Below are 72,089 nucleotides of genomic sequence, written 5' to 3'. Positions count from 1 at the left end.
AGCCTCAATATAAGACTTAGAAAGGAGAGTACCATTAGCAGAAGCGCCCGCTAGCATCCTCGTGTGAGCATTGAGACCAGTATAAAATGTCTCAAGTTGTATGCAATGTGGGATTCCATGATAAGGGCACTTTCGTAATAATTCTTTTTACCTTTCCCATGCCTCATACAATGAATCATCATCCATTTTTTGGAAGGCAGTGATCTCGTTCCTCAACTTAGCATTCTTGCTAGGCGGGAAATACTTCATAAGGAATTTTTCTGCTAACTCTTGCCATGTTGAAATTGAGTTTGGTGGTAATGAGTTCAACCAAGCTTGAGCTCTGTCCCTTAGTGAATATGGGAACAACTTCAATCATAATGCATCTTCAAGTACTCCGGCTAACTTGAAAGAATCGCTCACCACCATAACAGTCTTAAGTGTAGGTGACTATCTTTGGTAGGCATTCTACTGAATTGGCCCACTGCCTGAAGCATCTGACACATGACTGGCTTCAACTCGAACTATTGTGCCTCAATTTCGGGTCTCCTAATACCCGGATTAAGATCATGAAATACTGGTACGGCATACTGTCTCAAAGCTCTATCCCTATCATCAGCGATAAGGATAGGATTTTGAGTAAGTTTTGCTCCATTTCCTTGATTCAGATTTTCGAAGTTCATCTCTTCAGTCCTTCTCTGACTTGCTTGACTTCTTCACTGTAAAAAGTTCGTTCAATATCAGGGTCTACAGGGAGTAAATCGATGATTCAGTCAATACTCATAAACACCTGAAATAATCACAGAAAAAGTAACAAAGTTAAAATTTGAACAGAAAAGTAAACCAAAATGCAAAACTAACAACTTCACAAATAATGACTTTTTTAAAACACAGTCCCCAGCAACGGCGCCAAAAACTTGGAATGACAGAAATGTGCAAGTGTACACAATCGCAACAAGTAATAAAGTGACAAGTAAATGTTGAGTTATCGTACCTATAGGGACTGTGAAAAGAATTATTTATGAATGCTATTTAAAACACTTCGGTGAAGAAAAATATTTTGTTTGAATAGGGTGATTAAAAACTAAGATTTTAAACTCAGTAAACTAAATAAATAAATCTCAACTCCACAATTTCAAAATACGATTTTAATCAAGATGACATAATTATGTTAGATTAATTACATTTCTTAACTTAGAATTATTAAACTCATGTTTATATTGTTACGAATAAGTTCACGGCAACTCGGTAATTTGATAACTTATGAACATACTCACCTACCAAAATCCATTTATCTCTTGACTATATCCCTATTTCAATTCAACCGATTAAACAAATCTTAATAGGCAAATATGTTATTGCACATACATACTTATTAAATCGAAATAATCTCTTGTACATATCCCTATGTCAATTCAAACAATTAACTCAATTTAATAAGCACATAAAAGACTATGTGAGGTAACAAAGTATCCTTACCTTGAAACAGTTTAATCACAATAATCTTGCAAGTTATGCAACGCAAATGTATCGTCAAATACCGTTGCTAATTTAACCCTCAACTACCTTACATGATTAAACATGCACTGATTAAGTACTGTGTCCATTAATTACAATTTCAACCTGTTTAAATAATTAATTCATTAGTTACCTAACAATTGTAATGCAAGAATAAGTTAGTCATGATTTTACTTGATAAAGCATCTTACCAAGGCTTATAACAACATAAACACAATTTCAATAATTTTAACAAACGAAATGCAACCAACCTAACACGAATTAAATTCAAGCTAAATTGATTAAATTAATCATTCCAACAACATAAATATTCATAGATATGTTCAGCATAAAAACAACAAAAATTAAGGAGATAGGGAACAAGAATCAAATCCGGTGTTTTTCCATGGCTTGACTAGTAGCTCCATTCTTCCTTCTCTGTTGTCCTCATCGACCAAGGCTGCTATGAACACTTAATTGCTGCTCCAAATAGCTGATGAATGTCCCTTTTCCAAGAGGAGAAATCGGCAAGAGAGCAAGGGAATTTTGGAATGGAAAAGAAGAGAGAAAGCAGAGAGAAGAGAGGAAAGATGTGAATGCTTGAGGTGTGTTTTGAAATGACCAGCCTAAGGGGGTTTTTATAGCTAAGGAGGGCTACTAAAAATAGCTAAAATTATCAGCCAAAGAGCCCTCCCTTGGCTGGCCACACACGTGGCAAGGTTGATAGTTTCAACTTTGCTAATTTAGGCTTGGGGCAAATCTATAAAGCCACCAATTGTGGAGGGGTTTGAATGCAACTTGAACAAGTCTTCAAGGACCTCTTTGAAAGCTTAAATAATAAGCTAATAAGCTGATTTGGGTCAGCTCTTGGGACGGTTTTTGGGCTGTCCATTTCTTGGTCGGTTCGGTTCACTCGGTTCAATTCAACTAGACCAGTTTTTCATAATTAATTCATAATAATTTATTAACCCAAATTAAATTGGATACAAAATTAAAATTAATTATGAATTAATACATATAATTTTGGACCGTCTTAGGCTGAAATTTAGTTCGCCTCGATACTTTAAATTGCTTCTTGATTTTGCGCTTCTAGCAGTGTCTGCCAAGCCATTTTTCGCCCTTTGTGCAAATCTGTCAAAAATAACCAAAATTCATCAAAATTAATTATAAAATTAACTAAAATTAAACATGTTCATATTTTAAGTGCAATTTAATTATTTTGTAAAAATTAATTATTTTTTCGACAAGAATTTTATCGAAACTGTATGATTTTAGGTTAAAAAGGGTATGTAAAAATGTGTAAATTTTCGTGTTTCCACTTGTCACGTGTGAAATGATATGCGATTTATGCAAGTATACACATTGAATCAAGTAATAAAATGATAAGTGAGTATCGTTCCCACGAGGATTGGATTGAGGCACAAAAGTAGTCAAGTTATTATAATAAAATGCAATTAATGCTATGGTAAAGCTATGGTAAGTATTCAGTGGTAATTAAAAGGAAAAATGATGTATGCAATATGTGGAATTAATGAATACTTGGAAATTCTATGGCAATGCAAGAATAAAAATGCAATGGTAATTACGAAAATGATTATATGAATAATATGTAACTGATTAAATAAACGACTAAGAATGTGATGGCAAAGATACTACGGTAAGGGATAAGGGATATACGATGTTGATATAAAAGGTTCAAATTACTAAGAATCTACCCTTTCTGTCAAAAATGCCTTGACAAAATCGTAATCAATCTATTGCTCAGAAGAGTTCTAAAGTGATCCACTTCTTTTAAGAGCAAAAACCTCAAGTTACCTTACCCGTGTCTATAGGCTTTTAATATGGTACCCTGTATTGTTTCCTTCTGTATGAACGTTGCTCTATGTCTAGAGTCTACTACAAGTATTTGTCGAGTACTTGCACATATTATTCAATTTTGGTCCAACTAATCCAACCTTTTAAGAATTAAATTAGTTTATGGGCATGCTACACAGTTGTCTATGTCTAGGGATTGTACGCATACAATTTAGAAATAAAAACAATTGAATGAAACAATAAATTAATCCAGATCTATGCTTCAACCATTAAAAAAATAAAGGGTTCATCATGTAATCCTAACACTATGAGATTTAGCTCATGGGTTGGCAAATAAAATTCAAAACAAAAATATCATTCAACATCGTTTTCATCAAATCAATTCATGAAGAAATAGTTAAGAAATAACAAAAGAACAACGGGAAGATAGCCTTCACGTGTCCAGTTCACACTTCAATGGCATAGTGTCCTATGGTGGCTAAAAGAGACTGCCTTCATCTTCTTCTTTCCATCTCTACTCAACCACTACCATCTAGTTTTGCCTATAGATCTCCACCCTTTTTCATCATTTAGGGTTTCTTCCTTTGGCTTTTTATAGCTTTTCCTAGGGTAAACCCGACAACCCATGTTTATCTTCTCCTCTTTTTAAGTTCTTTTTTCAACAACCCAAGATTATCTTCTCATTTTTTTAAATTATTTTTTCAACAACCCAAGATTATCTTCTCCACTTTTTAAATTCCTTTTTTTTCTAAGATAAAAACCAACATCCCAAGATTATTTTCTCCTATTTTTTAGGCAAATTTTTCTGGTACAAGTACAGTTGGGCTGAAACTGGTATGCGTTGAGTGTTGACTTGGTCTTCCGGGAATTGCTACAGCATTCGTGCTAACAAAATGTCCAGCCTTTTGCCTCGGCAAACCTTCACTTCTTTATTTCTCGTTCCTCAACCTGTACCTACCAAACCACCAAACACAGCCCTACCACAAGCAATTAAAAGTACCTAATATTTAAACACAGTCCAAGCTCCTAATGAAATGATGAAAATACGAATGAAATGTCCCTAAATGCAACTAAATGTACCTAAGTACAAGCAATTAGCTAGGTCTAAAGGCATGAAATATAACTATTTCCAAGTGTTATCACTTACTCCTATATGATATACTGATTCTAACTTCCAAACGTGCCAAGATTCGAGGAAATCGACATCATAATGTGCTTTTGTCCTAAACAACAGGTCCATAGTGTGAATAAGTGCCAAGCAAGCTTACACTGCTAACTTCACTATGGAGGATCGAATATGAGGTATGGAAAATCTATGGCACTATACAAGTGCAAACATTGCTAAACCTAAAAGAAACCACATAAGGATAAAACACATTAAGGGAGACGGTAGTATTTGACGAAATAGTGGATGTAGTAAAAGATCGTATTTGAGGACAAACCTTGGGAATTTATTTTGCCAAGACTCTTCTAGCTAAAGAGCTCTTTGGGAAACATTTGGAAGGGCATAGAAATGGTAAACATGACTCATCTATTTCACTAGGGCAAGTGGGAGACTGTTGGATCTGGTGCCCTAAGTGTAGCATTTTCGTCTAAGTACACTTGTAATTTTACTGAACAGATTGATTAATAAAATTATTCAAGAATTAAATTACTTTGTATTATTTTCCTCAAATGGTTTTTGCACACAAAGAAAAATAGAATCAAATGTTGCCCATTGGTTGTCTAAATGTTTAACTAATACTAAGCGGTATTACGTGGTCGGATCGTAGTACAAAAAGACAACTTGCTTTAGAAGATGAACCTAAACATGTCATTATTCTAATCATAAATGAGCAAACTAATTGAAAAACTAATACGCTGTATATCAAGTCCAAATGAGGAGATGCCTTATCTTGAGCATCGGAGTGGATGACTCCCAAAAGATAGAAACATGAATGTGACTAACTAGACTGACAGTACATCAAACAAAACCCAAGTAGAATAGATCCTGAATCCATTTATGGATTTTTTTTCACTTGTGACATTAACAGCGTGTCATACCCAAATCATGATTGGATAGTAGACTATGTATGCGTGACTCGTACATTTTGAAGTAAGTAAAAGCCTAAGCTTAAATAGCTAATGAACCGAAAGTTGGTGCATTGGGTGTACGAATTTTATAGTATGTAGTGTCATTCACAACAGTGGAATTTATAGCCCAAAACATGGGTAAATGATATCCTCCTTTTAACATTACATGGTTGTTGAAAAGTAAACGTGGCCACAGGTCGTCCGTCTTTGTGGTGGATGATTTGATCACTATTTGATAGTGATTGAATTTTTATGAAGGAAGATGTAATGGTTACCATAAGATAAAGTAGGATCATATTGGGAGAACGGATATTATCCCAAAAACATCAAGGATAACCTTTGAGGGTAACACACTTATGATAAGGTCATTGGATGAGCACTTAGTAGTTGCTTTCGTAATGGTATGTCATTGAGGAAAGCTTACTCACGATACTATAGTGGAATGAATTCATGACTAAATGAGTTTATAATTAATAAGAAAAAAATCAAAACTTAATTATAAATCATTTGAGCCTCAACTACATTTGTCTAATCGATCCCTCCGCTAACTTGTTAAAACCAAAAATTAATTGCGTGTTTAAATAGAAATGAATGAAATGAATAGAAAAATAGAAATGAGAAACATTCAGGAATGATTATGGTTTTCTCTGAAATGGAGAAATGGAATCATTTGGAAATGAATGTATGTTTCTGAAAATGGAAATTTGCAATCCTATATAGGATTACTTAAAAATTTATGAAAGAGTGAGTTTATGCTTCTGGACTATTTTGAAGTTCAAAAATGAAAATAAATCATTCGATCATAATGAACATGTTGAGTTGTGACATGTTAAACAAATTTTCTCAAAATTTTACCAGGGTAAAATCGTCAAAATTTTATTGGGGGTAAAATCGTCAAAATTTTACTGGGGTAATATTGGGGTGAGAAAATTATTTAATATGTAGATATTAAATTTTATTTTGGGAAATAGAAAAAATGAATCGGGTTGGATCACATTACAAAGTATTGGGTCAAAAAGGCCCAAGAAGTACTCGTAATTAGACCCGATGTGAGAGAGGCCCAAAACCCTCATATAACATGAAGGGGGCAACAACCATAGTAGAAATACAAGGTTGAATCATTCACCCCTCTACTACTCTAAGTAGGATATTGTTTTTCTATTTAAAATAAACCTCTACAATTATACACAGGTTCTACCTTCTCTTCCTATAAATACATGGCACCGATAGAGCTATTAAGACAACTTTTGAGATATTGTTATTCTGCCAAAAAATATAGAGAATTTATTCTCAACTTATAAACATATTTCTTAGAATAACAATTTTACCGATTTCTATTATAGAAGAGAGAATTTTCATTTTCACCCCAAAGGGAAAACTTTTTCTAGTTATGTGTTTTGATTCAATTGATTTGAGCCCACACTCGAAGAAGTTCGTGGTACGAGAATAGTGGAGAAGATTGTATGGTTGAAAGCTGAAAAAATAATGATCAACTTATCCAAAAACACATGTACGAATTCGGTTAAGGTTTATTGTTATAAATATCACAAATCAGACCAATTTTCAAAATTTTAATTTTCCACTGTGCAAGAAAATCATTTTCAAACCGGGCTTTTTTTCCAACATTGAATGTGATACTTGGCTGATTCAATAAACACCCCTTTTTCCTAGCAGACTCATACCCACAATGTAACCCCAAAGGACTTATTCTCCTTAGTCCAATCTTTTAAGATACTCCAATTAATACATAGTTCCCAATGGACTATCTCCTATCCAAGTATCCCTTGGCGGTTCCACATTTGGTAGTCCCACATGGTCTTCCCCTGTGCTATATAGCCTAATAGGCTTCTATCTCTTCCGCTATTTCCTGATGGGCTTTCCACCCAAGGTAGTTCTCAGCGGACTTCCTCCTTGGATAGTCCATGCAGACTTTCCCATGCTACATAGTCCTAATCCAAGCATCTTTTTTTTTTCTGGAGATCTCTGGCGAACTTTACCGATCAAACTGTTTGGGCAATCATCGCCTCAAAGGGATCCTTAGCCAATTATTCCATAACTTCTCTAGTGGATACTGGTTCCCAAGTATCTTCGAAAGAAATACCCATTCTTTCCCCATATGCGGCGTTTAAGACGTCTTTATCAAATTCTACTACTTTCGCTATTTGACGAACCTTTCTGTTTAGCACGCTTATTCGCACTTTCAACGCACCTTGATTATTCTATCAACCTACTCACCGCACGATTTAAACAGATATCTCCCTTTTATGCCTTAATAGACTTCTTATTCCCTATCCTGGCGGACTCCGTTGTTACTATGAGTTGTGCCTATTCACTATTGGATCATGCCATGGCTTAACCATAGTCTTTTGATTCTTAAGAATCAATAAACCTCTTTTGGGGTGTTGCCCCAAATGACCTATATACCATTTACACGATGTTGTCCTGAAGATTTGTCGATAACTACCATCGCAATATTGCTCCATAGAGTCAATAGATTGTCATCATGATGTCGCTCTAGTGACCTAGTAGATATCATTCCACGATGCCGTTAAACTCCCTTGAATCCTCATTTTAGTCCACCCATTCCTCCATCACACCAATTTTTCCTATCTTAAACTAACTCGCCAATGTAATTCCCTCATTTCTCTGCATACGATAAACATGCATATCACTCAAGTTATTAAACTTATTACTTTATCATATAGTATGCCATTGAGTTCTTAGTGAATTCATATACATTTAGCATCCAACGTACACACTTACATGGTATTATTTATACTCAACATGCTTGTTTAACATTTCTATACACAACAACAGTTTCAGACAAACTTAGAACAAACTTAAACACAAACCATTCAAACAGTGCATTATCAACGATCACCTAGGGGTAGAGCATAGAAACTCACCTAAACTCCTTTATCCTCGTCAGATTAGCTTTTCCCAATGCTACAGCCTCCATCATCTTGGCAGATAAGCACGAGAACCATATATCAGTTAAATCAAAGGCATTCAAACCTTAAAACCCATAACCCACTTTACATAAACTTATTAGGAATCCTTACTCTCACCCTGCCTCAAATCCACGAGTATATAAATATAAGAAAGCTTACCAGTTTCTCAGATTCTCTATTTCAAAACTTCAAATCTCACGACTATTACTTCATGTAGAACTCTCCTAAGTTTTCCACTTCTTTAGAATAATCGAAGAAAACAATGCAAATAAGAAGAAATTTTGTAAACAAAATTGAGAAGAATTCCTTTAGTAGGAATATCCTTTCTCACCTAAATTTATAAGTCCTCTTACACGGTCTTCGTAGCTCAAATAGTCATCCATCGACAATTATTGTGTCTCCCACTATGGAACTAGTCGGTTCCATCTTAATCAAACTAGATTGGAAACTCAACTAATTGCCCAATAGTCACAAAATTTCCAAAATTTCCTAGTAAAGCCCACCAACTTCTGTTTTTATTTAATTTCCCCTCGTCTCTTCTTTAATTTCAGGTCCTTAATGAGAACATGGTGTGACCAATTGTGTAACATAAAAAAATATTCAGTTAATTGTGTTATTTTGTATTTGTGGGAATTAAGGTAAGTTATAATGTTTCGAACCTATGAACTTACTAAGCTTATTTAAAGCTTACTCTGTTTCGTTTTCTATTTTCTGTAGTTGACATTTTACAGAATTTGACGATTGGATCATCTCGAAGATCACACTATCCAGCCTCCATCTTTGTATATTTTTAATTGTTTAATTTAGTTATGTGGCATATAAATAAGAGCTGAATTGTATCTATGTATTTTGGATTGAAAGCTAAGTGTTTAATGGTATTGTATAAATTATGTGTACTTGTTGACATGTGGATATGACATCTTATGGGTAATTTTGAATGTAATTTTTAAGTATGTGAAAGGTGATAGATTATTATAAAGTTTTGGTAGGTTTGATGATGATATGAAATGATTGAAAATGTGAGATTTTGTTGGCGGCTAAGGTATAACATTTTGATGATTGGATTGAACGTTATAAGTATGATATGTGGGTTTATGTTTGTTGTTAAATGATAGGTTATTAGATTGGCATTATGGTCAACTTTAAGATGATAGAAATTGGTATTTTGATTTCATATTAGACACATGCATGGCTATGTTCTAATTTGGCATGAAAATGGGATGTACTTTGGTATTGATTCATGTTTGTGATGGTGCCTTGAGGCATATTGGTTAGAAATAGGAAATATTATGTTTTGTCATGATTATTGTATATTTTAGGCAGGTTTAAAGAATGGTTATATGCATATTCATGACTTAGGTGAAGCTTCAGTTTGATAGTTTGCGTAGTAAGGCATATATTGTATACACGGGCCAACACACGATCGTGTGTCACATCTAGCAAGTGGCACAATCGTGTGCTCTTTATAAATTGAAAGGTTTTAGTAAACATGGTTTCAGTTTGTTATACGGGCTGGCCACAAACTTGTGTGGTACTATAGATATGGTCATTGTATTTTCCACACGATTTTAGTCTCTCACATGGCCCAGTAACACGGTCATGTGATTGTTTGTAAGTTTTTGCATTTAGGTCCATACGGCTTCAGTGAATTACACGGCTTAGATACACGATCGTGCGACTCCAATTTTACACGATTGCAGTTTGTAACACGAGCTAGGCACATGGCTGTGTGACCCTATTTTGTGAATTTTTCCCTGATGTTTGAAAGTTTGCAATTTAGTCCTTATTTGAACTTAGGTCAACTTAAGAGCTTTTGTAAGCTCGATTAAGACTCGAATTTGGTTTTTAATCATGCTAAACATAGATTATGAATTTTTTTGTTGTTTTAGTGATTACAAAAGTTAGAAATGCATGCAAATTGTTCTGTTAATTGTTGTAGCAACTTGTAGATTGAGTCTGGAAACTGGATCGAGTGAGGGGTGTTACAAAGCTGGTTTGTGATATTTATAACAATAAACCTTTTATCGAACTCACACCAGTGTTTTTAACTAGATGGATCATTGTTGTTCCCGGCTTTCAACTGAATGACCTTCTTTATTATTTTTGTACCATGAACTGCTTCAACTGTGGGCTCGAATGTATTTGAATAAAACATAGAACCAAAATTTATTTACTTTACTTTCAGTGGGAAAGCAAAATTCTCTATCAATAGAGATCGGATTGTGATTCCGAAAAGTAAAATTTATTTTAGAAAATAAATTCTCACTATTTTCGGGTAGAATCAATATCTCAAAGTTTTGTTTCTAGCCTTACCAATGCCATCTATTTATAGAGAGAAGAGGTGAAACCTTTGTTTAATGGTAGAAGTTTATTTCAATAGAAAAAAAATCTTAATTTATCTGGGATTAGGTGGTACAATGATGATGATCTCAGAGTTTGATTGTTTGAAAGCATACAACTCATGATGTTGAAACAATGATGATCTCAAGTCTTAAGGATCATACATACAATTATCACCATGAGAAGTGTCGTGATTACTACATAACAAGCCAAGAAGCATTCTCATTGTGGGTTATTCCACTATATTGTTCTCTAACATATACTTATTTGTTGACTTGATATTGCATATTCATAACAACATTTGCTATCAATCAATCACATATTAGTCTCAATGTATTATTGTTGTCCAAACCCACAATAATACTTGACTAAAGACATTTAAGAATGATCATTATTAGGACTTTATCATTATACGGTTTATTTAACACAAAAATAAAGACTAAAAACAATAATGACAATGTCTTTATTAATAAACTAAGTAAATATTTATTATTACAATCATCATATGATTGGTATTTTAGCATACTCCAACAATTTCCACCCTCAATTCTCACTTTTCAACAAGGGCTTCATTGATTCTTTGGAGAGAAAATGGCTAGAGATAGAAAGTTTCAATAAGATAAGAAATTGTGTTTTCCTCAAACATGCAATTGGACACATAGAGGTGACCCAACCAAAAACTTTAACCCAAGCATCAATCATAACACCCCAGTTAACAGCCACTTGATTTATCCAACCAAGCTATAAAGACCTGCAATTTCAGTAAACTAGACCGATAGAGTTAAATAATTAACTTCAATGAATAAGTGAATAAATTTGGAAAAAGATATAAACCTTCAACTAAAGCTAAATCCACCAGATGGAACCTTAACTTCATTTCTTCCAAATTGGAAATTTTGCTGAATACCATCACCAGGAGGTAATGTCTCTTCATCCTCCTCCAAACAGTAAGTCTTAAGAATCTTAACTGCCTTCTCATAGATCTCATTATTGTCATGACTCTCTTGTAGATTTTCTATCTTTTCTAATCTCTCAGCATTAGATCAAATAACAAAATACTCATTTTGTTAACAATTTCATCTATTTCTACTATTAATTGCAAACATGGCATGTCACATATACCTCATGTGGATGTGGTAATATTTAAAAAAAATTTGAAAATCCTAAAAGATAAATAAAATTTTTATAATTATTTAAAAAAAAACACCTTCGAAGATGAATCATTGACATGGTTTTTTAAATAATTATAAAAATTTATATAATTTAAAATTTATTTAAAAATTATTAAGAATTATAAGAAGTTATAAAAATTAATTAAAAAATAAAAATTATTAAAAACAACAACTAGAATGATTTGGACACATTGTTGTTTAGACTCAAATGAATTTGGACAAGTGCTTGTCCATATTCATTCAATAATTATAGAAAATTTTCTAAAAATTTTTAAGAATTAAACTCTTAATAATTTTCTATAAGTTTTAAAAATTTATTTAGTTTTAGGAATTTTTATTTTTTAAAATTATTTTTTAATATGGTAAAATGCCACATCAGCATGAGGTACACGAGGTACACGTGATAGATCATGTGTCGCTGTTTGGTTACTTCGTTAGTCATTTCATCACTTAACATTAGAAATAAGTAAAAAAAATTAATAGAATGGTCATTTTGCTCTTTGATCTAATGTAAAAGGATTAATTTACTTTTTTTTTAGATAGGGCAAAATGCAATCTAACTCTTAGTACAATAACTTCTATGATACTTTTACCATGTTAGATTTTATATATTTTTTACAAATAAAAATTAATTTCACTTTGAATATTTTATGTCATCGTTTAATGGTAAATTTTTTAATAGGTAGATCTTTTTAAGGGGAGGGGATTAATTAATTATTTTTAAGTGGAAAATGCAATTTTTTTTTAAATGCGACTTTTTACAATAATAAATTTCTAAAATTTATCAACAAAACATAAGTGATCTAAAAAGAAAAACAGCCGGAATTGACAGCGTTACCTTGACCACGGTCCCAAACATTAACACCTGTTCTGGCAACCACGCGCAAGGGACAGACAAATTTAACAACCTGAGGGGTCTGTGAGCCTAGCACCACGGTGGTACGCCTTCGTTCACAAATCCAAAATCTGTCTTTGCCCTAATTCAATCCCTATTCATCGAAATTCAACGATTTCCCTCCTTTTCAACGGCCCTTTCTTCATCCAACCAATCAACCAGATAGATCCATCTTAAACCTCTCGATTCAAACAAAGAATTTGAGGGTTTTACCCTTTTTTTCCCCTTTAATTTTTCGTAATGGATTCAAGTAGGCGAGCGGTGGAGTCGTACTGGAGATCGCGGATGATTGATGGAGCAACCTCGGATGAAGACAAAGTAACGCCCGTTTATAAGCTAGAAGAGATCTGCGAGCTCTTGAGATCGTCTCATGTTAGTATCGTTAAAGAGGTCTCTGAATTTATACTGAAACGACTCGATCATAAAAGCCCCATCGTCAAACAAAAGGTAATTCCTTTTCAATTTGCTCTCAATTTTGTTTCAATTTGGTTAAATCTAGTCAATTGTAATCAAGTTGTCGTTTCTCTGGGGAAATTTTCCTGGGAAAGTTACAAAGTTAAAGTTTTGAACTCAATTTAGTCATGCAATCAAGCAGTGAAGTAACGATCGGAGAACTTTAACTGAGGTTTTTTGTAGTTAAATATCTGTATCAAAGCATTACTTGTGTTTGTATATAAATGCAACTAAAGCACAAGGCTATTAACAAAACAAGGAGAGGAGCCTAATATTCTCCGAAGGCGAAGAAGTTTTTACATGTAAAGAGTCTAAGTTACCAAGTGTTTCTATTATTATGAAATATCAAAACATGTTGATACTCAATTTGTAGTGGGACTTTTACAGGCTTTGCGGCTAATAAAATATGCTGTGGGAAAGTCTGGTGTGGAGTTTAGGAGAGAAATGCAGCGGAACTCTGCAGTGGTGCGTGAGTTATTCCATTACAGAGGGCAACCGAATCCTTTGAAGGGGGATGCACTCAATAAGGCTGTTCGGGACACAGCTCATGAGGCTATTTCTGCTATATTTGCAGAGGAGAATAATGCTAGTAAGCCTCCTCCTGCAGACGACCTTAACAAACGAATACAAGGATTTGGGAACACAAACTTTGAAATGCCATCTGATGATAAGAAATCATTTCTAAGTGAGGTGGTTGGCATTGGAAGTGCTTCCCTCAAGCAGGGAATCAGTAGTTTCACTCAGGGCCATTCACTTAGAAAGAATGATAATGGGAACAACAAAAGCCCTACACTTCGAAGGTCTTTGACTAAAGAAATTGACCATTCTGATAGGTATGAACCTGTTACATTGCATACTGACACTCAAAGGGTTTCCGGTAATTCTGCTAGTGGACCTTGGGGCCAGGATTCAATAGTATTACAGACTAAAACAACAAATGGGGAATCCAACTCAAATAAAGAGAGTAAAACTCGTGAAGAGAGATTGTTGGAAACCATTGTGACATCTGGCGGCGTTCGTCTCCAACCTACTCGAGATGCCATTCAGGCTTTCCTTGTGGAGGCTGCAAAGCTTGATGCTTTGGCTTTAAGTCATGCCCTTGAATCAAAGCTTCTATCTCCAATGTGGCAGGTAACTCTCTGCACCTATCTATCGAAAACCATAGGGGTGGGGTGGGGAACTTGGCTCGAACCTAAACTATCTACCCAAATCAGTTTCACCTTAATCACTTTGCTGTACATGGAGGCACACCGTACTTATTACATGCCCATGTATCGGTGATAATTCTATGTTGACTTCTTTCCAAAAAAAAAAAACAAAAAAGAATGGATTGGAATTTTTGTGCTTTTAGGTATCTTTTAACCTTGACCAGAACTACCGGTGACCAGGTTCGCATGAAAGCTGTATGTGTGCTTGAGTCCATTTTGAGGAAAAAGGAAGATGAGCATTTCTTAGTTGTGGCTTCTTACTTTACCGAGAACAAAGAAGTTGTTTTGAGATGTTCTGAGTCTCCCCAAGCTTCCCTCAGAGAAAAGGCTAACAAGGTAAATATCTCAGTCAACCCTCTGTTTTACTTTTAATCAGAAAGATGAAAATATCATTTTTGTTATGCTTTAATGCCAGCCCAGAGCATTGTTTTTGATTGCATGCTTGTAGGTTCTTTCTCCTTTCCCCCTTTATTTTATGTAGCAACTACAGTAAGTTCTCATTCTGTTAACTAATGTCATGGGAAATAAAGGAAAACTGATCTAACTTATGCTTAACAACTTGCTTTTAGCGATATGGAATTTTTTTTTTTTTGAGGTTCACTTGAAATGTTATTTGTATTTTGGTTTCATGATAAGTGTAGGAAGGCCAATTGAGTTTCCATCCTGTTTGAGTTCATTAAGGTATTACATTTATTGATGGCATATTTATGCAAATCTAATGTGTTGTTTGTTGGTGCTTCTTTTAAATAATATTAATTAAAAAATCTAGGAAACTACTATTATCTATTAATTAAATTTTGGTTGCTGCTTCATTTTTTCCCCTTAAACATCAGTTCAGAGAATTAAGACCCTTCATATTGATTAGTCTTTTGTTTCCTCTCCATTATTATTTGAGGACAGTTTCATCTCTACCTTTTCCTTGAACCTACAGATTGAGATATTTTAAGATGGCTCTCAATTGATGTCACATTATGTTTCAGTTCCCTTGTTTTGGTTTCTCTTCAGCAAAATGACAGTAATCATGATCTTCATATGATATTGTACTTCAATCTTTATTGCTTTAAATGTTATGATCTATAGTGCTCTATGACTTTAAAAAGTTATTATTTACACTGAATACTAATTTAAAGCTGGTAGGATACAATTTACTGAGTTAATGAAATAGATGCCACAGTTGACATATATATATTTGCTTATTAAACAGGTATTAGTCCTTTTGAACGGGGAACAACCTGGTGGTTTGTTAAGTGCTTCAGAAAAGTTTTTGAAAGCTGAGACCACACCTGTTCAAATGCCTGACCTGATCGACACTGGTGATCCAGATGATTACAATGGACTAGATAGTTCCACAAAAGATCAAAATGATCAAAATACTGCAGTACGGACAGCAACACCCCTTATTGATGACTTACTTGGAGATGGTATTGGTACTAATCTTAGCACCAGTGAACTGAAAAATGATGATGATCCCTTTGCAGATGTCTCATTTCACACTACTGAGGGAAGAGAAAATGTGGATGATCTCTTCTCTGGGATGAGTGTAGATGACAAGTCAGCTATGAGTGATAATTGTGTGACTGCAAATGAAAAATCTGAACTAATCGATATCTTTGGGACCAATCCTGGAGCTCCAATTGAGCCTGCAAATAAAAAAACTGATATTAATGATTTGATGGCTGGCTTGTCTATGAATGAGAATCCACCTAGTTTGAAGCAGCAAGGAATCTTTTCTGAGGCACACCATGAAGATATATTTGCCGATGTCAACGCTCATTCTAGCTATCAAGCTTCTAATGATGCTTTGAGTGGTCTTCTTGGTTCCCAAGCCACTGGGATGAATTCAAACACAACGTTTCGTTTAGGAAACATGCCATTTGCCATCCCTCCTGGATTAATGTTGAACCGGGCCTTATCTCAGCCAATGAATTATGGTGCTATGGGGAGTTTCTTTGCTCAGCAGCAATTGCTTGCAACAATGTCCAACTTACAACACTTTGGGAATCTTAATGCACAAAATGCTGGCTTCAATAATGTTTCCAGTGGATCTAATGGAGGGTCACCTCTCCCAGATATATTCCAGTCAAATTTTCCAAGTCAAACACCTAGTTCAATGATGAACAGTTCAAAGAAAGAGGATACCAGAGCATTTGACTTCATTTCGGTGAGTTTAAGTTCTAGCATATATTATTTTCAGATAGTCTTGTACCAATTTCCTCTACACATGATGAGTTATATTCTTGAAGTAATAGTTCCACTACTTATCAAAATTTATGAGGTCCTGCCTGGAATTACATTTAATAGATATGCCAGCCCAATAGGATTGTTTGTGGATTACACCTACAATAATCTTGTATCTGGTTTCAATCTGGCAGGACCATCTTGCAGCTGCTCGTGATCCAAAGAGGACAGTGTAAGGTTATTGTGCTTGAATGGACCTGTCGTAGAATCTCAAGGGCACTTGAATGATGGTAAATATTCTTTTGAAATAATGGAGCTGTGATGTTACATGCATCGTTACCGTTTCATTGCATGTAATATAACTTGAGGTGGGGTGGGGTGGGGGGCATCCTTAAAAAGAATAGGCTACTTTTGGGCTTGTTTTGTATTTGAGATGAAAGAAAATTGGGAAAATGTTGTGCAGTTGCGGTTACATGTTTAAGTTTTCAAAGTACTCTTTTCTATATTTTTTTTAACGAACATCTTGTAATGGACTCGTAGAGTTGTTGTACCTCTAGTCTTTTTGTCACCAGCTCCACTAGAAATGCTGTGTTAAATGCAAAGGGATAGAAAAAATCAATAAATGTTATTTGCTTTATCTGGTTTACATTTATATTGTAACTCGGTTAATTTAAGCAGTCATCTTTTAAGCAAGTTTGGGTTTGAATCTGTACACTCAGAACTGAACTTTTTCCTTATTTTTAGGCTACCATTTTCTGCATTAAAGAAAAAATGTTCATTGGCAGGTCTTGACATGTTGATTAAAGAACAATGTAAACAGCATCAACAAGCTCAACTTAAATGGTGATCCCATTTTTGTGTCTAGAAATGAGTAGGAAAACAACATGAAACTGGGCGAGAATGATGATGCTAGCTTAGTTAAAACAACCGAGCCGAGAGTTGATGAAACAATATTAGTAAATTAAGATTTCAAATTCCTCAATCCTAGAACTTCAATTTAGCATACATGTATTGATTGTAAATACGATTAAGGGAAAGATGAATAAATGTTGAGAAAGTTGGTTAAATTACCCAACGGTTTCTTTATACATTGAGTTAACTTCAATCTGTCATGTTTTAGAAAATGCTGATGCTCTCCATCTCCGATTGCTTCCTGAATCCATATGACCGGCCCAGCCATTAAGTTCCTAGAAATTGGTGACGATTGGAAGGGGGGGGGTTATTGTTGTTGTTGTGGTATAAGGAGCATTGAAATAAATAAGCATATTTGGACTACGATCAAAAGAGTATAATATTCGAAGCACATTGGTCTCTTTTCTCCGTTCCAGAATTCGTTATTACCTTGAATTAGTTTGACTTGGTTTGTCAGTAGTATGTCAGAAAACATTCCTAATTCATTTGTAATTTGCCAAGAATGATTTTGGTCCAGCCCTTTTCTTTGTTTATCAATCTGTAAAGTTTGATCTATTGTCCACCCCAGTTTTTAACTATCGTTGCTCCTCCAAAGATTCAGATTCATTCCCTTTAACCATGTACATACAGAGGTTCCAACCAATATCTTCTTCAGGCACTTGAATGGACTGTAGTTGGCTCTTGTATCTTCCCTGATTTCTTCTTCAAGAAATGCCATGTTTCCTTTGTTATTAAAGGAAAGGAAGCCATGATTACGGCGTACCAATCGTTGACCTACTTAAAGGCACCTTACGGGTTTGGGGTTGACTTGTTAAAAATAACATCATTCCTACCCTTCCATACTGTCTAGAGCATGCACGTGAAAGTCATATAGAAGCTCGTCGCCTGCTATGGTTGGTTCACAAGAATGACTATGCCATAGCCATTATAGCCATTCATGCCTTATTCAAAGCATTGGAACCCATTCTATTGTTTTGTTTACTGTAAAGCTTATTCAGTTGAACACTCATGACAGGCTAATGCAGCAAAAATTGCTGAATAGCCATTCAAGTCCCCCAATAAATGGCTATTCATTGTTTCCTGCAAAATCATCTTATAAGGATTTTTTTAGTTTTCTCTAGTACTATTGTTAGATTCCCATAGCATATTGGAAGCCTCTCTAACCGAAACGATGTCGTCAGAGTCATCTTTCCATACAATTTTATATTTCCACCAAACCAATAAATGGATCTACTCGAGAGATCCTTTCAGCTTTCTTGACCAAGTTTTCTGGTAATTCTATTCGCATCCTAACATTTCTCATGGCTATCTCTCCACCGGTTAATCAAGATAAGTGAGTTATTGAAACTCACCATATATAAATGTCAACTAGTATTATCAAAATGGTCAAAATATGTCATAAATCCCTATTTTTTTCACAATTTAAAATTTAGTCATTGTATTTTTATTTTCAGGAATTTAATCTCTCTATTTTTAAATTTTCAAAATTCAGATTCAGTTGTTAACACTATAATTTTTTATTAAATTTATTGGTGTGACATTTTGAAATAAAAAAGTGTAAACTACATTCACAATCACCCAACTATGGTTTTTTTGGTTATCCAACTATGAAAAGTTATAAAATGTCACCCAACTATATTAGATTTTTGGGTATTTTCAATTTTATGGTAGCCAGTTGGTGACTAAAAATGATAAAATTGAATAGCTGCGTAATCATTGTATAATTTTTCATAGTTTGAGTCATCAGAAAATAGAAAAAGAAACCATAATTAGGTAACCTCTATTATAGTTTACCCTAAAAAATATTCACTTGGTAGCTATGTAACTAAAAATTAGTGTAGTAATGGACTTGAATTTAATAAAAATATTTTAGTACTGTTAAAAATTAAACTTGAATTTTGAAATATGAAATATGAAAAGTAGAAGAACTAAATTTCTAGAAATAAAGATATAGGAACTAAATTCTAAAACATATTTTAACCTATAAAAGTTTATCATCAAAATCTGCGTTCGCTTCCTATCTTCATTTTTCGTTTAAATTTTGACATTCCTATCTTCATTTTATATATACTAGATTCTAATGTTGTATGCATTGCATGTTACTTTATATGTTTAATTTTTAATTAGTTTTTAGGTAACGTATTTTTAATTATTGTTATCTATCATTGATAATGATAATTTCTTTTAGTTTTTAAATAATATACAAATTTGAAATTATATAAGAAAATAAACTATAATATTAATTTGAAAGAAAAAAAACTTGTAACAATTATAATAGGTCATGATAAATAAGAAATATATTTAAACTAAATTAATAAATATATTTAATAATAGTGATTAAAAAGAAATTATTGAAATTTGACTTTATTTTCAAAACAAACACACAAAACGTTTTTTAAGTCCACCAAACAAATAACACAAACAAATAAATAAAAAGAAAAAAGAAAGAATTTTAAGAGCGCTTGCTTTATATATTATAAATTTTTAAAAATTAAAAAAAAATCATAATATCATATTACCTCATCATCAATTAATAAAATTTTTAATTACTCCCCGATACCGTTGTTGTCCAAACACGCTCCGGTGCTATTATTATTCGAATATGATTCGATGTTGTCTTTTTGAAGAACCATGACTTTAATTCTTCATTCTTTTTTTATAATTCTAACTTATGTTAAAAATCTTCAGTTTTTCACTTGTAATTTTTCTTAAATACTATCTAAATGGATATGCCTAATTACCGAATGCAATTTATAAAACTAAGCTTAAATTTTAATTAGTTTACAACTCTAATATTAATTAAGATGCTTAAAGTTCTATCCAAGTAATAATTTTATTTTGCATAAATAAACACTATTTTTTTAAAAAAATAATATTAACCCAAGGTAAAATTTTTAATTAATAATTATAATTATACTTATCATAGGTTTTTTCCTATATTTTAGACTAAGTGTTCTATCACAGTAGTAAGTCTGTCATAAAATTAGCACAATCCTTTTAACTAATAATTTTAAATTAAATTATATTTATTTTTTTCAAATTTTTTTTCTAAATTGGTGCTTATAAACAAATAATCCTGGACAAAACTTTCTGAAAATTGTTAAAAATAATACAATTATTCCAACAAACCTATATTTTATTGTTTATTTAATCTTTATGATATAACACTAAATACTAAAAATAATATATAATTAAAATTTAAGAAAGCCAATGAACTGAAATACTAAACCAAGCCAATGAACTGAAATACTAAACCAATCCCAACTTCAAATGATAAAACAAACTTTAAATTGGATACTCAAATTGCAAGTTGAAATGGGGAAGAAGAATGTACAATTTTGTAATTAATATAAATATTTGGATACAAATATGGATACTGGGAAGTATTATATACTCTCTAACCCCATTTCAATGAATTTTGACATTTGATATATAGTGGATTTCCGTAAGAAAAATGAAAAGAAAAATCTCTGTTATTTACTGTATAAAACTTTGCTCCTGAGATCATATCGAGGTTATCATAATCTATGCTTTGCATCAACATGATCCTCCACTTCAAAAATCTGACGTTTTTGAGAAGCTATACTGGCTGTTTTCTTGATGAAAGTATTGTTGTCGGTCGATATGCATTTGGATGCTGAATTATTACCAAAACCGAATCTCTGGAGCTTTCGTCTCGTACAGAAGTCGGCTACAGCAGTTAAAGAAAAAGAAATGAGTTTTTGTAAAACACAAAGCTCTAAATATGGAATAATGCAGCGGAAAATGAAATGAGTTTCAAAGGTCATAGATGATGTTGAATCCGAGTTGCTTACCACACCGATGTGCCATTCATGGCTTTGGAACTCTCGGAATGTCGTTGCATCCATTTCCTGCAGTAGCATGACTCAAAATATTATCATAAAATAGAATATAATGTTGTAGTTTTCAAGACAAGTGTTTTTGTTCCCTCAATCATTGACTCCTGCTTATGGAACGTGGTTCACTCTTATGAGCCTTGTTTAGTCGGACAGCATAAATGTTCTTAGGGTTTTACGAGAAGGTAAGTACTAGACACGCTATTGACCATCAATGTAGCTTCTAAAGATAAAATGATGGAAAGGGTAAAGCTTGATTGACTCGAATGATACACTCTGGGATGTAAAAGCATCATAGTAAAGAAAAGAGATATCAACTGCACGATGGATGTTCATCCAGGTTTCGAAGCACATAATCAACATTTATGACTAAATTCTCCGATCAGAAAGGGTACCAACAAGGATGTTATTTGATGATTACATCCACCAACTTTCAGATTAACATTTATAAACATGTTATTTCTTGGTCTTTGAAACAAAGAAAATTCGGAATGAGACAAGCTGCGTCAACTGATGTAAAAGTCAATTTAATAATTAGTTGAATGCAAATTAAGGTTTCAAATTACTCCGTCGACATGGAAACTAAATGCTATCTCTAGAAGAGTCTATTACACAAAGCAAAAATCTGTTTTCAAATAGCAAATTAACTTACTATACGATAGATCGGAGGGACCATTAAATCCACTTTAGATTTTAAAGTCGGCATAACCGAAAAGCGTGGTGCCAATTCTTGTGACCTAAAAGTCCACCTGCATATATAACAAACGGGAAAAAGCTGTTAAATATTGTATCAAAATGGCTCAACCTTAATGCCTAATCAATGGATTAAGCATTATCATATTAAAGAAATACTTTTGGTCAAAAAAGTAGCGAGTACATTAGTACCCGGAAACTAAATATTTCCAATGAAAGACTTGTGATTGGGTGATCCATACGTACCCAATGTACAAAAATATGCAGAATTGAGCCCATTCTCGAACCAGCAACCGGAGCCAGTAATTCTCAGAGGAGTCATCAATGTTTATGTATATCTGAAAATGAAAATTTCGAGCAATCATATCACTCATGAACTTATATATATGTCAAAGGCAGAGAATGTGAGGTTGACATATTCATACCACAATTTCGGCCATAGCAACTATTTGCATAGCACCCTGAAATTTCCTGCCCATTTGCGAACGAAGCGTAACTTATGATTTAGTTGTCACTAAAAGCATTCCATACGAGATTAAAAATTTTAAATAATGGAACCTACTTTAACATTCTGTACTTCATATAAACAGCATCGCGCATTGGTTGGACATCCTCATCCTCGATAAATGTTAACTGCTCCCGCAACACTAATAGATTTTGCGATATATGGTGAAAAATTACATAAAAAGAAATCATGTAATTAAGAAGTAGAAGAACCTGTAAAACGGTGCAGTAATATGTCTTATTAGTACACTATTTTGAGGATGAAATAAGCCAAAGTTACAGTTAGCTAGCTAGCAGAACATATATTACAAAATCAAGAAACTCACTGTGAAATAAGGTACGGAAGCTCGGTAACCAATGAGCGTCAAGTAAAATACACATCCAAGTGCGGCAGTAGTTCGACACTCTGTTACCGAAAGGCGTTCGCAGGTGATGCAGTATCCATGAGAGATGAGCAAAAAGGAAACGAACGAAACTGTCTGAAAGAGCACTCCAGTTACATACACCCCGAAAGACATCCACAGTGAACATAGCTGAAGATAAAAGCATGAATACCTACAAGAATGGTCCCTTTGAAATCCGAAAAATAACTTTTTTCACAAAATAAAGAATGCAGTGGTTTCCTACTTGATAAGAACTACGGTCATGTCGAACAAATAAATATCATGAGCTTACTCTTTTTATGGAAACTTTCCATTGCCTCCACTATATCAGATGTTCATTTCATCTCTTTCCATGAATTTTCATTTCTAACTATTAGACTCGAAGATAAACTAACCAAGTGTTATTGCAAAATCAAAACTTACCAAAAAAGGAAGGATAGAGTGAGTTGCAAGGCTTTAATCAAGGGCACATATGCAAGAGTCCATTGTAAATTATTTATCTGTTCAAGTGTGATAATAAGAAAACAATTCATAAGAAAATCCAACAATTTGTCATATTTGGTATCAAAATAGGAAATGAAAGACACAAAGGTCCCATTAAACGCCTTAACCTCGTAGAAAAGAACAACATAACATACTTGGAATTCGAAGGAACCTCCAAAGTTCAAAACCAATTGATTAAACTTTTAACTTTATATTTGAAAATAACTCAAAATTGAAATATTTACTGACTGCTTTCTTCTTTCATGCCGTACTTGTATCTAAATCATTAGAAAGAAAAATGATCGTAATTAAATAAGAAACTAAACCCAGATTTTTTATAGGAAACAAAAATGAAAAAGAAATAAGAGAAAGAAATAAGATTCCAGTAAAGGTGTCAGCTTGATTGAAGCACTTACTAGTTTTCATTATCCATCAAATTATGAGATAAAAAAATAAAATTTTAAAGCCCCCCCCCCCCGGCCGAAAAAAAAAGTTAAAAAATACGAAAGAAAGAAGAAAAAAAACCTGGAAATGGCGGTTTTTGTAAGTGTTGAAAGTCCAAGAACAAGCGGAGAAGAACCAGATGAAAAGGAAAGACAAGTAAAGAGCAGGCAAAGGTCGATAGGAGTCGTCAAGTACGGCATGATTGGACTCACCCATATCTGAGACGTTCATGATTGAAGGAAAAGGGAAAGGTTGGATGGGTATTTGGTTGTTCGGGTTGTGTTTCATTAACATCGATTGTTTTGTGTTTTACAATGTCGTTGCTTTGCTGCCTGCCCGCCTTTGTCCTTTGCCCTCTTTCCAAGTTTGGGTTTTATGTCTGCTTCTTATACTAAGCTGGAATTTTGCATTTCTTTTATACATTTCCTTTTTTTCTTAGATATTTTCTAACACTCAATTCTCTTTCCTTTTTTTTTTTTGCCAAATTAATGGATTTCTTATTTACTCTTTTTTTTAAAAAAAACTTAAATATATATACTTATATTATGATAAATTAAGGATTCAAATGTTGACACAAACATTACAGATTGAATTTAATAAGAAAAGTATTAAACCCTGAAAATAAAAATATCATTGGCAATATATAAAAGATTCTTATATTTTTAAAATTGTTAAATGTATTCAACTTTTATAGCAGCAATCAGTGTTTGTAAATTAAAAATAGGTAAGCTATTGAAAATAAAGGTGTATGAGTAGATGATAACAACTACGAAGACTTTGTTAATTAAGTATATTTTAAAACTAAAAATTAGGGCAAAGGTGGAGGAGAGGGTAGAGTTTTAAGTTTTAAGAATGTAAAGATGATGGGGCATTGTTTTTAGGAAATGAAGTTAGTGGTTACAAATGCATGTTGTTTTCATTCAACAAAACCACCTCTTTACTAGGCTACAATTTGGATGTACCAAATCATCAAAAACATTAATCTTTTTTAAAAATTTTGAAATTTAATTATGTATAAATACTCTGGGTGGCTCTCAATTTAAATTAAGTTTAATATCAGTAGACTAATTTCAATTTTATTTTGGTTATCATCACAAATTAGGATTATATTATTTTAATTGTTTAGTGTACAAAATAAAAATAAAAATTCAAATTCAAATTCATAATCCCAATCATAAACAAGTTTAAGCAAAATCCTTGCCATATTTCAAAATGATTCAATTCCCCCCCCCCCTTTACGCTTATAATTTATTTCCTTAATGTTTTGTCCACCAAATCCTTTTTCTCAGGGAATGTTCACCAAACAAGTTGATTTTGTTTAGGTGACTGACTTTGACCTTCTTCAAACTATGTAATAATAATATTGAACGGATTTTTTTAATTATAAATTAAGAAAAATGGTTTATATTTGATGTATTATTTTACTGAATAAACAAAGAAGCAGTAGCAGCATTAGAAGATAAAAGAACCTGTGACTTGTTGAACTGATATCTTATATTTCAACTAATCCTAATCCATTACAGATATAAAAAAGTTGGAAAACCTTGGCATTATAAACATCATATTTTAGGGTAAAATAAAACATGAGGGGAGATTGACTTAAGAAATTTTAGTGGAGGCATGGGCACCGCATATTGGTAGGCAGCCTATTGTTTCAACCACTTTGAGAATTAGATTTGATGATAACCCACCCACCATCCACCTTTAATCAAATCAATATCAACATTTTTAATTTTGCAAGTCCTTACATATGCATTTGGATTTATCTCATGGGGGGGGGTACATAGCTTATAGCTTACCAATTTTAGTGGGGGGAAATTGAAAATATATTTTTTTTAAAATCAGATGAACCATTGAAAAGACAAAACAGAACATAAAAAAGGATAATTTTTATTCAAGTTATGGAATTAGTCTCATTAATTTGAATCAATTTTGTTCATATATTTTATTGAAAGAGACAATTCTTGTAACAAAAATGATTTTGATTCTTTTTAGTGTAAGTTATCTGAAATCTATTTTATTGAAAGAGACAATTCTTGTAACAAAAATGAAAGCAGAAGAAAAATAAAGACAAATTAATAAAGCATTGCAGAAATTGAAAAGGAAAAAAAAGGAGATCAAAAGAACAGTCGCTTCCATACACCAAATCAACATCTTTCGAAACAAGTGAAACGGGGTGAAACTTAGCACCCTTCAGTCGAAGCATCAAAAACATCAAAGTCCAAATAGCTCATCAACAAACAATGTTAGTTCCTCAAAGAAGAAAAGCAATAAATCGGAACCCTCAATACTTAATAAATGAATCCTTAATAAGGTGGATCGACCCACCATCTGTCCTCGTCAAAGGTAATGCCGGTAAAAGATGACACCTTTTGTAACATCTCTTACATGGTCCGACAACTGACATGGATGAGTGATGTTACGATGACACTTTATTTACTTGAATACAATTTTCTTTTTACAAAACATCAATTTTGCAACTTAATAAAATCTTTTAATACAATTTTAAACATTTTAAATAATTTTCTAGGCGCTTGGACATGCCCAAAACATAAAATGGGGTCCCCAAGATGTAAAACGACCAAAAATACAAGTTGTACAGGTATAGTGGACAAAGTCTCAAGACTTGGCCTGAAAGTCTTGATACTTAGGCCATAAGTATTGAGACTTACCCTACTTACTGTAACTCTTGAGCTACTAACTTGAAAGATTTGATACCAGAAGGGCTTACTTCTAATAAGGTGTTAGTACATTGACCCTATGTTTTGGTACTTTCGAACTCAGTGACCAAAAATTTTGAAATAGAGAAGACTTGTCTCAGTACATGGCCTCATGTATTAGCAAATCTCTTGATGTATTGATTCATGCCCTTCATTGTATCGAAATATTAAGTATTTGGAGCTGATTGTTTTAAAATTTTAGTACTTGTATCGGTACTTAGGTCTCAGGTACCTGTACATGGATCATTGTCTGTACAGTTTGGGTCTCATTGGTTGTTTCTAAGGCCATTTGAGTTTGTTTTTCTTCTATAATGATTCATTAACACTTGTATTAATTTATTCTATTTTTTAGCTTGATTAAAATATGAATTTTATGAATGATATGATATATGTTCAATTTGTTTGAATTGCTTCGGTAATGAATATGGCATTCGATCTTCATTCAGGTTAGGTGTAGGGTGTCATATTTTGGTTTTGGGAAACTAATTCAGGGGATTAGGGGAGAAGAAAATTTCATGATCTAAAGACTACAAATTGCAATGTTTTGATTCAAAACCATTTATACTTTATATAAAATAGGAACAAAACGATGTCGTTCACCTAATATGTAACACCCCAACTCGAGTCCGTCGTTGGATTAGGATTACTAGGTATTACCAAATAGATCACAGCTCAAAATAGACATTCATTTCAACTTATGATCATAAATTAACCCTATCAATACGTTTAGCCCGTTTAAATTTCAGATCTCAAATCACCCATACTCATCTCATTTGCGTTTAAAAGCAATTATTATCTAAGCTTAAACTATTATATAACATATATCATGTATATTATAATTACTATGCAGTATCACCTAGCATATAAACTCCAACATATTCGGCTTAAATAACCTCAACAAATGGTCATGTATAAAAAAAATTTAGACTTCATAATCATGCACTCAAATCATAGATTTCATAATCAAGCCAAACCACATTTATTTATTTACTCACCTCATGAACTATTCAAATAGCATACTAATAAAAATTTAACCATTCACACGGCCTAGTAACGTATATTTTCACACAAAAACCATCATTACAAAAAAAAAAAAGACCAAATACACCACTTCATTCATCATGCGATTATGCACTTATGATCACTTTATTTGAGCAAATTTCTTTCACCTATATTGAAACATATCATACCATCACGAACCTAATCATAATAATTCAACCTTAAGTGATTACAATACTAGTATATATATTTACCTTCACTAATGAATATCCAAATTCACGTACACATCAAATACTAACTCTCAAATTATTTCTAATATAAAATTTCCTCAAATTATAACACCATAACAAAATCATCAATCAAACAAACATAGAAAATGACCATTCTTGCATTGGACAACCGAACTTATATAATCAAAATTCCAACAAATATATATCATTTTTACATTACTAAACTAAATTATACAAATATCCACCATTCAATATTTATTCCACAACTCATATTTCCAAAATTAATTAACTATCAAACTAACTTTTTAATCTACCTATCAATTCTCCATACCGATTTATAACCAACATCTCAATCATATATATAAATAAATAGCATACTTTTATAATAGTATCAAAGTTCTAGCCATATATGCACAAACTTTAACATTATTACCAAACTATATAACCAAACACCATATATATATACCATGAAATCCACTTCTATAATAAACTATTGCCATGACCGAATATGCATAACATTAATATCAAAATTAAGCCATTTTCTCATGGCTAAATATCTACAATTCAAAACCTAGCATATCAGGCTAGACTATACATGCCACATGACATAAATACAAGTTTTCTTTCAAGGTACCAAAATAGATAGCGATGGTGTGATGATGTTCCTCAACGATCCCGAGCTCGAGCTAGCTTTCAAAAAAAAATCTATAAAACAGTAAATACACATACAAAGTAAGCTTGGAAAGCTTAATAAGTCATAAGTAATTAAAGTAACAAACGAACATTAATATGGTTATTTCAAGTAGGCTGAATACTCCCAATCTCAAACACATGTATTTATAATCACATTAAACAATTAGTTCACAATATCATATTATACAACAACACCTACCTTTATTATCAAACTTTATATAAACTTAAACATACCTGAATCATTTAATTTGAACTTGTAACAGCCCGATTTTGGGCCTAGTCGGAACAGTGGTTTCAGGACCACAAATTCAACGAGGAAAAATTTATTTTTCTTATATTTTTATGGTATACGATTTTATGGAATGATTTTGTGAAAATTTCGTTCAAAAATTTCAACGTTTGGGCACTCAATTTAGTCAAAAGGACTAAATTGTAAAAAGTCCAAAAGTTTAGTTCTACATGTTAGAGGTGTTCAATTGCTATGAAACTTTAAATTGGAGGTCCTTATATGGTAATTAGACCATTTTTTAAGTTGGTAGACAAAAATGGGCATAAGATAAGTGAAATAGGAAATTTTTAAGTTAGGGGCAATTTGGTAATCTAGTAATTAAAATGAATTAAAAGGGAAAAAGATGGCAAATTGGGCTCATCTTCTTCATTGGGACGAAATAAACAAGGGGGGGAACCATTGTTAGGGTTTTCAAGCTTCCAAGCTCTATAGTAAGTGATTCTAAGCCCCGTTTTTAATGTTCTTTACGTTTTTTGAGTCCCGATAACTTGATTTTGCTTATTCTAGCAATAATTTAATCTAGGGTTTATATTTGGAAAAATACTCATATGTGAAATGTGTTTATTTTAATGTTTTATGGTAGAATATGAAGCTAGAAATCATGTTAAGCAATTTTTGCTAAGCGATTTTGAGTGAAAACGAGTAAAACGACATAATCAATAAAAATACTAAATGTTCATAAGTAAGTGTTAGAGTGAGAATTTGGTGTTGTCATAGAAGGAAAAAATGTTCAGCATGTCATAATACATAAGAATAAGGGATAAAGTTTAATTTCCGAGCCTAGAGGAAAAATTGTAATTTTGTGAAACTTTAGGGGCAAAAATGTAATTTTGCCAAAATGTGATTTTTGGACTAGATTGAATAATGTGAGTGTTAAATAAGTTAAATGTGTTATTATAAGTCAAGAAAGACAAGAAGTTGACTTTGATTAGTAAAAAAAATGAGAAAAAGTGAGAAATTTTCTGATTGAACATTCGGAATAAAAAGGGATACGAATGAAGTGACAGAAATGATCACATATGTGGCATGGACTGTGTGTAGGCCACTATGTGAAAGTGAAAGTGATGGTCACGTGTGTAGTACTATGTGTAGGCTACTACGTGTACCAGAATGATAGGTCGCATGTGTAGTACTATGTGCAGGCCACTATGCGTACTGGATAGCTTCGATCACGTTTGTAGTACTATGTGCAGGCTACTACGTGTATCGGATAGTGATGGTCACATGTGTAGTACTATGTGCATGCTACTATGTGAATCCGCATCATTGAATATAAAGGTGGCTGCTAAGTGCTGATTCCACCGTATCCTTAACCGTGAAAGGGGTTGCTATGTGCTGATTCCCCGTATCATTGATTATAAGGTGGTTGCTAAGTGCTGATTCCACCGTGTAACGGTTAATATTCCGAAGTTTTCATCGGGGAAATTAGATAAGTGAAAATATATGTGAATCGAATAAGGTTACGTGATGAATATTGGGTTCGATATTTAATCGACCCTTAAGTAGGATGAAAAGAAGTAATGAAATTATGAAAAAGTAAAATGTGCAACAAAACAGTTTTAGACAGTAACAATAGTGTGACTTTGAAAAATCACCAAAAATGGTGGAAATTGAATTAGAGATTGAATAAGATATTAAATGAAAGCTTAAGGAGTCTATTTTTACATGAAAGAAACAAGGAAAGCAAAAGAGTTGCACAATTTTAGATATTTGAATTTTAGTGAGGCAGGGTCGGATTGATTTTGGAATCCCCTGTTCTGACTTTGTAAAATAGTTAAAAATTGTACAAAAATAATTATGAGTTATAATTTATATGCTTAGAATCCTTAATGAGTCTATTTTAAGATGAAATAAACGTAAATATCATCCAAATTCTGTACAATGAGATAATTCATTTTTAGTGAAGAGAGGTCAGTGATGTTGAGCAGTGAAACAGGGGTGAATTTAAAGAATAAACTGTACTAATTGGACAAGTAAAAAATTCTGAAAATTTTATGGTAAGAATACATGTGAGTCTCGTTTCAGTAAAAATTAACGGATATTAATTTGGAGCTCTTTAGCTTCAGATAAAAATGATTTAGTGACACTGACTCAAATAGATAGCTTTGAATTTAAATATAAGTGAATAGTGAAATTATGTATAATTCTATTTAAGCATGTTTTGTACATAAAGGATGTGGAATGGAGAGGAGGAGGAGGACAATAAAATGTATGAAAGAATTGTGTATAATGGTCATATGCCCGATTATAATCGGTAAATGTTAAATTGAATGGTAAATACGTATTGGTACCGAAGGAACTATTGTGGTGTTGAAAAGCAATTGATCAAATATATAAGAAATTTAGTCTTGATATATATATATGATAATAATGATATATGGATGATTATATCATTGAGTTGCATTGATTAATTCGGTTTATGTGCTGGAAATGTCAAGAACATTTGTCTTTGATATGTGATGATCATGGTTTAAGCTCATATGGGAAAATAAAGTTTCATAGTATGAGAGTGTGGTATTGAAATGTATATATTGGATTGAGAAATTAATTTGAATTGTGAACACGAAATATTGTGAATTGAATAAAATGGAAACGGAGCTTTGAATTACATGAGTAAGTATCGGGTCTCGTAGGCCCTATTTGTTATGAATATAATATTTTGAGGATATGTTATAAAGAATTATAAAAGCATGTTAAAAATTTGAAGAGTTTAAATTTGAATGAAATTTTGTAACTCGGTTTAATACGTTTACATGTGTAAGTGTTCTAGTAATGCCTCAAACCCTATTCCGGAGTTGAATACGGGTAAGGGGTGTTACAGAACTCACATTCAGTTTTTTACCGTACCATTTCCCATTGAACCGCTCGGAATCAAATAGGATACTCAGATAACTCGGAAAGCGTATACAATGCCAACGTCCTAGACGTGGTCTTACATGTAATCAAATATCGATGCCACGGTCCCAGACAGGGTCTTACACGAAATCATATATGATGCCAATGTCCCAGACATGGTCTTACATGTAAATCTCAAATCGATGCCAACGTCCCAGACGTGGTCTTACACGAGATAACATATCGAAATCCTATGTCATGACATATGTATCCTATTTATTCCTATGGTTCGTAAGGGGGCCTTCGGACGTCGTAATTCGATCGAATCAAGCTCGTAATTAATTCTCCCATGCTTATATCAAATTCGGCATTTACCCAAATATATTTAATAATTCAACTCAACACTTATAATTTATATATATTCGAAATTAACAATATGTATTTACTTATGAACTTACCTCGGATGAAGACGAACTGACCGAGATGACTATTCGACAACTTTTGATTTCCCCCGATCCAAATTCGATTTCTTCTTTTATTGATCTAATAAATTCAAATTTGGCTATTTAATAACACATTTCATTCAAATTTATTCCAAAAACATATAAATGGGCAATTTGCATTTTAGCCCCTAACATTTTACATTTTCACAATTTAGTCCCTATTTCACAAAACACAAAATACACATACTTTAAAAAGATCCTAGCTTGGCCAAATATCCCTATAGCTCATATAAGCCCACATATTTCATTTATTTCACATTTTAACCCTTCAATTTTTCATTTTCACAAATAAATCCCTAATTTGAATTTTATCAAAAATTACTTAACAAAATTTAATAATCTATCAACAAATATTTATTTTTCATCATCAAACAACAAAAACAACAATTTCTCATCAATGTTAATTCACAAAATACACAACCAATTCAAAAATTAGGACATGGGCTAGCTAGAATACGAAGCAAGGATCTCAAAAACATGAAAATTATCAAAAACCAAGCAAAATACATACCAAATTTTAGCTTCCAAAGTGCCGAATGCATAAAACAAAAAATGTTTTATTTGTTCTTCAACTTTCGGCAAAAACAAATCCAAATGCATGGCATTTTGTGTTTTATTTTATTTAATATTATGTTATTTACTAATTACTATTTTAACCTTAACTAATTCATTTAAAAATCCACTACCATATGTCCATAAAAGTCCACTCATACTTTCATTGGTATAATATCAACATAAGGACCCCACATTAGAAAAGCCATAACAATAAAGCACTGTAACAAATAGCTAGCCACTTTTGCATTTTACACGATTAAGTCCCTTTTAACAAATCGGCACACAAACTATAAAATTAATTCATGAAAATTTCAGACATGTCAATTCACATACTATAAGCACGAAAAATAATATTAAAATATTTTTCTGACTCAGATTTGTGGTCCCGAAACCACTGTCCGACTAGGGTCTAAACTGGGCTATTACACCCTTAACCTGTGTCTGTCACCAAAACATGGTTATAGAGCATTAATGGACCTATCAGACAATTAATATATAAATAATTATCAAATATAATATAAAATAATCTTAAAGTCCCTTAGATAGACCCTCGAGGCCCTTAATACGAGTTAGGAGTGATTCGGGACTAATTCGGAAACTCGGGGGAATTTTTTTTGTGCGAACTCAATATAACCCCTTTATAAATATCTAACCTTCCCTACAATTTCAACCGCAAGAAATTTAAAATCAATATGGAAACCAACACATTTTCACATTCAAACATATTTAAATCATGCCTAAAACATTTACTTATCAAATTGATCAACAACATTCATAATACTATATAAAAGTTAACTAATAAACTTCGTTCATTTCATTTCATTTCAATTTTAGTACCAAACTAACTCAAAAGTATATCAATTTAACTTACTATAACCATCAATTCATCTTAAGTTCAAACATGCATTTTCTCAACACTTAAACAACCAATTCATATGGCCAAATACACACCAACCTTTATAAGCCAAATTTCATGGCTAATATCATAACTCAAAACATACCAAGATGACACTAGCCTTTACATGCCATATACCATATATATACAATTCAAAAGTACCAACTTAGATGACCGATAGTACGATGATGTTCCCGACGACTTTTGGATTTGAGCTAGCCTTGATTCTCTATAAAACATAAGAAAATAACACGAAGTAAGCTTCATAGCTTCGTAAGCTCATAAGTGAATAATTCAATATATTAAATACATACAATTCAACTAATTGAACATAACATTACCATATATACAATTACAACAAACCTTTCTCATGTCATAAAACATGATCAAATACCATTTCATTATCTTTCTCTATTAAATACTCAAATAGGTTCTGTATGTACCTGTATCGTCTCGTACTAACCTCTTTCTCAATCATCTCATTCATTTACCTGTTGAACCATTTAGAATATAAATCGGATACTCAAATGTCTCATATGATAAGTACCTATACCATGGCCCGTAGCCAAATCAAGGTAACTTATCCAAAGAACTATTATCATGGCCCGAAACCAATTTATCCGATATGCATGGCCCGAAGCCAAATCGGTATAAATCGCACCCGAAGTGCTAATATCATGGCCTGAAGCCAACTCATCCTATATGCATGGCCCAAAACCAAATCGGTATATCAACTTATAGTGTTTCACAAGTATCCAATTCTATTCCTAAGGTTCAACCGGGATTTCTAGTTTGTCGATTCTATCTTCGAAGATATCTGTAAAGTCATATTTACAATTCATACATTAATGAAAATCTCGTAATCACAGTTTAGGCATAATCAAAGCATTCAACATACATTACAATGAAATCATCACATTATGAACTTTCCTCATACTCGGAATTGACGAATCAGATCGATTACTCGATAATTTTGCCTTCCCCCCGATCTAATTCTGGATTCCTCTTTTCTTGATCTATATGTATTCAAAATTAACTCATTTAATCATATAATCATTCAATTTAGTCCAAAAACACATATTTAAGCTAATTTGCACTCTAGCCCTAAACTTTCATATTTTTTACAATTTAGTCCCTATTTCACAAATACACAAAATTCATAAAATTCAACAAGACCCATGCTTGACCGAATTACCATAGTGCCCTTAGAAGCCCATATTTTACATTTATTCACACTTTTAACCCCACATTTTTATCTTTTCACAATTTAATCCCTAATTTGCATTTTCATAAAAAAATCACTTTATAAAATATGAAAATTTAACATCAAATATTCATATTTCACCATTAAACATCAAAGAACACATAAGCTCATTAATGAAAACTATCAAAATCTTTAACAGTTTTGAAATCGAAGACACCAGCTAGCTAGTACTAGATGCAACGATCACAAAAACATAGAAATAATTAAAAACTGAGCAAAAATACATACCAAATAGGCAAGAATGAGATTGTCGAATGCTTAAGCACAAAAATAGCTTCCAAATCCCTAAATTTGGGTTGAAAGTGATGAAAGAAATATGGTAACTTAATTTGTTTTATTATAATAATCATTAATTTCCAATTTACTTAATTAACCTTTAAAAACTTTAAAAATTACACAAATGCCAAGCCATTAAAATCCACTATCAACTCTAATGGGCTAATTACCATATAAAGACTTCCACTTTAAAGCCCTATAGCTATTTAATACCTTTAGCTATTAGAACTCAAATTTTACGCTTTACGCGATTTAGTCCTTTTTACCGAATTAAGCATTCAAACAATAAAATTTCTTTACGAAAATTTCACCTAATAATTCTATCATCTTGTAAAATTTAATATAATAAAATTAATATTTTAACTTCAGATTTGTGGTCCCAAAACCACTGTTCTGATTTGACCAAAAAACGGGCTGTTAGATAATATTAGAAACCTATTACAAGTAGTGATATTTTAAAAGAAAATAGCTACTACATATATAAGATGGAACCATAAAAAACACCATTCAATAAATAATAAAAAAACCTATTACAACTAACGGTGGTCTTGGCATAACTACCACAAAAACTTGGACATATTGTGGTAGTTTTTAAAAAAAATGCCATAATCCCTACCTTTTGGAGGCATCATAATACCTCATGCCACCCATAAAAAATAGTTATTATTAAAAATCGATAAGGAAAATGTTGAACACACAAATGGAACATGAGCGACAACTCGAACAGAAAATGAAAAAATAGGACAAGGCTCCAAGGTATGTATCAAGCCACTATCTTTAAGGTTCTATTCACCCCCACCTATACTAGGTGTGCAAATGAGTTTCAAGAAAATGAACCTCGATGATACAATGAAGCTCGATGACTATTTATGTTTTAAACTGACGAAAATAGTCCACTAAGCAGTAAGCAATGTATAACAAGAAAATCAATTTCTATAAAGAATTTCTACAGTAATTTTTTATAGAACAATCTAATAATAGAAGATGGAGGAAAGATGAAAGAACTTTTGAGAATTTTTGGTGGGAAGAAAGAGAATATTTATCTTCTCCATCCTTCCACCACTGAAACTCCATAGCCAAAGAGTTGAGAAAAACCAAAGAAGGGCTTTAAGCTTTCGATTGTTAATAAGTAAGCAATTTCAAGTCATATTCTTGTAATTCCTATGTTTTTGAGGTCACGAGAGCTTGATTTAGCTAGCTCATGTACCAATTTGCAAAACTGTTAAAGTTTTTGAAAGATTTCATTGATGATTTCTTGAAGAAATTGGTGTTAAATTGTTATATTTTAAGCTTATATATGAAAAAAGACTAGATTGTCATGTTTAAATTGATTAGTTTTGTATAAAAGGACTAAAGTGTATAAATTATGAAATTGATGTAAAATTCTATAATAATGGATAGTAGAGGGCCCTTAAAGGATGTGATTGAGATCAGTTTTCAAATCAAAGCTCAAAATTGAAAGATATTGTTATTTTAATTTTAGAGACTAAATTAAATAAAATGAAAAACTTGAGGGGAATTTAAAAAATGGAATTAAATAAGTTAATGCATATCATAGGGGAAAAAGCCAAAAGTAAAAATTTTTTTGTATTGATAAATTGTTTAAAATAATTGTTTAGATCAAGAATTGAATCAAATCGGGGATAATAGTGGAAAAGCCAAAATTGTTGAATAGTCCTTGAAGATTCAAATTGTTTGTTGTTTTTTCCAAGTAAGTTCATATGGTATTTATGTGTTTAAATAATTATGTGTTTGATTTGTTTATGTTCAATTGGTTGTGAATTGATTGGTGATAAATTGGTATGAAAGGTAATATTTCGACTAAATTGTAAAGAAATGTTAAATTGTGTAATAGATGCCCGTTTGAACTTATTAAAGGTTAGGATATGATTGGAATTCCAATAAGGTCTTGTGCACACTTGTATGGATTGATTACAGATGATTACCGAGATCCAACATTTGTTGCAGACTCGAAGATACATGTGTCACAGGTTTAGCCTAGACCGGTAACCTGATGTCATTCTAAAGGTTTAGCTTGAATAGGTAACTTGACATGTATATTTCTAGCTTGGACAAGTAGTCAGATGTGCTGATATAAAGGTTTAGCATAGACTGGTAACCTAACACAAATATACTTAACTTGAACTAGGAACTAGTGTCGTATAGTTACTTGTGTATCTGAGTCTGTTTACTAGAGTTCATTGGACAATACCGCTTATACGAAATGATAGAATTGTGATAAAAGATCTTCTTGATCAAATAGAAAGATGTTGAATTGAGCATGAACTATGTTTTTGAAAGAGTATGAGATTGAAATTGTGACCTAATATGTCATAAACTAGCATATTGATAACTTATACCATAATATGGTTTGATTTTGGTATAATACTCACCTAGTTAATTTTGTGATGTGTTATGTTTAGCCAAACTATGCCCAAGTTATGGTAGCTTTTTGTATTTCACTACACCAAAACAGACTTTTAGCGGCGTTTTTAGTGGCGTTTGGATAAAAAATGCCGCTAAAAATCAATCATTAGCGGCGCTACCTAAAAAGCGCCGCTAAAGATCGAGTATTAGCGGCGCTTTTCTGAAAACGCCGCTAAAAATAACAATTAGCGGCGTTTTCCAAAAAGCGCCGCAAAAAACTAAACCTAACGTCGTCGTTTTCGTGAGTTTTTGGGGATTTAGCGGCGTTTTTGAAGAAACGCTGCTAATGCTCTGGTCTTTAGCGGCGTTTTTGAAGAAGCGCCGCTAATGCTCTTATCTTTAGCGGCGTTTTTGAAGAAGCGCCGCTAAAAACATTTTCTCTTAATTGGTTTATTTATATTAAATAAAATTCAATTAATTTCTAATTGAATATTTAAAATCTTCAGAAAAAAATAATGACACGTAGAAATAATTTGAAATAAAACACATGGAAAAATTAAAATACTATTATTTAAAATAATTTTAAAGTTTTTTGGGTACATGATTACTAATTTTTTTTAGTTTATATATTAAAAATTTTCTTATATAATCGTAAAAGAAATAGTATTAATTTTAAAATATTGAATTAATTATCACTATAGTTTAGGGTTTTTAGTTTAGGGAGTATGAGTTTAGGGATTATGGTTTAAGGGTTGGGATTTAAGGTTTAAGGGTTAGAGGGTTAGGGGTTTAGGGGTTAGACGTGTTAGGGGTTAAAAGTTAGGGATTCAAGGGTCGGGTTCGGGTTTTGGGTTTAGATTAATTATTTTTTTAATTTATATTTTAAATATGTTCTTATATAATTGTAAAAGAGATAATAATAAATTTGTTTAGGGTTTTTAGTTTAGGGTATATGATTAATTTAAGATTTAAGGCTGATTTAGGAGTTCATATTTTAAGGTTTAGGGAGTATAGATTAGTGATTATGGTTTAAGGGTTGAGATTTAAGGTTTAGGGGGTAGGGGTTTAGGGGTTAGATGTTAGGGTTTAAGAGTTAGGGATTTAAGGTTTAGGGATTTAGGGGTCGGGTTAAGGTTTTGAGTTTAGATTAATTATTTTTTAATTTATATTTTAAATATGTTCTTATATAATTGTAAAAGAGATAATAATAAATCAAATATATTGAAATTATGAGGATATAGTTTAAATTATTTAAGAGATATATAATAGATAGACTTTATATGTATTGAATGGTTAATTTAGGGTTTAAGGTTAATGTTTACTTGAGATTTGTTAAATAATAAAATTTTATATAATTAATTAATGCTTTTATATTTAAAAAAATTAATCTAAACCATTTGATATATTTAAATATTAGTTTAAATAGAATTAATAAATAAGTTAAAAAAAAGTAATAGATTGATATGGATATTTAGGTATAATTATTTATTTTGGAGAGGACCAAATTATAAGAAAAAAATACAAAAATAAAAATGAAATAAAAATGATATGGATATATAGGTAATTATTTAATTTGGATAATTCTAACTTAATAATTAATTACAATCATTTTATCATTTGTTTTCTTATTAAAATATACAATATTTATTTTGAGAGTACTTGGTTTTTTTATTTTTATAAAAAATTAATTTATAAAAAACAAAATAAAAATTTTTAGCATAGCAAACGGCGTCATTTTATGAAATAATTTTTTTACGGCGTTTTTTAAAAAAACACCGCAAAGGAGCAAAAATAAATCAATTTATAAAAAATAAAATAAAAAAATTTCAGCAAAATAATTTTTTTGCGGCGTTTTGGATTAAAAATTTTCAAAACGCTACCGCTTTATTACATGGATTTAATTTTTAGTGACATTTATGCTAAAAACGCCACAAAATCCATAATGAATTATACCGACTTGTTTGACCCTATATAACCTCAGCTTGATATTTCAACAAAAATAATTAATATTAAACCAACAAAAGAAATCCCTAGAAGCCTAAAGAAAAGGGGGGAATGATGAGGCCGATGCCGATGGAATTCTTGACGGACCCAGACGACCAAGGTTCAGCCATAGAAGTCGACGATGTTGACACACCGAAGATCTTCGGCGAAGTCGTCGTCGCTTCCGACGATTTTGATGACTCCGATATCGACTAAAAAAACAAAGAAGAATCGTTTCAAGTACTCATCTATCCTTTTTTTCCCCTTCTTAATTTTGCTTTTTAGGATCTAAAATTTCTTAAAACTTTGTTCAATTTAGTTGAATCTGAACTACACTATGGATGCTTATCTGTATGCAAATCCTGTGAATCGTCACAGGTCCTCGGGTTCAACTACATAATACAAATTCCACCTCTGCACTTCATTTTTCCTTCAAAATAAAGCTTCGATTTGATCTCTTTTAGTGAGACAAATGGCTGAAAATCTTATGCATGCTTTACAATATAACAGCTATGGCGGAGGCGCTGCTGCTTTGAAGGTAAAAATCTACTGTTTTGCTTTTCTTTTTCTTTTTTTGTACTGTTTATCTTCATAATCTGTTGCTGAAAATCTTATGCATGATTTATTTTTCTTTTCTTTTTCTTTTTTTTGTACTATTTTTCTTCATATAATTTTGTACTGTTTTGCTGAGACGGAGAGGTTGATACTTTACAATGAAGTGTTTAAATTTTTTATATGGACCTGCTTGACATAAACTTGAAAAAATAATGGGCAGGGACTTGATTTTATAACGCTGTGAATTTTTGTGCTTTTTACAGCATGTTGAAGTTCCGATCCCAACTCCAAATAAAGGTGAAATTTTGCTTAAACTGGATTGTAGACTGGTTTGTATACTCTTTTATAATTTAACCAACAAAATAATAGACTGGTTTGTAGATCTCTTAATTCAAAATGGATAGCCTTTCAATTGCTTCTGTTTTGTTTCTACTTATTGTTTTAAGCTGGAAAGGTTGGTTTTCTTTTTAAAGGAAAGTTGATTCTCCCTTAATTCTTAGATTTCCAGAACTGTGCTGTGTTCTGTTTCTTTGTGTGTGTTTGGTTTATTAACAAATCTGGTTTTTTTGGGTGTTCAATTTTACTGATGAAAAATAAAGATTCCTCAAAATATTGCTTGTCATTTTCTATGACAATTTTTTCATGAAATAGCAATTTGGCTTTGTGTTTTAGGCCTCTCTAATTGGCAGTGGGACGACCATCCTGCAATCATGGCTGTGGGTGTTGTAGATGGAACTTCAGAAGCCATTTTCCAGACACTAATGTCTCTTGGACCCTCAAGATCAGAGTAAGCTGCTAAGTACTTTGTATTTTTGTTAGCTCTTGTACCCTTTTCCAGAGCCATGGCTTGATTTAATGGTACTTCAGTTCTATGCATATTTGTAATCATAGTAAATCTAGCATTGTGATTCAATGGAATAGATTGGATTGTAATTGTTATTTTCTCAGTTGGCAACTTTTTATGTGCCATTAAAGCTGGTCTTATTGAAGTTGTAACGGAGTGAAAATGTGAACTTCAGTTTGATGCATGATAGAAACTGAAACCATGTAATCTTTGCCATTTTAATGTGAACTTCCAGTCTATGTAGAAACTGAGTATACTAAGTTTAATAGTACACAAAAAACCAGAAGTCTAAATTCCGAAGATGATATCATGCACAGATGTGGCATCTGTATTTGGTGCCCAATCCGATTCATCTATTTGAATTATGATTACTTCTTTGGTGTTCTCTTGTGCATTGTAAAGTCGTGCAAAATTATAATTCTGTTCAACTAGCAGTGTATTTTGCATTTTATGAAATTCCTCATTTTTCTAAAACAAAGTGTAACTTTGCAAATTGTCTTGCAGATGGTATTTGTGTGTGTGTTTGAATGCGGAAGCATCCTTTGGCCTCTCAGCTTGAACACTGCTGATAACTGATTATCGTATTGCTTTTATTTTGATTTGATCGGTTTTATCATTGTCCTAATATATGCACCAACACTTTTGTGAGATGTGGCATATGATGCACACTTAATATCCTTTTGAAGGAAAGGGAATGATATTGATATTAAAAACAAATAAATAAAAAGTTAATCTACAAGGTTAATGTTTGGCATTTCTTGCAGGTGGTGGATATGTCATATCTCCAGTGACTGAAGGAAAACACTTTGTTATGAAGCACATGCTTGCAATTGATTGGAAATTCTGGAAATCTTATCTTCGAACATCTGTAGTCAGATCTATTACCATCCGGATGCTTGAGAGAGTTGCTGGTAATCATATATTCTGTTATGACATTGTGTCATCTATTACCCTAAAATCCAAGTGCAGATATAATCTTATTTATCAATTCATTTATTTTGTGTATGTGTCTGTGTTACAAATTTGTATGATCATTGAGGTATTAAGTTTCTAGGAATCTATATCATCTACTTGCAGCATTAAGAGAATTATTCAAAGCAAAACAAGGAGACTATCCTACTGCTGATCTTTCATCTGGAGAGTTGATGCGGAATGTTAGGTTGCATCAAAGTGAAGAGGATGGCATAGTTGATATGTGTACGGAAATAGAGGCTGGAAAAACTAAGGAAATATGAATGAAGCAATGGAAAGGGCATCTTCAGAGCACTCAAGTCTGGTAGGTCTCAATGATGCTGCTGATGAATTCTTTGATGTTCCAGAACCAATAGACCACGATCGAGCAGAAGATGGATGGGCTTCTGACTTTGGTCCTGAAGTATATTCTCAGGTACAAGTCGAAGTTGTAATTATTGATTTTACATTCAAATGGATTTTTGGGTAAAATTGCTTCATATCTCATAGAGGATGTGATATACTGCAGGTGCTTGCTATGAGCAGCAAAGTATGAATGAACGTGATTATCAACTTTACAAATATACATAGTAAAGTTTAAAGTATGAATCGAATTGCTATGAGTAGCAAATTTAGGGATAAAACAACGTCACACCAAATTGCTATGAGCAGCAAAGAAAATTTTTTTAATTGCAGAAAACCAACTTCCCTTCTTTCCCATACTGCCAGAAAATTTAGGGACCGCACGACTTGTGGTTGATTTCGATAGGTGGTGGACTGGTGAGGAATCTGTGAATGTTCTCTTAGAAGCCGCAGGCCAAGGTAAAGTCTTCCCTTTCAAGATTCGGAACTTAATTTATTTATTTTTATTATTTTAGAATTTTTATATTTATAATTTTTTTCCTTATCCTAAAAAAATGTTTTTTTCTTGAAAATCACAAATTAATTTTATTAATTTAAGACAATCTAATAAGTTTATATTTGAATTTTTTAGACAACCGTATTTTCTTTTTCTATTTCCCACACTTGGGTATGATAATGGTAGCAGTGAAGTAGAGGTTCTCACACCGAAAAAGGTGAATAAAATCACAAGTTTCCCTCTCATTATCATTTCCCTAAAATGAAATCATTTTGACTTCTTTTTATGCAAGACTTTCGTGATATAATCCCATTTATCATTCATACATACCTACGTGTATATATATATTAGATTATATACATGCACGACATGAATGAAATTGATATAATAATTAAATATGGTAATACTTGAGTTATTAAAAACTATAATATTTTGAGTTCGAGTCCTATAAATATATTTTGAGAAATTATTTAGTCAATTGCTGGTGGAGTTTTTACAGCGTTGAAATGCTATCATGTGTCCTAAAAAAAATTAAAAATAAATTAAAACAAGTATGTGCCATGAACTAAATCTTTGTTTTGAGCAGGTAAGTCCATGGAACAATTTTTTATCCTTGTAGTTCATGTTTTATTTTGATTTTTCTGTGATTAAACTCTAGTACTCAGGGCAGTAGTTGTTGGGATGTAAAATCTGTTGTCTATCTGCCTAAATATATGACAAAAGGCAGAAGTACATATTGGAGATTCTCTCAGATGCACATTCATTCGTTTGAAACACGATATCTAGTTATTTGTCTTTGAACTGAGTTGGATTTTTCCATGCTTATGTAGGAACACATGCCGTATGCCCTATTTTCGTTTGAGGACCGCCAAGGAAATTCTGAAACTGAAAGCTGATTGATCGGATGTGTATGCCGGCTTTCATCGACTACTTTCGAGGCCTTACTAGGAATTCAAATGGTGTTCAAAGAGATTGCTTCTTCTGATCTGATTTTTCGATATAAATACTGGACAAAGTATGAATATTTTACTGCTGTTAGTAAAATTGGATTCTCTTCTTAGGATCTTAGTTTCTTTACTTATATTAGACTCAACAATGGCTTGCATTGCATTGGTGTTGATTTTACCAAAATCTCGAGGTTTACAATTTTTAATTTTTATTAATTATTTACGTTTTCTCACTTTTATTAATTTTTATTATTATTTAAGCTTCCTTTATTTGCCTTCTTTTATCATTTTCATAGAAAATTTAATTTAAATAATATTTTTTATTTATCCTTAAAAGTATATTTAAAAAATAAAACATAATATAATATTTATCATAAAAATAAATATTATTTGATTAAAATAAATTTTTTGTATGATATGTTTTTAGCGGCGTTTTCGCGAAAAGCGTCTCTAAAGGTCATGGTCTTTAGCGGCGTTTGTGCGAAAAAGCGCCGCTAAAGGTCATGGTCTTTAGCGGCGTTTATTTTTAAAAATGCCACAAAAATTAGCGACGCATTCAATAGCGGCGTTTTTTACGGCGCTTGTTAAAGCGCTGCAAATACTTTTAGCAGCGCTAAAAAGCGCCACTAAAAGCCTATTTTGGTGTAGTGTTTATTTGAAATTTAAGGTAAGTTTTACTTAATGCATATGAACTTACTAAGCATTTTTTATGCTTGACTTGTTTGCTTTCCTTTTTCCTTGTAGATCGTCACTTTGCAGAACGCGTCAAGTTGGACGGATTCAAAGTTTACACTATCCCATCACTGAATTGGTAGCTTTTGATCATTTTGAGTCAAAGATTGTGGCATGTATATAAGGTGTCCTATGGTATAACTTAGCATGTAAATATGCTTCATTATGAGAAGTTTGCTTTAACCTTTACTTATCAAGTTGAATTGGTGATATAAATCATACATGTTGTTGAGTAATAAGTGTGATGACTTATAATTATAGATATGTTATATGGAATGACAATGAATAAGTTAAAAATGGTAGTTTGCAAAAGTTGAAGCTTATTGGAATGACACATGTAGATATATTGTATGACCTTGTGTTTTGGCATGATTTAACTTTAATCACTTAATGGTTAATAGCCATTGATATGTGAAAGGTGTATAAATTCATGAACTAGAGAGGGAATGACATGTTTCAAGATGTTATGTCATAAGTAGGGGATAATACTAAAATGGTTGATTGTTGATATGAAATGTCATTTGAATTGTTAAGTTTAGTTGGTAATTATGTATTGAGTGCTTCTATAAAGATTGAACTAACTGTTAGAACTTGAATTGTATGTTTTAGGTATATGTTGAGCTATTTGAAATTGATACTTGAATGAGTATGTGATAAGTTTGGTTGGAAAGCTTTAAATAGGGACAAAATGGTTCATTTATATAAAAAGCAAAGTCCATGTCTCGACGAAAAATCTTTCTTGTCGCAATATCGACTAACAGTGAGTCATGTCGCGATGTCGAGTGGCCTGAGGTCACGATGTCAAAAATTGTTTGGCGACATCACAGCGTGAATGAAGTGACATCACGACGTCGACCCTAAACTTTCAAAACTTTTTAATTTGGATTTATTTTGTGCTCAAGTTGTCAAAAGAGCTTTCTTAAATTCAGTTAAGACTCGAAAATGATTGTTTATCATATTTTGAGTTTGGTTAACACTTGATTACATGTATAAATGCTTGTATGTTGACTAATTGACTGTAGTTGCTTCGATAATGATTGTAGCATCCTATAGCTCAGACCCGATGATCAGGTCAGGCGAGAGGTGTTACATTTAGTTGTATCAGAGATACGGTTTAGTCAATTCTAAGATTAAAGCATAACATATATTGAGTTTAGAAATAGATGCCAAAATAACTTGTGATAGTGTGATGCCTTCTGATTTGGATTGACTCTATTTTCTTATATAAATAAATCATGTCAGCCAAATCCAATCGAGCCGTATCAGATGAAGTTTTCCCGTTCTGCAAGGGTTACGGAATGAGGTAAGAGATGCCTTGTTCCAAATGATGAATCGGTGGTTCACCCAATACATGAGAGCTACCCCTTTAGCTCCACAACCTCAAATGCACCTTCCTCCCCCGATTGTGCCTATTGTGGCACCCCATTGTCCTCAAGGTCCCAACCCTGTATTTGTGAATCATCCACCGATTGATAATCTCAGTAAATACAGAGCAGAAGAATTTAGAGGTAAAAAGGATGATGATCCCGCGAGAGTCGAGTATTGGCTGGAAAATACCCTACAAGTCCTTGTTGAATTAATGTGTACTCTAAAAGATTGCTTGAGATGTGCGGTTAAACTGCTAAAAGAGGAATCCTATTAGTACTGGGTAACTCTGACATTTGTGACTCTAAGAGACAGAGTGAATTGGGAAGTCTTCTAGCTGATTATACTTGGAAAAGAAGAAATGAGAGTTTATGAAATTAAAACAAGGAGATATGGCAATGGCCGACTATAAATGTGAATTTGTTCGCCTTAGCAAATATGCCAGATATCTTGTATCTACCGAAGCTAAAATGTGTCTCTTATTTGAGTGGGGTTTGAATGAAGACATCCGTATGCTTGTGGAGGCATTAGAGCTGAAAGAAATTGTTGTGTTGTCCGAGTGAGCCCAAAAAATGGAAGAAATCTGATATCAAAAGAAGCAAGCAAAGTCTAAAAGTTGAGGTACTAGAAAGCGCAGTATGACCAGATCTTTTTTGAAACCTCTTTCTAAAAAGACAAAAGATTTTCAAAAATTTTCTTCCACCCCTACATGAAACGCAAGAAGAGACATGTCTAAATAGAGCTATTTGAGGCCTCAAGCTACGTTAGTGGCTAGTACTGGCAGTGTTCAGAACTCTAATAAACCAATTTCTGAGCATTGTGATAAAAATCACTTCGGTGAATGTAGAATAAAAAAAAGAGCCTGCTTCAGATGTGGTTCCACTAATCATTTCCTGAAAGACTGTCTGGATAAAGTTGAGGTTAGTACTAATCAAGCGATAAAACTAGTGTTAGCCGTACAAAGAGGTAGAAGATCTAGAACTGGTGGTACTGCTGATGTTAATCGAGGCAGAACCGAAGATAAATCAGTGAGATTCGAGGCTCATGCACCTGCTAGAGCTTATGTTATTTGGGCCGCAGAGGAGAGTGATCTAGATTGATGTATAGGGGTGAGGTTACAACTTAGTATGTAACACCTCAAAATTTCGGTATCAGTAATGGTACCATCTAGAGGCAATAATAGAGACAATAATGTCACATTTTGAGATAATAGTAAGCTTTGGCATAATTTTTCCTAAATAAAGTTGTATGTAATAATGAAATTTAAGATAAAAATAACACAAGGACTAACATAATGAATATTTAGCAAATAATTACATAAAGCGAAAGGACTTAATTAGCAATAATTTAGAACTTAAATGTCATTATGCTAAGGTCATTATAAATGGTTAAGCTCAAATAGCTTTTAAGTGCAAAGATTAAATTGATATGGAAAAGAAGTATGAAGGACTTAGGTTGCAATTCTACCATAAAGTGAGCGGACTAAATTAACTAATAAAAATCAATTAAACTTTGCATTACTTTGTGTAACATCTTGATTTTGGGCCTAGTCAGAACAGTAGTTTCGGGACCACAACCCTGATGAGGAAAAATTTATTTTTCTTATATTTTTATGTCTATGATTTCAAAGAATGATTTTTTGAAAATTTCGTTCAAAAATTTCGACGTTTTGGCACTAAATTTAGTCAAAAGGACTAAATTGTAAAAAGTGCAAAAGTTGAGTTCTACATGTTAGAGGTGTCCAATTGCTATGAAAATTTAAATTGGAGGTCCTTATATGGTAATTAGACCATTGATTAAGCTGGTAGACAAAAATGGACATGAGATAAGTGAAATAGAAAATTTTTAAGTTAGGGACAATTTGATAATTTAGTAATAAAAAGAATTAAAAAGGGAAAAAGATGGCAAAATGTGCTCATCTTCTCCATGGTGAACAAAAATAGCAAGGGGGAAGCCATAGTTAGGGTTTTCAAGCGTCCAAGCTCCATAATAAGTGATTCCAAGCCCCTTTTTTAATGTTATTTACGTTTTTAGAGTCCCGATAACTTGATTTAGCTTATTCTAGCAATAATTTAACCTAAGGTTTATATTTGGAAAAATACCCGTAGGTGAAATGTGTTTACTTTGATGTTTTATGGTAGAATATGTAGCTTGAAATTATGTTAAACAACTTTTGCTAGTCGATTTTAAGTGAAAACGAGTATATTGACATAATCGGTAAAAATACCTAATGTTCACAAGTACATGCTAGAGTGGGAATTTGATGTTGTCATAGAAGGGAAAAATGTTGAGCATGTCATAAAAATCAGAATAAGAGATGATGTTTAATTTCCGAACTTTGGGGAAAAACTGTAATTATGTAAAAGTTTAGGGGCAAAATTGTAATTTTTCAAAAGTTCAAGTCAAGGATTGTTTTGATGAATGTAGTATTAAATAAGCTAAATTTGATATTATAGATCAAGAAGAACAAAATTCAGAGTTAGACCGGGGAAAGAAAAAGATAGAGGACTAAGTTGCTAGATTTGGTCAAATTTTGTACCGATGTAAGCTTACGGTAAATAAATACAATATTTTAATAATTATTATTAATTTTTTATTTTCCAGAAATTATATGTTTATTTCATGAATTTATTTAATGTTGACTCAAGTATGAGATGACAGAGAATTAGTGTTAAAAAGTCCCGTTGAAACATAAGGAATGTATCGGATACAAATGTCATGACATTTGGGTAAAGAGGTCCCATGTAAGACCATGTCTGGGACATGGCGTTGGCACCAAGATAAGAGGTCCCATGTAAGACCATGTCTGGGACATTGCGTTGGCACCGAGATGAGAGGTCCCCCGTAAGACCATGTCTGGGACATGACATGGACATCGATATGAGAACTCCCATGTAAGACCATGTCTGGGACATGTCTTTGGTATGTTATTATCAGATATGAGACCCAAGTATCCTTATTATTCCAGTGTGGCTCAACGGGCTAGAAAACAGATTATGTTCTATGGAAGTTCAAGTAAAAGTATAATTAGCAACTTTAGGTGAGTTATAAGAGTTAAGAATATGTTATGATATCAATGAGAACCAATATTTCAGCAAGATAAGAGTAAGTTGTAATCTTAAGCTATCTAAATAGGTAAGTAAATAAACAAGTAAATGAGAGTAAGTAAAGAGGAAACTTCAGAACATGATACTTGCATATCATTATTTGTGTTAAATGTTGTTATTTATTTACTTGTAAACTTACTAAGCTTTATGCTTACTTCTTTTATTTCTGTTTCTTTCATATAGTATTATCAAGCATAGTCGGGATCTTGAAGACGTCGGAGAGCGTTCACACTATCAACCACCACAACTCAGTATTTTAAGACGATAAATGTTTTGAGCTATGGCATGTATAGGGACTTTGTCATTTCAATTGTATATTATTAAATTATGACCAAAAGATGATATGTAAATATTTGATGATGAATAGTTATTAAAATGGCTAAGTATGAAGGTGCTTGTTGTTATAAAAGTCTAGGTGATAAATTATGCATAGAAATCATGAAAAAGTAAAAATTGGCAGTGAATCAGTTTTGAGACAGCAGTAGTGACGTGACTTTGAAAAATCATCAAGGATAATAGAAAATGAATTAGAGGGTGGATGAGATATATAATTAAATCTTATTGAGTCTATATTTATAGAAAAATAACAGTGTAGAAAAGGAATTATGTATTCTGAGATATTTGCATTTTTGTTACACAAGGTCAAAGTGGTTTTCAGAATCCCCTGTTCTGACTTTGGAAAATCATTAAAAATTTTACAAAAATATTTATGAGTTGTAATTTATATTTCTAGATTCCCTATTGAGTCTATTTTCTGTAGAAAAAGTGAGAACACCATATGAAGTCTGTACAATGAGATAATTAAATTTTAGTGACGAGAGGTTAGGACAGTCGATCAATGAAACAGGGGAGAATTTAACTAATAAACTGTACTAATTGGCTAAACCAAAAATTCTGAAAAATTTATAATAAAAATATATATGAGTCTAGTTTCAGGAAAAATTTATGGATCTAAATTTTGATTTTTTTAGCTCGATTTATAATTAATTTAGTGATTGCTACGCAGGTGGATAGTTTTATTGTGAATAGTGAAATCAATATTTTTATTTGTTTATGTAATAGGAAAATTTTTAATGTTCCCGGTTGGGACCCGAACCATTTCTGTTGCATGTTTTAGGGTCTCGAGAGTTCTTTTAGGGACATATTGATTGAATGTGAGTGAATTAATTTTAAAAGTAACTTTTTTATGCTTCGAACTAGTAAGTTAAGTCAGGTAACGCCTTGTGCTCGACTCCGGCAATGGTCTCGGGTAGGGGGTGTTACACTTTCCATGGGAATGGACGCTTGGCATAAATAATTGTTAGTAACAAAGAGAGAAAAATTCAAATGGATGAAAGGTGGCAATTTTATGATTAAAGGAAAACTATGTAATGATGCATAACCTACTTACAATTAATCAGATAATCAATGGATAGGAGATGTAATTATATGACAATTTTTCCTTTATAATAAAAGATATTAGACATGTTTATCAAAGTTGTCAAAACATAAAAATGGTGGCAAGTGATTGTTTGGCTGCATTGCATGGAATATACGGTGGTGGAGGGAAAAAGATTGAAATTTGATTCCCATGAATTCCCACGGAGAATAAAAAAAAGATAAGGAGAGAAGATTTTGACCAGAGAAAATAAAAGAATGTAATCGGTAAAAATAGTATAGAGTAAGGCTTGAAGCCGAGAGATTCAACCATCACTTTTACAGTTTTTGCCTAACACCTTGAAGGGATTTTAATCCAAGCTCATCTAGCAATATTTACTCATGAAAAGGAGAAAATTGTTAAGAAAGTGAATTGTTTGTTGCTCTGTTTGGCGCTATTTTTGCTGCTTTAAATTGCAGCTTTTGGTGATTCAAATTGCTGCTATTTTTCTAGGCCATCAAAATTATTTTCTTAAAAAATTAAAACAACCACTTGAATAGTGGGACTACATTGGTAAAACTGTTGGAACTAAGAATGTTTGATGAATAAAGTTAGTAGTTTCTTGAGCTAGAAGGCTCGATACTTGCTGAGCAAACAAAACAGAATTGGGCTTTAAAGACATAAGAAAGTAAGAAAAGAGAGAATTTGATGAAGAACTCTGATGTTTTTCATTAAATTTGAAAGATGGCATAATGCTAATACATATACCAGACATAAGCTGGTAAAAAATAAGCCAATTGTCACGTAAATATTACCTACTACCACTAAGTAACCTTGAAACTTATAAAACATGACTTGCACACTTTGTAAAGCTAATTTATCAGCTCAAACATTGACAAACTACATCAAGTACATTAACAAATTGGTTTGAATCTAACTAAGTTACAAAATGTTAATTGAAGTAACAAAACTAAAAAAAATAGCAGTACCATCTTCAACTACAACATGCATGGCTCGGGTAGCTGCTTTGCTTCTTAGATGTATGCAAGTCAACTTCAACACTCCTCCGTGGCTTGCATGCTTTATACTCCCATTTTGACTCTCAAATGCACGAACCTTGACACACTAAGGGGATTTTTCAAAATATTAGCATGCTGATCCTCAGAACTGCAATGAATCAGTTTCACCTCTTGAGCTTGTTCCATTTCCCTAACAAAATGAAACTTAATCTTGAAGTGCTTTGTTTTCCTATGGAACACTAGATTATTTGCAATTGCAATAGTAGATTGGTTGTCACATTTAATCTCTATTGCTTCCCTTTGGTGAAGATTCAAGTTTGTCATGATCATTCTTAGCCAAATGGCTTGGTTAACAGCATTCTACATACTTAGCTTCAGTAGTTGATTGAGCAACAACATTTTGCTTCTTCGAAATCCAACAAAAAATGGTTGAACCAAGGGTAAACAGATACCCTGAGGTACTCTTCATGTCATCTATCAATCTAGCCCAATCACTATCAGCATAACCAAGTAGCTTCATGCTATCAACTTTGGTGAACATCATTCTAAAGCTCAGTGTACCTTTGATGTACCTGAGAACTCTTTTGGCAGCTTGTAAATGCTTCACAATGCAGCAATGCATGAATCTAGATAGTAGACTTACAACAAACATAATGTCTGGTCTAGTAGTTGTCAAATAGAGCAAACGTCCAACCAAACTTCTGTAGGTTGTGTCATCTACCTTCTCGAGATCACCTTGGTTTGTCAGTTTTTCTCCAACAGCAATTGGTGTGTTTGTTGCTTTACAATTCAGCATGGAGAACTTGTTTAGAATCTTCAAGGTAAATGCCTTCTTGCTTAGGAAAATCTTTTTATGAGTTTGAGACACTTTCATGCTAAGGAAGTAGGACATGTTAGAGTATGCCCAAAGATCAATCATGATATGGTTGTAATAACATACTTGATTTATCATGTTTATTAATATAAGGCGTTACCATTATTATTTCAGTTTCTTTTCTGTGTGTATAAATAAACTGTTTTATAATAATGTCCTGAGAATAATATGATTATTCTTAAAAGGTCCTTAGTCAAGTATTATTGTTGGATAGGACAACGATAACGCATTAAGACTAACATGTAGTTGATTGATGATAAAGAGTTGTCATTGATATGGAGTGTCAGAATCGATGCATGAATATGTGTTTTAGAGAACAACATATTGGACTGACCCGATATGAGTATGTTTCTTGGATTATTATGTAATTGTCACGACATTACTCATAGTGATTAATATGTATATGATCCTCAGACTTGAGATCATCATAATCCCAACATCGTGAGTTGTATATTTTGATATAGTCAAATGTACACCGTAACTAGTTGTTCTATAAATGCTGATGTTGGATAAACCACAATCTATGTAGAGGGATATGGTTGATCGATACAGTATAAGTCCCTCCTATATAATGGGAGTAATATCTTAGGTCACTTGATTGAGTGAGACTAGAAATGCATGGCCATGCTCAAATAATCTGATATGAGATGTCACACTTATTTCTATATCATAGTCTACTTAAGATATCAAGGAACATGGAATGGACTATACAAGTGTGACTATTCCATGACTTGTGTTCAATCCAGAGATAAAGGACTTAAGGATTAGTGCATGAAAAGATTAATCATAAAAAGGTTATGTGGAATCATGATTTCTTGTGACTTAGGTAGCAATGATGCATTGCTAGGTGCCACTCATTGTTTATAACATTGGAATCATTCTAACATTACTGCTAACGTTACAAGAACCTACAGGGTCACACCCTATAGTTGAAATGAACGGAATAAAACATAATTGGTATTGTGTTTGGTTGTTGCATGAATTAAATTAATTATAGAATTAATTTAATTGGGTAATCAAATATCAAACACATTATATGTATAAGGTTGTTGTACACATAATGAGAATATGATTTTGGTTCGTATATAAATAAATATAGTTTACCAAAATCTTTATTATAATTAATGTAATTATGATTTTTGATTTTTTTAAACATTATTATATTTATTTAATTTTGAGAAACCCTAAAAAAATAATAAGATATAAAATCCCGTTTTTCTTTGCTTGGTGAGTCTAGCAGCCGTCAAAGTAAAGTCTTCTCCAAAACTGTTTGGGGATTCCTTCCGTTCATAGTCAACTGGGTGGATTGCGAAAGAGGTTGGAGTCATCAAAGATTGTGGCTTGGTTCAATAGCAGATCAGATTACTCATTGCCGAGGCGTCGCTGTCTACTCAGAATCACCATTCGGTAATTTTGAAACCCTTTTTCACCCCGATTTGTTCCTCACACATGGATCCATGGTTAGGATCGCCTGGTGTTATATTTTTCTGCTGCGCCGTAGGGGTTCCGGCTTTCCAATAGGACATTTGTCCCAAATCTAACATCTCGAACATCCTCTCCATCTTGTCTTTAAAATCAACCAATATGATCTTGTTTCCTCTAGTTACAAGCAGATCATCCACATACAATGAGACTATGAGTTGTGTTTCAGTACCTTCCTTCTTCACATACAAGGTTGGCTCACTGATGCTTCTCTCAAACCCTAAGCTAGCTATGCAGCTGTCGATTCTGTCATACTAGGCTCTTGATGCATGTTTTAAGCCATACAAGGCTTTCTTCAAGTTGTGGCCACTATCTTACTTGCCAGCTACTTTGAAACCTTTAGGCTGTTCAACATATATCTCCTCATCAAGAAAACCATTGAGGAAGGTAGATTTTACATCGAGTTGATGTATCTTCCATTGATTTTTTGTAGCCAAGGCAACCAGCAGCCTAATTATGTCAAGCCTGACCATTGGTGCAAATGTTTCAAGGTATTCAATGCCATACCTCTGATTGAATCCCTTCACTACCAGCCTTGCCTTTAGCTTGTTCATAGTTCTATCAGCATTATGCTTGGCTCCAATGACCTTCCTATTGGCTAGTCTTGTAACTAGCTCTCAGGTCTGGTTCTTTTCAATCATGCTCATTTCATTGAGCATAACTTGTTTCCATCCTTTTTGAGCTTTAGCCTCTTCAAAATAACTTGGTTCAACAGTAGCAACAACTGCTCTTTCATAAATTTCAGTCAATGGTCAGGTTCCCCTTATTAGAATACCATCAATGTCCATTTCAGGATCATTTTGATCAACTTCAGTTTGATCTGACACTAGGTCTTCAGTAGCAGTCTCTGGTTCATTTTTATCACAGTTCTAGCCTGACTTCTCATTGAATACAATATCCTTGCTCACAAAGACTTTATTGGATGAAGGATCCAAGACCCTATACCCTTTCTTGACACTACTGTAGCCCATCAAGATGCCAGGTTGAGCCTTCTTGGCCAACTTGTCTATTTTTACGCTGGAACATGTGCATAACATATGCATCCAAAGACCCTCAGGTGAGCCAGTGATGGTTTGAACCCAAACTAGTCCTTTAATGGAGTTTTATGAATCAATGCCTTGGTTGGTAACCTGTTTTGAAGATATACAGTAGTGTTAACTGCTTTAGCTCACAAGGTTTTAGGCAAATTTCTCTCAAACAACAAACATCTTGCCATATCCATAAAGCTTCTATTCTTTCTCTCACTAACACCATTTTGCTGAGGTGTGTAGGTGTTGGTGAGCTGGTGCTTGATGCCTTCTTCATCACAGAAACTCTCAAACATAGCTGAGGTATACTCTGAGCCAATATCAGACCTTAGTGTCTTGAGCTTGCATCATGATTCAGTCTCAACTGCAGCCTTGAACTTCCAAAATACTGAGGCCACTTCTGACTTGTGCTTTAGGAAGTAAATCCAGCAATACCTCAAGTAATCATCAATGAAAAGGATGAAATACCTGCTGCCATTCAAGGACTGTGTCTTCATAGGGCCACACATATCAATGTGAACTAGCTGAAATCTTTCAGCAGCTCCCCAAGCCTTGTTTTAAGGGAATGGCAATCTAGCTTGCTTTCCTAGCTGATACATCTCACAACCATCTTCTTTCTCAACTGATTTGGAGAATTTTTCAACCAGATCCTATTTGGTCAGCTGAGTTAGTGACTTATAGTTTACATGGCCTAGCTTTTTGTGCCATAGTTTGGATTCATCTAAAACAGTTGTGTAGGCACTGTCTGAGCTCTTGTTCCAGTCCACTACAAAGCTTCTGTCAGCCATGGTCATTGACATAAGCTTGGATCCACTTGGATCACTGATCAGGCATTCTTTGCCTTTGAACATTGCTGAATAAACTTTTTCTAGCAACTGAGCTATACTTAGTAGATTTCTATCAATTTCAGGCACAAACAAGACATCTGACACAAGTTTGGTACCTGTAGGAGTGTCAATTAGCACATCTCCTTTTCCTTCTGTGTTGATGAAGTTTCCATTTCCAACTTTCACCCTAGTTTTAAAGCTCCTATCAATGTTCTTGAAGATAGAAGCATTAGGGGTCATGTGGTGTGTGCAACCACTATTAATCAGCCATCCTTTTGTGGCTTTCCTTTTGGCAGCTGAGTAAGAAACTGCAAAGACTTGCTCTTCTTGGTCACTACCTTCTTTTTCCACTCGAGCTTCAGCTCTAGGCTACTGAGGCTGGTTTTGTTTTAGCTTGCCTTTGTTTCTGCAAACCTTCTCAACATGGCCCATCTTTTTGCAGACTTTGCACTGTATATTAGGCCTGAACCAACAATTTTCTCCCTAATGACTGAGCCTTTTGCAATGTGGGCAAGGTGAATATCTTCTTGCTTGTCTGACTAGGTCTTCTTCCCTTTGTAGCCAGAAGAGCTTGAGGCAGGTCTGCTATTTGCTTGGAAGGCACCTTCTTTATGCACCTCCTGTTTGCTGGCTCTTCTTTGCTCTTGAGCATAAAGAGCATTAATCAGCTCAGTCAAAGAGATGCTAGTCAGATCTCTCGAGTCTTCAAGGGATGAGATCTTGGCTTCATATCTTTCAGGTAAGGTTGAGATAACCTTCTCTACAATTCTTGCTTCACTAAACTGGTCCCTAAGCAATCTAATGCTGTTCATAACTACCATGATTTTGTCTAAATATTGCTTCACTGTTTCTTCTTCCTCCATCTTCAAATTTTCAAAGTCCCTTATCAAATTCAGTAGTTGTTGCTATCTCATTCTTTCAATCCCTTGAAACTCATCCTTCAGACTATCCCATACCTGTTTTAGTGACTCACAAGCCATGATCCTTGTGAAAATCACATCAGACAAACTGTTTTGGATGCTTGACATGGCCTTGTGTCTTTTGGTTCTTTAATCTGTGTGCTGCCTGATCTGAGCCACTGTGGGATTTGCTCTTAGAGGTGCTGGTTCAACATCCAAGTTGACAACCTCCCATAGGTCAAATGTCTACAGGTAGGTCTTTATTTTTACTACCCAAATGTGGTAGCCTTCACCATTGAAGACTGGTGGTGCAGCTGGAGAGAAACTTGATGGAGACATGGTTTTAAGGAATGAAAAAATGACAGGTCCACTAAGAAAATGAGCTCTAGATACCAATTTTTGGAACTAAGAATGTGAGATGAATAAAGTTAACAGTTTCTTGAGTTAGAAGGTTTGATACTTGCTGGGAAAACAAAACAGAATCGGGCTTTAAAGACAAAAGAAAGCAAGAAAAGAGAGAATTTGATGAAGAATTCTTATGTTTTTCATTAACTTTGAAAGATGACATAATGCCAATACATACACCAGACATAAACTGGTAAAAAATAAACAAATTGTCACCTAAACATTACTTACTACCACTAAGTAACCTTGAAACTTATAAAACATGACTTGCACACTTTGTAAAGCTGATTTATCAGCTCAAACATTGACAAACTACAAAAAGTACATTAACAACTTGGTTTGAATCTAACTAAGTTACAAAATGCTAATTAAAGTAACAAAACTAAACAAAAAACCAGTACCATCTTCAGCTACAACATGCATGGCTCAAGTAGCTCCTCTGCTTCTTGGCTGCATGCAGGTCAACTTCAATAAAAACAACAACATAAAACACCAATAAAAAAATCACGACACTAAAAAAGAACCAAGAAAACACTAGTAAACTATATAAAACAAGAAACATAAAACAACTTTAATTAAATCTTAGCATTCGCCTTGGCATTAGCCTTATTGTTGGCGTCACGGAACACTCTGGTCTCCCGAAAACTCTATGACACAACCATAAGAATGCCACCATATAGATTCCCGTTGCCTGTGATTAGTTTGACATTTCTTTCAACTCCAATTCCTTCGAGTTTAGATCCCCAAGCTCATTAAATTATTGACGATCCTCTATCAGCTTCTCAAACGCAACAAACTTCCCGATTCCATACCAATAACTTGACATAAAACACCCAAATCATCACCACCCTTTGATCGATGTTATGACCATCCATAACAAAACTACTTCAATTTCAAACGCACAAAAATCACTCCAACAGTCTTCCAATTAAGCAAAATAGAGTAAAAATCAACATTAACCCATAAAATTCTGATCATATGACTAACAATAGTCTCGAAATTTTGATTCCTACAAGCAACATCATATCGACTCCTTTATACATCACCAAATTCTTAATAAAAATAAGATTTCCCTCCATCTTCAATCCTTCAAAAAATCCATGTTGCTTCCGTTTATGCTCTTCCCTAGCTGCCAATCTATCAAGTTGAGCCGTTGTTGATCTTCAAGGAACCTACAATTATCATACTAGAAACAGTTGCAAAATGCCTTGAAAGCTGCTGCCAAATGCTTCACAAAATTTCACCATTTTTATCTTCACAAAACAGTGGCAAAATGATATTAGATAAAACTGACATATGAGCCTAATGTGAGCCTAATAGTAAAAAGCAAAACAGAGTAAAAATCTTAACGAGTGTGTAAACTAGAGTAAAATCTCTAAGGGTATTTAAGCTAATGTATAAAACAAATGTTACACGTTAAAAGCCAAAAATTATATGGATTATTCATATTAATTTATGATGTGTATGTCATACGGAGGAAATCATTAAAGAAGATAGATGACATGAGATCAAGGAACTAACGATTTACATTGTAATTTGATACATTAGGAAGGTAGCAAACACAAGAAATTTCAATCATTGAAACTACTTGTTATACCTCTACTATCTTGAGATGTGGCAGAATGACAAGCTGCTAGAGAAACGACTTTCACCCAATACAAGCTAAGTGATCATCAGAAGCTCAACCTCCCGATTTCATTATTCAACCAGATAGGGAGTAGTTATTCAAAGAGGTTAGCCACTAATTCCCTAGAGGGGATGCCACCACTCGCCCCTCCAAACACACGATCTCCTATTAAGAACATGATTCTTGTGGCCACCAAACCCTACGTGGGTTGAACCACTCCGCACCATGATTCAGAAGGAATGACCAAAAATGTCCCATAACAGACATCTTCCCCACAAACCCTATAATGATTGCCTGATAGCAGACCCACCACATTAGCTACCTAACACGAGACCTCACCTATAAATAACTCCCAAGATGATGAAGAGGGGATCGAATCTCTAACATACTAGCCAGTATTCTGTCACCTTGCTTTCATACTATCTCCACCACTATTGCCTATACTCTCTACATTTTTTGGCTCTCCTCCCAAATAAGGGTGAACTAGCCTCCATTAGCTCTACCACTACCTCATTGGACATCTTCCTTGTTGATCTCACACATTAATAATTGGTGCAATGAGTGTGAACAACATGACTTCTCAATCTCAAACAAATTTCCCCATCAACTCAATCAACTCCACCAATCCAATAAGTTCTTCTACTCTAGTTAGCGTTACCATTCTAGCCAACCTTGGGTCATCCTCTGGCTTGAACATCACGCAGAACTCTGCTTCTTCTCATCCATTGAAACAACCCCTACAATATGCATCCATTCTTTTGCGACCCCTGTCGCAGCTTATGAAAGCATTCAACTTCCCATTAAACTATAACCCAACTACTCCATCCTCACCTGCAGTGTCTTTTCCTCTTGTAGCTTCAATTCCATTAGTTGGTATAGAGACTCAACCATCCTCTAGTACATCCTCTCAAGATCCTACGGAGAATGTATCTTTTTACCTGTAGTAGGTTGTGGCTTGCCTTATTACAACCCACCTTCACCAACTGTTACCATTGTCGTATTGCACTAAGGTTATCAACAACCTTTAGGTCCCAACCCCACGATGCTGAAACAAAAGAAAAGTTGTGGCACCTGGAAAAGCAGTTTTCCCAGTAAGGATATCGTTTCAAGGAGCCGTAGGAACAAAAGTGCCTCATCGCCCAACGAAATGCTCAAAATGAACAACTAATCGTTGAGTTCCGGACAACTTAAAAGGTTCTTAGGTGGGATAATCCCATCCTCCCAAACGATGAAGCTCAATCCACGATTTGTAGGGACCACAAATGTCACAATCTGAATGACCCACCTGAAAATAACAACCAATTAGTTTTGTCCCAAAATACTCAATGTAACAATAATGCTTCCTTGGAGGAGGAGCTCACGACCTCTAGGATAGAAATGTTGTAAAAAATGAAGGAAGGAAAATAAGATGAATTCATTTGGAGTTACTCCAATGAACACCTCGCTCTTGAAGTGCTAGCCAATCACATATTAGCTTTTTTCGTTCTCGAAGCTCATGAGGACTATCCTAAGACATTGGAAGAAAAAGAATACATGAGAAAGGTTCATTACGCTTCGTTTGTAGGAAGTATCATGTATGCTATGATATGCACATGCCCAAATATCTATTATGCAATAGGGTTGGTAAGTCAATATCAGGCAAATCTCATTCTTGTTGGATCTAGTGCCCTAAATGCAGTATATTCGTTGGTAAAATTGTAATTCTTTTTACAGATTGATTAATAAAATTATTCATGAATTACATTAATATCTTTTATATATTTTCCTCAATGGTTTTTGCATGCAAAGTAAAATGGAAGAAAATATTAGCTTACTAGTTGGCTAATGTTTAACTAATACTAAATGGTATTACGTGGTTGGATCGTTATACGAAAAGAAAACTTATATTAGTAGATGAACCTAAACATGTCCTTAGTCTAACTGGAAATAAGGAAGCCGTTTAAAGACTAACATGTCATCTATCAAGTCTAATTGGGGAGATGTTTTGTCTTGGGCATCGAAGCGGATGACTCCCAAGATATAGAGTGTAACACCCCATACCCGACCCAATCGTCGGGTCTAAACTACAGGACGACACATTCATTTTTAGAGCAACTACAATAATTTAAAATTAAATTATACTATTAGATGATTAAATTCAACCAAAACATGCATTTGATAAGATATACAATCATTTTCGAGTCTTACACAAGCTTACGAAAGCCTCAAACCTAACCCGAGATAGAACCAGAACCTATTTGTAAAGAACTCCAAATACAAGGTTGGCATCATGACGTTATCCCTTTCATGTCGTGACATCGCCAAACAGTTTGTCACGTCACGATGTCAGGCTACTTGACATTGCGACATCACTTATTATTTTGGCCTCATCGAGACAATGGGGTTTCTTGTCTTGCAGTGAAACTATAGGTCATTTCTCATCGTGATGACATACATTTGGCATCACAACGTCACATACTGGTTCTGCACAATTTCACTTGGTTGTCAACTTGCAATTGTCCAACTATTACCACAATATACTCCCATACCTTAAGGTCAACTATTATAAACAACAAACCAATACCAATTTAACCACATCCAAAAATTAAAACATATTAGGCTAATGCCTTATCATTCATAAATCAATAACCAAAGCAATTTATTCAAAAACTTACACATCCATATCTATAATAAACTAAGATCATTAAACTTTACCTAATGCATTTCATTTAACTCATTCACACTATTACCTATTCCATCAAGTACTTATATAATTGCAACTTCCTTACCATTTCCAACTAATTTGACTCCATTTCAAGTTATATACATCTAACCAAAATTGATACATTAACGATTAGATTTCAAGTGCATTTATACATAGGTTTTCATACCAATTTGACCCAACTTAGGTACATTCCTTATAACCGACAAAAGAGATTTATTCAAACACTGTTCAATCTGGTATCTTGACTGGATGTTGAAGTTAATTCTCGAGATCTCGCTTTATACCTAACTTGCGCACAAAAAAGAAAGTTGTACGTTTAATGATAAAGCTTAGTGGTATTTCTATAATTCAAGCAATAAAATACAAGTTAAGTAAATTAAAAACACTTAATCAATATAACATTCAAAACAAGTAGCTATAATGTACCATCATACCATATGATTCATTCTATACATGTTCAACTAACTAGTATATGAATACATCACATTAACATACCATATCCCAAATCAAATCAATTAATTATTTATATTTTTAGTTCAGTCCTCTAGACTTGTAAATTTGATTTGCATGATCTTTCACATGCTATCGATATTGATATATCATTATCCAACCAACACACCAAATTTGGCACCCAGTGCCTCATTGGAAAGTCTGAAGTAAATAGTTTGCGCCCAACGCTTATTGGTATAACCGAAGTAACCTGTACTCAATCTATTCTATGGCATGCCAACTATATTTGACTCTACCCGAACAGTTAATAGGGTAACAGTTTATCCAATTCATCATTTTGTTCTATCCATATTTCATCAATTCAATTCATTAATTTATCACATAACATATTTTAGTCAAATTTCAAAGTTAATTTCTGTAACGCCCATACTAGATCTGGTTAACTGAACCCGAATATAGGATGCCACAATAGTTAAATACTTAACTAAAAATTTTCAACTAGCGAAAACCATTATTCTTATTTATTTATATCCTTTTTAAGTCAAAATATTTTGAAGGAAACATTTATTAATTAACACTGATTCTCAAAAGTAGTATAAAACATTACAACTTAAATCTTTGTTAAAACAGGCTTTTTCATGGCGTAGAGTACTATTCACCATATTCCCAAGAGTGCCCTCTGTATGCTTAATATTGCTTTTTAAACTGTCACCTTGGTGCATTCCTGGTTTGGTCCCTCCTAACGCACCGGTTCAATTCCAAGAACTTGAATTATGAATAGATGTACCTTTAAATGATGTTGTTGAACTCCTCGACTTAAGGATTTTGGACTTCCTTTTAAAATTTGGCAGATAAATATGCGCCAACCTTTGAGAACTCTTTCAAAAAATTCCATAAAGCCATACCTAGATCTCGCCACAAAGGAACACTAACAACTCTCCACTTAGGCATTATAGAATTCGCCATACAGGCTTTCCAGATAACTAGTCGCAAAGGCTTTCTAGATAACTTCGTCACTAAGGTTTTCCAAATAATATGCCACAAGGCCTTTTAGATAACTCGCCACAAAGGCTCTATTTGGTTTGCCACCAAGGCACCACATAAATTGTTGTGTTTGACAATATGGATTTGCCTAAACTCAACATCATTTGGGGTTTGCCCATCATCGCCCCAGGACATGTAAAAACCTAATAGAAAAGTGCGGTTCATCTGTCGTTTCCAGAATATGCCATGGCCATGGTTTTTCCACAAATCTGTGACACTGGCCTTTTTTCGTGTTTACTGTATCGTTGGAAGTCATCAAAGCTCCATCGTGGGGTCCATTATAATATCACAGATTTTTCTCGACACTCCACACTAACCCCCTATTTCTCCAACCGTACTTTCTCATGCTCCATTCATTTAACATAATTGAGATATTTACATGGATTTCACTCATATCCATAATAGAATCATACTTTCCAACACATAATTTCTTATGCATGCTTACCACATATTTTCATATTCATGTAGCACATTGTACACTTTATTTACATATTTGCAAGGCTTGATAGAAAATACACACACACATACGAAAAATCCTTAAGCAAAACTACAGGAACATCAATCATACAAAGAATCATCATAAAATAACACACAGGAGTTAGGCCAGAGACTCACTAGAGACCTACCTTTACCTCGACCCATTTACAGATAGTTTACTAATATTTCAACTACATATGACCCCCATTCAAGGCCTTCCTCTCACACCCTAGTATTCTTACATCTTTTAACATCCTTACTCTTCAACAATTGTAACATCTAGAGCTATAAGACTTATTAGAAGGTTGAATCATCCACTGATTAAATGAAATCTTATCTCTAGCTTAACGAATAAGAAGATAACATTTAGGTTAGAAAGAAGGACCAGAATGTCGAGTAGAAAGAAAAACCATTCATAATACCTCCTCCCTTCACTATATAAATATATCTATTTTTGGTTTCCCTTTTGTGGATTTTGAAAAGTGACGATAAGTGACGATGCTTACTTAAATTGTCCCCTGATTTTCCCTACCAACTCCGGGGTAGGTAAAAGAAAATTTGGTGAAGATCTATGTTACTGTTTGACCAATCATGGGGAGGTTCAAATCAATCCAATTGATTCCCAACTAATCCCGTTACAAGAACCAACTTGAATAGTGCTCATGCAAATCGAGCATACTATACCTTGGCAGTGACTCGCGTATGGCGTGGTCTTAAAAAATAGTTAAGTCTCCTACAAATTTCTCATATACTTGGTAGAATCCTCGTGCTCAACCAAAAATCTAGGGCATACACTTCCTTAGGCTTACTCTTTTTTAGCGTATTCTTTCTTCACTTGAAGATACCCTGTAATTAAATCCTTAATTACTGCCAATCGGAAGAATACTTTAACATTAGTATGCACCAATATTATAACTCGGTAGCAAGCCACTAGGGTAGTGAATTATGCTACCATAGTGCGCCAAAACAATTAACATGCATGCCTCACTCGCCTTTTTGGATCTTCCATTTTTTACGTGTGACAATTTATAATTTCATCAAATTACCCTATTTCTAATTCTATTCAATTTAGTCCTTCATATCAATAAACCAAACATATTCATACCAATTCAACTCAACTAAGCAATCTTAACTTCCCTACACTTAATTCATTGCTTGTCCTCAAGCATGAAAACATAAAAACGAAAAATATAAAAGATGACCCTTGAGCGAGTATGATACAAATATAAGTTTGGATCAGAGTAACTAAGGATAATCATAAATACACGTAATTCTGGCATGATATGTAAATGATTTACCATTCTCAACCTCAAACATCTAAGTTCAGTATATTACAAAGTATATAAGCAAAAAGGTCTTCAAATATATTGATCCATCGAGAAATCATACAAGTAATTTAGTTATCCTAGCAAAATACGAACAATTATTATTGCAATCACTCAATACAATGTCTATTCACAAATAGATTTACCTAGGTCATATAGGAATTTTCGGTTTCTAACGTTCTGAGGCTTAAGGTTGGTATGAAATTGAAGAATAAGGGGTATTAAGACAGTTTCAAGCATGAAATTGGTTTGGCACATCGTATTGTCCCTTATTCTCCCCCTTAGTAACCCTTTTTCACTCACCGCCTGATTTCTCTTTATTTCACCTTTCTTATTTCTCCATGTAGGAAGCCACAACATCATAAAATAACTATGATCAACTTACGAGTTTTTTGTGCACTAATGATTGATTTTTATAATTTTGAGACTTTGTTATTGAGTCACTTTTCACTTTTTCAACTTGTCTTACTCATAATGCTTTTTCATTATTCAAGTACTCTTTCTACTTGTTTTGACTTTTTCTGAAGTTTTCTTTTGTTTTGCACAATTTAGATAAACCTATAATCATTATATCACACTACTTCTTCCTATTTCACTATAATTTTACAAAACAACGGTTATGTCTCTACCTATCCCTCAATATGTATTGCTCGACATCTAAGTTTGTGCAGTTTAGGGACCAAAGAAAAAGGGTAAGTACAAATTCGTGTTTCAGTTTCAGGTTTTGTATGAAGATTCTTGAAGAAGAATTTTTTGGCTCAAATATGCGTACTAAAGATTGATGAACAAGGTTGGCTTTTTGGCTCTGATTTATACCAAACAATGCCTTAGGTCATCCCTAAGTATCTCAATATTCACAAATTTAATTAATCAAGCAATAATAATTCTAATCATTAATCATTTATACTAGCAAGCTCGTTTCCCTATATTCTCTTAGTCATTTGGTATATCCAATTATTTTATGCATATTTATAGTGTAATATATAGAACTTAGTAGTCTAATGATTGTAAATTTAAAACCATTCACTATCATGCCAAATTTATAGTAAATATAATCAACCTATATACAAGCTCCTAACCAATCACTTATATTTCTACAAGCTCAAGCACATTTTTTATAAGAACAATAAAATAAAAAGCATAAAAATATAAAAATGAAACATCCTATGTTACCCCCCACACTTTAGATGGCACATTGTCCCTAATGTGCAACCCTCAATTATACAAGAAAGAAGTTACTTGATTGATCGTGACATTGTCATAGTCTTAAGGTGGGTAAATTTTTCCTTATTCATTACGCTCGTAATTGTAGTGTTCTCCTTGTATAGGGTTCCTACATAAAAAATCTAGAACAAAAACATATATATATATAATACTATTACTCCTAATCCTAATCTAAAACAAGAAATAAAAATCCTTAAAGTTAATTATTTTACAATCCTCAGGAAAAAATTAAAAAGAGTTTTTAATCGTCAAAATGGGTCAGTTTCCCCCTCCATCATAACTTTCCCTCTCCACCAGACGAATGTGCATGCCGGGTTGGGCTGCAAATGACTAGTTGTTTTTGTGTAGATTGTTGCAGCTGAAATGTCACCTTATAGTCGTTATCTTCCTCCTCTTAGGAATCTTGCTCCGTAGCTTCTTCCTCCTCCTCGTCTTCCTCATTTTCCCCACTCCCATCATCCTCTTTACTTTCTTGGTCCTCAAATCTATGATCAAAATTTATTGGGTCTTATTTGTTTGGTGGAAAATTTGGTATTCGCATAACTAGACCATTCTCTTGCATAAACCTTATCGTCCATTCTATATCCGGGATCTTTTTAGTGACATTGGGACATCCATCTTTTCCTTTCAGCTTTGGTTCCAATCATTAATTTGTTTTCTTTGAAGCTCGACATATTATGTATATATTGAGTCCTAGATCAAGCTCTTTGTTGGCCTCATGAATTGTTCATTCGTATCCATTGGAACGTTAGCCTTTTTACAAAATGCCGTCACTTGGTGGAGGAAAAGACCCCAACCTTTTGGCCACTTATGCGACTTTTCATGCTGTAATAGATCTATCGCCCGACGCATATATTTTTTTCTACAAAATACCATATAATAAAATAGCTTGGAAGGTATTAACATTAGATACATTTTGAGCAGGTGTAATCCGAGTACATAAGAATTACATCCACATTTTTGTAATAGGAAGCATAATTACTTGATTAAAAGAGGTGGGGACATTGGTACCTGGTCAGTGCTTCCATTCACCTCAACCCTCGGTAAAATAATTCACAATGTTATCTATTATATCTTTAAAACGAGTCAAATCGGTGTTATCAATAAAATCAGATTCATAGTATGGTGTATTGTGTAATTCAAAAATTTCTCTTGGGGTGACGTGCACCTCTTTACCCCTAACTATGACAGTTTCCCAAATGGCATCATAAGGATGCCTAAACTCTTGATCCTTAAATGATATGTAAAACTCTTGGATGATAGGGATTACTGTGGGGTCATTGGGGGCTACGCAAAAACATTCCCATCGATGATACCATACCAGCACCTATATTTCTTTGCAAAGGACCATTGATGGTTCAAAACCCCTCTCTTGTATGAACATCTTTCCTTGAAGTTCTAAGAAATGTTTTTTGACATTCAGGTTTGGAAATTTTGAGGGATTCGCAACCACCTTGTCTCTTTTTCATTGGTTATTATAGTTTTTCCTAGTAGGAATTTTCAAATATATTCGACTAGTCAAACTAAAGATTCAAGCAATATATTTATGATAATGCAATGTAACAGTAGAACTTAAAAAGGAACTCTTAACCTTAATTTTTTGAATGCTCATTGTTCGTTGTGAGAGTTCATTACAAAGTGTTTGTTGATGTGAAGCTTGTACCTACAAAAAAGAAAAGAAAAAGAAAAAAAATGAATAGAGAATGCAACAATAAGAAGAAAAGAAAAGAAGATGAAAAATACGATTTTGGATATGAAAGGGTTTTAAAAGGTTGAATGTTTTAGAGTTAGAAGGATATTAGGATGGTGTTAATAGTGTTTTAGGTTAAAAAAATTAATGTTTTAGGTTAGAAAATCGGGTAAAATAAGGGTTTAGGTCGAAGTGTTGTGTAACGGGTTGGGTCGACTGTACAAAAAATTATAACGATGTCACGACACAAGGGTTCCATGTTGTGACATCCCTGGAGTTGTCTGATGTCCTGACATGCCTTGAAATTTTGGGATTTAGGAGCTACTGTATTCAATGTTGCGACACAAGGGTAAATATGTTGCGACATCGACCTGGTTTTTGAAAGCTTTTGAGTCTGGCCCTGGAGGTGCCGTGTTGCGGCACTGACCCTATTTTTTTCCCTTTTTTCTTGAATTTCAAGGTTTCTAATTCAAATATCGTATCCTTAAACTATTTTAAATCCTAAGTTATCTACTTAGTCATACTCCTATTCAAATATATTCACAAATTAACTTTACAAAAATTTACACAAAATTATTAAAGTGTTTGTCGATTATCAAGTTTTTCTATCGGACTCATACACCAACTCTGTCAGTTTGTACATGGACACATATTTTATCGATTTTCTATCCGTATTGGTCTAGCGTCCTTCATGTCACTTCATTGTACTCTTTTTATCTCGCTCCCAAAACTTGCCTTTTCTTATTGCACCAATCACAGAGAATACCCTTCCCGGATCAAGGTGGTTAGGGAAATTTACAAATATTTTAACATGTTTTTCTAGGACTTTACCTATTATCCTCATTCTATTGGTGACCACATTTAAATACTTTAGTCTCTCCATTGATTTTCATGGTTAATTCATTATTTTCCAAGTCAATGGTAAACCTGGATACGGCTAAAAATGATCTCCCTAACAGAGTAGGGATCTCACGCTCTTCTTCGATGTCTATAATTATGAAATCTACCGAGATTATAAAATTGTGCACTTTAAATAACATATCTTCAAGTACCCCTTTCGATTGTATCGAAGATCTATCAGCTAACTATAGTGTGATATGTGTATTTTTTAGTTCCCCTAACCTGAGTTTTTTATAAATTGATAGAGGCATTAAATCAATACTAGCTCATAGGTCACATAAGGCCTTAATAAAATGAATGTCCCTTATCTCTATTGAAATAGTAAAACTCCCTGAGTCTTTTAATTTTTGGGGTATCTGTTTTAAAATAATCATAATACAAGATGAGTCTATATTAACTTGCTCTCCCATTTTGATTTTTCTACGCCTAGCCATTATTTCTTTTAAGTATTTAGCATATTTAGGAAAATTTTAAATTAATTTTATGAAAGGCAAACTAACATTAAGCGATTTAAATAAGTTTAAAAAACTTAGAAATTCTGCTTGTAACATCCTATTTTTTAGTGGTATTGAAAACGGTGGTTTCAAAACCCTAATTTTTGATTATCGAGTTAATAAATATTATTTTAAAATATTTACGAGTCTATTATAGAGTTAAATTAAGTTTTGGTCTAGTAATTTTAGTGATTGAATAGTTTATTAAAGAAAAATAACTAAATCATAAAGGACATAAAACTTAATCACTATTGAATTTTATTGATTAAATGGTTTTTTTGGTAAATGTGAGGGGTTTTATATTGCAATTATGCCATTATATATAAATGGCGGATGGATAGTGGTGTTATTTTGGTAATTTTGTATGGTAAATTATATGTTAAAATAATAATAAAAGTAAAAACATAACAAAACTTTCATCATTTTTCTTCTTCTCCTTTGGAAATCAAATACAGATTGAAGAACATCCTAAAGCTTTCAATCATCTTCTTTAATTTGCATGGTATGTATCTTTTATTCATTTTTATGTTTTTGAGATTGTTATAGCTTAATCTAGCTAGCCTGAGGATTATCTTGTAAAATTTTTAAAGGTTTAGGGACTTGCCACTATTGTATTTGTGGCGTTCATGAGATAAATGAAAGGTTTATAAGCTTGATTATTGATTAGGACTATTTTGTAAAGGAATTTTGTGTTAGTTTTGAGCTTAGAGACTAATATGAATATAAGTAAACTTCAACATGTAAATTTGTGAAATTTTCAAATGTTTAATGGCTGATTTGGAGTGCCGTTAAAATCATTTTTGAGTATTAGGGGTTAATTGTGAAGTTTTTAATAGTTTCTATTTTAGGGACTAAATTGAATAAAGTGAAAAAGTTTAGAGAAAATTTGTAAAATGAATTTTATAAGTCATATGTAGAAATGTGATTATGATGATGTATTTGAAATAATAAATTGAATTTAACTATTATATAGATCAAAAATTGAACCGTACAGAGGATAACCAGGGAAAAGAAAAAATTACATATTCGTCCTTATGAGTCAACTGTTAGCCGAATTATTAGGTATGTTCATAGAATATTAAAATATCCTTGAATATATATTACTTGTTGTATAATATTGAAAATATAATATGTAAATGTTATGTGGTGAGTTTAAATCGTTATAAAGGAAAGCCAAGGTGAGTGTGGATTAAATCATGAATTGTTAAATATTGGAAATATGAATTATATGATGTCTGAATAAATGTGTATTGTTACAGCATACATATTTTTCATGTGGAAGTGACTCTGATATGTTAATATGATAAATTCAGTTAAAATGCTTGTTTGAATGTAGTAAATGATTAGGATATGATTGGCATGCCAATAGGGTTAGAACCAACGCTTGTACGAGATTGCACTTTAATGCCTCTGATTGCACATTCGTGCTTCTGTTTGCACTTCGGTGCCTCTGTATAAACATTGGTGTCTTTTTTTGTGCTTCTATACCTTTGATTGCACATTCGTGCCTCTGGTTGGACCACGGTGCCTCTGTATAGCATTTTGATGCTCTCTGGTGTGGTGTAGCTACCCGAGTATCCGATTTTTTTATTATAGTTCGTCGGGCTAATGAAACTTTAGAATGATCTTCATAGAATTTTTTAAGGTATGTGATTGATAGTAATAGAATATTGTTATTGAATGTAAATGAATGAGTATATGCAAATGGCTTGTTTATGCAAATGATTCTATTGAACTATTCAAGGATGTGAGTTATTTAATTATTTGTTTCTATGTAGATCTCACCTATTTTTATAAATCGAATGTCAAGTCTTTATAACCTAAATTGTTTTAATTTCAATTAATTAAATTAGGTAAGTTGGTTTAGTTTTAGCTATGAAATTACTAAGATATTTAAGCTTACTCTGTTCATATTTCTATTTTCTATAGTTAACATTTTGTGGAACTAGTTGAACGGATCAACTTCAAGGCTTACACTATCAAGCTGTTGCCTTGGTAGATTTTGAATTGTTATTTTGGTCTTGTGGCATGTATATAGGGTTGTGAAGTTGGTAAATTTGAATTTCTATTTGGTTATGTAATATGTTATATCCAATGTGTTTATGGTATGCTAATAAGAGATATGATGAAGCTCTGTTGGTAATGTCATGTTGAGCTAGATTGTTATATGGTTGAAATTAGAATGTGGTGTGTGGTTTATGCTTTAGTTGATGAATATGAAATGTGAAATTTTGGTGCATAGATGTATAATGTTATGGTGTAATTGGTTAGGTAACAAAGTAATGGTATTGCTTAAGTATAATGTAAGTTTATAATGGTAAAGTTAAGTCAGTTTTGATTCAATAACAAAGTATAGTTTAGATGACTCATATGATACATTTTACATTGATGTTTATAAAAGTGTTTAGATGAATGGTTCAAATTATTTAATTAGGTTGGATGTGAAGGTGTCTTATGGCATATTGGTTTGAACTTGTTTATTAGTCCTTAAAGAGTTGTTTTGTCGTTGTTTTGATCAGGTAAGTTCACATAGTATAATTGTATTTAAATTTTTTTATATTTTATTTGTGAATTTTTATTTGTTTGATAATAGTTTGAATTGTGCATAATTTGGTACAACGAGTGAGTTATGAACTAAAACATAGAAAAATGATAAGCTGATGGTTAAAACTTACAATGATGAATTGATATTTGAAATAAAATGAATTGAAAATTGATTATAATTGATCGAATTGTGCTGGTATGAAATTGATCGATTGTTTACGGTAAGGACTAAATTGAATTAATTTGAGATTATTGTATATTAATGCAAATGCAAAATTTATTTTGTATTAAGAAGAATTATGTTTATATTTTGATATTTATTGGTGAATTGCTATGGAACATATATAATTGAATTGAGAAATTAGCTTATAATGGAAATTGAAAATTGTTACCCTATTAACTTTTTAGGCAGAGTCAGATATAATTGTCATGCCATAGGATAGGAAGAGTTTAGGGTTACTTCGAATACATGTAAATGAGACACTAGGTGCCAAATTACATCAGTTATACCGATTAGGCAATGGGTGCCAAATACATTGATGAGTGCTGGGCACAAACTATTTACTTCGACATTGTCCGACGAGGCACTGGTGCCAAATTGGTGTGTTGGTTGGATCTGTGTATTCGTCCGAGTCAGGTTAATAAGGGTGTAAAATGTGATATTTGATTTGTGAGATATAAATTGGTTTGATAATTGTGATATAGTAATACAAAGTGTATTAACGATATATGTGAATATCGATAGTATTGAATGCTTAAACATATCAAATATACGAGCCGGAGGGCCAATAAGGAATTGTGATAAATTTATGAATTTGAAGCAAAATCCAAACAATAAAACGAAATAATGACTATCATTATATTGAAATTGGATGTACTGGTCACAACAAAATGAAATGATACGATATAAACT

The 72,089-nt window shown here is 33.0% G+C and overlaps 3 protein-coding genes and 1 non-coding gene across 27 annotated transcripts; 3 read left to right on the top strand and 1 right to left on the bottom strand.

Annotated features, from left to right (window-relative positions):
- The first annotated feature begins 112 nt into the window (after positions 1 to 112).
- On the top strand, positions 113 to 219 carry LOC121215780 (small nucleolar RNA R71). The gene has a single exon (XR_005911754.1). It is a non-coding gene; the product is annotated as a small nucleolar RNA R71 (small nucleolar RNA).
- Positions 220 to 12,623: 12,404 nt separating this feature from the next.
- Positions 12,624 to 17,647, top strand: LOC107949513 (protein MODIFIED TRANSPORT TO THE VACUOLE 1). 2 transcript variants are annotated; one of them, XR_001697769.2, is made up of 6 exons: positions 12,654 to 13,169; positions 13,563 to 14,306; positions 14,564 to 14,719; positions 15,588 to 16,544; positions 16,756 to 16,851; positions 17,347 to 17,647. XR_001697769.2 is itself a non-coding variant. In XM_016884176.2 (5 exons), the coding sequence occupies exons 1-5, from the start codon at positions 12,963 to 12,965 to the stop codon at positions 16,795 to 16,797; spliced, it is 2,106 nt and encodes a 701-aa protein (XP_016739665.1). In that variant the 5' UTR covers positions 12,624 to 12,962; the 3' UTR covers positions 16,798 to 17,207. The 2 variants fall into 2 exon arrangements, 1 of the variants encoding a protein (XP_016739665.1); XM_016884176.2 differs by lacking the exon at positions 17,347 to 17,647 and having other exon boundaries at positions 12,624 to 13,169; positions 16,756 to 17,207.
- A 3,097-nt stretch (positions 17,648 to 20,744) lies between these two features.
- On the bottom strand, positions 20,745 to 24,493 carry LOC107949512 (uncharacterized). The gene is made up of 9 exons (XM_016884175.2): positions 23,919 to 24,493; positions 23,334 to 23,410; positions 22,854 to 23,082; positions 22,586 to 22,740; positions 22,449 to 22,494; positions 22,270 to 22,361; positions 21,983 to 22,079; positions 21,289 to 21,345; positions 20,745 to 21,164 (listed from the first exon to the last, which is right to left on the bottom strand). Exons 1-9 carry the CDS (start codon positions 24,129 to 24,131, stop codon positions 21,054 to 21,056), a joined length of 1,077 nt encoding a protein of 358 aa, XP_016739664.1. The 5' UTR covers positions 24,132 to 24,493; the 3' UTR covers positions 20,745 to 21,053.
- Positions 24,494 to 39,457: 14,964 nt separating this feature from the next.
- On the top strand, positions 39,458 to 44,631 carry LOC121215364 (uncharacterized). Of its 23 annotated transcripts, none has more exons than XR_005911192.1 (10): positions 39,535 to 39,686; positions 39,766 to 39,984; positions 40,265 to 40,298; positions 40,674 to 40,788; positions 41,350 to 41,756; positions 41,923 to 42,232; positions 42,326 to 42,398; positions 42,526 to 42,618; positions 43,486 to 43,670; positions 44,347 to 44,631. XR_005911192.1 is itself a non-coding variant. In XM_041089766.1 (6 exons), the coding sequence occupies exons 1-5, from the start codon at positions 39,589 to 39,591 to the stop codon at positions 41,402 to 41,404; spliced, it is 330 nt and encodes a 109-aa protein (XP_040945700.1). In that variant the 5' UTR covers positions 39,458 to 39,588; the 3' UTR covers positions 41,405 to 41,756; positions 41,923 to 42,398. The 23 variants fall into 23 exon arrangements, 3 of the variants coding, with proteins under 3 accessions (XP_040945700.1, XP_040945701.1, XP_040945702.1); XR_005911187.1 differs by having other exon boundaries at positions 42,493 to 42,618; XR_005911191.1 differs by having other exon boundaries at positions 39,536 to 39,686; positions 41,350 to 41,426; positions 41,610 to 41,756; positions 42,326 to 42,618.
- The last annotated feature ends 27,458 nt before the right edge of the window (positions 44,632 to 72,089 follow it).

This window comes from Gossypium hirsutum, chromosome D03, assembly GCF_007990345.1.
Source record: "Gossypium hirsutum isolate 1008001.06 chromosome D03, Gossypium_hirsutum_v2.1, whole genome shotgun sequence".
Taxonomy (NCBI): Eukaryota; Viridiplantae; Streptophyta; class Magnoliopsida; order Malvales; family Malvaceae; genus Gossypium; species Gossypium hirsutum.
The sequence above is the reverse complement of the archived record's forward strand: the minus strand, read 5'-3'. Positions and strand labels throughout refer to the sequence as shown.

What these genes read in the sequence shown, in the direction of transcription:
- LOC107949513 (XM_016884176.2), top strand. Translation starts at nt 12,963, where the DNA reads ATGGATTCAAGTAGGCGAGCGGTGGAGTCGTACTGGAGATCGCGGATG. An exon ending in GCCCCATCGTCAAACAAAAG is followed by an intron (nt 13,170 to 13,562) that starts GTAATTCCTTTT and finishes GGACTTTTACAG; the next exon opens with GCTTTGCGGCTAATAAAATA. An exon ending in GAGCATTTGACTTCATTTCG is followed by an intron (nt 16,545 to 16,755) that starts GTGAGTTTAAGT and finishes TCAATCTGGCAG; the next exon opens with GACCATCTTGCAGCTGCTCG.
- LOC107949512 (XM_016884175.2), bottom strand. Translation starts at nt 24,131, where the DNA reads ATGTTAATGAAACACAACCCGAACAACCAAATACCCATCCAACCTTTC. An exon ending in ACAAAAACCGCCATTTCCAG is followed by an intron (nt 23,411 to 23,918) that starts GTTTTTTTTCTT and finishes ACACTTGAACAG; the next exon opens with ATAAATAATTTACAATGGAC. An exon ending in TGCATATTTTTGTACATTGG is followed by an intron (nt 22,080 to 22,269) that starts GTACGTATGGAT and finishes TTATATATGCAG; the next exon opens with GTGGACTTTTAGGTCACAAG.
- LOC121215364 (XM_041089766.1), top strand. Translation starts at nt 39,589, where the DNA reads ATGTTGACACACCGAAGATCTTCGGCGAAGTCGTCGTCGCTTCCGACG. An exon ending in ACAAAGAAGAATCGTTTCAA is followed by an intron (nt 39,687 to 39,956) that starts GTACTCATCTAT and finishes ACAATATAACAG; the next exon opens with CTATGGCGGAGGCGCTGCTG. An exon ending in GATCCCAACTCCAAATAAAG is followed by an intron (nt 40,299 to 40,673) that starts GTGAAATTTTGC and finishes TTTGTGTTTTAG; the next exon opens with GCCTCTCTAATTGGCAGTGG.